The sequence below is a fragment of the Vanellus vanellus genome (genome assembly GCF_965231255.1).
Source record: "Vanellus vanellus genome assembly, contig: HAP1_SCAFFOLD_248, whole genome shotgun sequence".
NCBI lineage: Eukaryota > Metazoa > Chordata > Aves > Charadriiformes > Charadriidae > Vanellus > Vanellus vanellus.
Window position 1 is genome coordinate 156479 of NW_028128563.1, and position 70517 is coordinate 226995.

At 51.4% G+C, this 70517-nt stretch overlaps 4 protein-coding genes across 4 annotated transcripts; 3 read left to right on the top strand and 1 right to left on the bottom strand.

The window, feature by feature from the left end:
• Positions 1-7049: 7049 nt before the first annotated feature.
• On the top strand, positions 7050-7979 carry LOC309684165 (olfactory receptor 14A16-like; the record flags this gene model as incomplete). Its single annotated transcript, XM_082500116.1, has 1 exon — positions 7050-7979. The coding sequence occupies one exon, from the start codon at positions 7050-7052 to the stop codon at positions 7977-7979; it is 930 nt and encodes a 309-aa protein (XP_082356242.1).
• Positions 7980-25946: 17967 nt separating this feature from the next.
• On the bottom strand, positions 25947-26867 carry LOC309684166 (olfactory receptor 14I1-like; the record flags this gene model as incomplete). The annotated part of the gene is made up of 1 exon (XM_082500117.1): positions 25947-26867. The coding sequence occupies one exon, from the start codon at positions 26865-26867 to the stop codon at positions 25947-25949; it is 921 nt and encodes a 306-aa protein (XP_082356243.1).
• A 23000-nt stretch (positions 26868-49867) lies between these two features.
• Positions 49868-50788, top strand: LOC309684168 (olfactory receptor 14J1-like; the record flags this gene model as incomplete). The annotated part of the gene is made up of 1 exon (XM_082500118.1): positions 49868-50788. The coding sequence occupies one exon, from the start codon at positions 49868-49870 to the stop codon at positions 50786-50788; it is 921 nt and encodes a 306-aa protein (XP_082356244.1).
• An 18259-nt stretch (positions 50789-69047) lies between these two features.
• On the top strand, positions 69048-69983 carry LOC309684169 (olfactory receptor 14J1-like; the record flags this gene model as incomplete). The annotated part of the gene is made up of 1 exon (XM_082500119.1): positions 69048-69983. The coding sequence occupies one exon, from the start codon at positions 69048-69050 to the stop codon at positions 69981-69983; it is 936 nt and encodes a 311-aa protein (XP_082356245.1).
• Between the last annotated feature and the right edge of the window lie 534 nt (positions 69984-70517).

Consider the following 70517-nt stretch of genomic DNA (forward strand, 5'->3'; position numbering starts at 1 on the left):
CAGGAAGAGCCCGAATGTCAAGAGCTGCAGCTCCAGTGTGTCTGTGAATGCCGGGAGGAGGACCTGTGTGATGGAGTTGCCACTGAACATTTGTTGGACTCTGAGCATGGAGCACTGTTGTAAAAGAAGAAAACAGTGACAAGACACAGCAGACTTCTTTGAGCCTCCATTGACTCAGCTGAATCCCTTCCCTCCAAACAGGAAAAGGAGATTGCTCACTGGCATTGTCTGCATGTCCTTTTTAATAAGAAATGAAAAAAGATATTCTTGTCCCTCCATCTGTCTCTGATTGAGAAATGAAGTGCTGGACAGAAGTGTCCCTCCCAAGCTGAGGGAGGGAACATCAGGGATGACTTCAGGCTGTTTCCCAGCAGATTGCCCTGGAGCCCCAAGGACACCCCCAGGGAGACCAGAGGGGGTAGAAATGCTGCAGTGCTACAGCCCAAATATGTGCTCTTGCCCTCAGGCAAGGGCATAGCCAGGATGAGCTGGAGCATGTTCTTTTTGACATCCATTGCGTAACTGCCAAGGCATGGTGAGACAAGGCAGACCCCTGGGCGAATGAGATGGGAACTGGCTTTTCAGGAGAGACAGGCTGGAAGGATCTAGAGTGGGGTAACCCCAAAGCGATGAAGTTTCTTTGATGTATGGAGCTCCTTAATGGTTAAGGCTACAAGTTGGGTGAGCCCTTGTGAATGAGGGCCAGAGGAAGGGCCAGTCAAGGTGACATGGTGGTGGGAGATGAGGAACCAACAGTCAAGGTGGGGAAGCTGGCACAGTCTTGTTTAAGGAACCCAATGGAAGTGTCTGGATGTAGGAGCCTGGGCCTCACTGGGGACGTTAACGGCCCTGGCATTTCCTGGAAGGGGAACACAGCAGTGTGGAACAGTCCAGGAAGGTTCTGGAGTGTCTTGGGAGAGCTTCTCAGCACAGCTGCCAGACTTGCCAACAAGGGCAATGCAAGCCTGGATGTGATCCTTGCCAGCGTGGAAGAGATGGTCAGGGACTTGAAGGTCCTTGTAAGCCTTGGCTCTCGTGACACTGAAACAGTTGCAACACAGCTCCCAAGGAGAGTGAGGAAGGAAAGGCAAATGCCAGACATCAGAGGAGGAAACTTCAGCCTGGTCCTGGGAGTTTGAGTGGGGATCTCATGGTTGGCAGCTGTGAAAGGCAGCTGAGCTCAGTACAGCTGGTCTTCAAGGACAGCATCTTCCAAGCACAGAAATGGTCTATACCAAAACTCAGCTGAAACTTCAGAGTCAATTCAAGGGCACCATAACGACCTGGTAGTACTTCAGGGACAGTGGAAAAAGAAGCACAGATAAGACGGTATCACTGCTAAAATGTGGGCATAGATAGACCTGAGATACGTTGTGTGCTCCCTGACTGCATTATCCCCAGCAAGGTCTCCCAGGCCTCTGTGCCTCAAGGCAGGACTCTAGAGGAAAACAGCCAACGGTGGATAGGAATCAAAGCAGGGGCTACTTGAGCAAAGTCAAATGTTACCAGTCAGAAGGGACCAGATGCATAATTCTGTACTTCCAGAGAGGGAGAGAAAGGGCCATCAGCTTGCTGGTGCGTGTCCATGGCCTATGAACCAATAATGACAATTTACAGACCAGCATCAAAGTTGAGAATATGAAGACTTCTTACACACTTCTAACACCAAGTTGTTTCAGCTTTTGCCTAACATCTTCCTTCAGGGGTTGATGCAGTTGCCCACACAGAGGTGGCCACTGCCTCAGAGATACCCATGGGTAGGTGATGCCCCCACATGGCACTGGGAAAGGTGACTCAGGGCAGCTGGGAGACTTTCTGGAGCAGGAGCTGGTGGACAGCTGTGGTAGGCCAAGGCATCTCACTTGAGACGACTCATTTCTCTCCCTTTGAGTAAAGGGAGGTCTTCACAACGAGGGGAATGAGAAACGAGTGCGTCTAGATGCTGCAGAGTCTCCTAAAGGTGCTCACTGTGAGCCAAGATTGAATATGGAGAAACAGAGGCCATTACAGGGAGGGCTTTGGGGTCTTCGGATCTGGGCTTGGCAGACAGATGTGTTTTCTGTTGGTCTAAGGCCATCTGCTGTGAACAGTGGACTTCAGAGGAGGTAATGTAGACTTCATTTAAAGCAGAAGAGTGTTTTTTATTTTTTATTGAACCATCTCCTCCTTTGCTGTGTTTTTTTTTTTTTTTTTTTGTTTTGTGTGACATTTAAGAAACATCCCTCTGTGTCTGCGTGCAGCTTGTTCTCTAGGTAGACCAGGTGGAAACTGGTGCCAATGGACTGCAGTGGAGGAAGCTCAGCTGTGAACAAGGCTGCTGTAGTCCCGGGTGGCTGAAGAGAGAAATGGGGGTTGGGGGGTTGTGGACAAAGACCGCCCATAGAGTGTCTGACATAAAGGGTCTTGACTGCCCTACACATTCAGCCCCCCTTTGGAGATGTTCGCTTTCAGTAGCGTTTGGAGATTGCCGATATCAGTTAATGTGTAAGAAGACAAATGAAGACAAGTGGGAAAAAAGGAAGTCATTCCTTATAGTTTTGTTTTATTATTGAAATATTGTCACTGTTGACATCTCTCACGTTAAGCAGATAAGAACTGAGGAGTGAAGGAAATCATGGTCAGAGCCCTGGCTTGTGAGCTGTGCATGTGAATGAGCCCTCTGGTGCCACGTTCCTGAACTGCAGATCCTGACAGGCTGACCAAGCCTCTGGAGAAGGAAAAGGCAGCAGCAAAGCTGCAAGTTTCTGAGGGTGGTAGCGAGCCCAACTGAGGGCCATCACTGGAGAGACCATGGAGGGAATGACCAGGAAAGGGACCATCCGTTGGGGGCTGGTGAAGCAGGAAGTCAGAGGCACTGGTTACAGGTTGAAAATCCAATGTGTAAGTGGCTGTGAAAGCCCTGGATGTGTTTCATCAAGCTGGATGTTCGAGCCCTGACCCGCTTCCCCTAGCAATGGGGATCCTTGCGCTCAGGAATGGGATTTCTTTCCCTCATGGGACACTCAGGGCTCCTCCTGGGGGCAGTGAGATGTGGGGGTGTGTGATGCCCAGTGCAGGACTATGCGAGGGCTCCTCCTTGGCTCTATGGAGTAAGTGGGTGAGTGAAGTGGCAGGAAAGTGCTGGAGCTGAAGGGACCTGGTGTCCTCTCGGGATCCTGAGGGGAAGAGACAGCAGCCATAGTCGGTTGCACGAGGATTTCTATACTGTTGGGCACTCCCAGCCCCCACAAAGGGGCCATCCCCACCACCGGCTGTCCTACACTGTCCCATGACAGTGACTATTTTTCAGCAGATACTGACCACCACCCCTGCGTCCCAACCTAAGCCTGACCCGATGACATCCCAAGCTCTAATGATGACACTCTGTCCTCACTGAGTATAGCACAGAGAAAACCACCATGTTTTGTGTCTCTGCTGCCCTGAGGGCCTGCGGTGGAGGTGAAGCTGATCTCAGGAAGGAAGAGATGATGTTGAGAGTGTCCTTAGTGTGGACATCATGTGGTTCAGGACCACTGTGAAAATCATTGGCCTGATCCATGATCGTGTCATCAAGGGTTAAACACTGGAGGCGAGAAGAACCAGCAGAGTTAGAGAGCGAAGGAACTCATTAGGAGACCCTGGTGTGATGTGCTTGCTGTTCATACTGGAGAGAGAAAGGACAGTGCTTGTGCCACTGCAGGGGTGGGATTCAGTCACTGGCCCAAAGGCACTCACTCTGTCTGAGATGCCCTGGGTGATGCCTGTCACACAGCCAGGCTGGATGGGAACGGGGCTCCTGTATAGGACCTCTGCTGTCCCTGTCAGGCACATGCAGTTGTGCTGGAGAGCCCTGGCACCTCCTCGAGCACTACAGGACCGAAATCTGTAAACTAAATTGAGGTTCAGCTGCCCTGAATTAGGTCAGGCAATGAAGGGATGCATGTGAGACAACTGCCATCATACTCTGGGGACATGTAGAAAAGAGAGCTGATGGAGAAGAGAAAGACAGAGACTGAGCTCTGCCTGTGCCACATGACTACATTTGGTCAGCTGAACCCCTCTAGGGGCTGTCCTGGGCAGAAGGAAGAGTTACAGGGGCACTTGTCCTCCACGTGGACACCTTGTGTCATTGAAGTTGGCCAAAGGGATTTCCCACCAGCCTCCACCAAGATGCCCCCAGATGCTGCCCTGTCTCTATGAACTGCTCCACTAGAGCTTGCCATTCCCAGCATGCCTCTTGGTCACCCCAGCCACCAAAGATGTCCCCAGGTGTCTGTGTCCGCACATCTTCCTCCTGCCCTCCCTCTCCATTACTTCACAAGGGAGCTGAGACCAGGAGCTCACATGCAGGAGCCGCTTTTGTGCCCTTGTGAAGTGAGGCCAGAGGAATGCCACCTGCTGGGGTTTTGTGGTGGGCATGGGATGGAGCTAAATCCTGTTGTAGCCCCAGGGACTACAAATTCAGGCTGAGAAGCCTCCATTGACTCAGCTGAATCTCTTACCTCCAAACAGGAAAAGGAGATTGCTCCCTGGCATTGTCTGGGTATCCTGTCTAATAAAAAAAGAAAAAAAGGTATTCTTGGACCTCAACTTGTCTTTGATTGAGATTTGAAAATCCTTGACAGAAGTGTCTCTCCCCAGCTGAGGGAGGGAAAATAAGTGATGACTTCATCCTGTTTCCCAGCAGGTTCCCCTGGAGCCCCAGGGACACCTCCAGGGAGCCCAGAGGGGACAGAAAAGCTGCTGCCCTGGGCTGGTCCTCTGGTGCTGAGCTGGGCCGGGCGGCTGGGCCGGAGGGAGCTCCTGGCAAGCGGGCAGCGCTGCAGAGAGACAGCTCTGCCCAGGAGCAAGGCTGGGGGCACTGCCTGCAGGCAGTGAGAGGAGACCTGCGAGGAGGAGAGAGCTTAAAGGCAGTTGGGATTTGGGGGTGCTGAGAGCTCAATGGGGCAGGAATCTTCACCGCCCTCTGCGTGGTAAGTATCTGGGTGCCTGGCAATGCATCTCCAATTCCTGGAGGGATCTCCTCAAGCTGCTCCATCTGACAGCGGTTGGGCTCTCTGTTGGAGGACTCTCTCAGTTTCTGTGCCGTAGAGGAGGAGGATGTGCTCCAGAGCAGGGCTTCCCTGCTCCCTGGTGAGAGGGACAGAGCCTGAGTGCTGCCTTCTGCCGGGGATGGCTGTGGAGGTGTGCGTAGGGGTGTGCAGGCAGGGGTGGGCAGGGCTGTCCTTGCCTGCAGGGTCCCTGCACCCCGGGGGCTGTGTGCTGGGGCAGGGACTCTGCCGCCTGCTAGGGTCAGCTCTGCGCCTGCCCGGGGAGCTCCCACGGCTCTGTGGGGAGAAGCTGTGGGTGGAAGAGTGACCACCAGCAAGGCACATACCTTCTGCTGTGGAGAGGCACCTGTGTGGGTCAGGGCTGCTCCCGGATCCCCATCACCCCCAAGACATTTGCAGAGGGTCACAGTATCACAGTATCACAGTATCACAGTATCACAGTATGCTAGGGATTGGAAGGGACCTCAAAAGATCATCTAGTCCAATCCCCCTGTCGGAGCAGGAACACCTAGATGAGGTTGCACAGGAAGGCGTCCAGGCGAGTTTTGAATGTCTCCAGAGAAGGAGACTCCACAACCTCCCTGGGCAGCCTGTTCCAGTGCTCTGTCACCCTCACTGAGAAGAAGTTTCTTCTCAAATTTAAGTGGAACCTCTTGTGTTCCAGCTTGAATCCATTACCCCTTGTCTTATCATTGGTTGCTACTGAGAAGAGCCTGGCTCCATCCTCATGACATTCCCCCCTTATATATTTATAAACGCTAATAAGATCACCCCTCAGTGTCCTCTTCTCCAAACTAAAGAGACCCAGCTCCCTCAGTCTTTCCTAATAAGGGAGATGCTCCACTCCCTTAATCATCTTAGTTGCCCTACGCTGGACTCAATCCAGCAGCTCTCTGTCCTTCTTGTACTGAGGGGTCCAGAACTGGACACATTATTCCAGATGCGGTCTCACCAGGGCAGAGTAGAGGGGAAGGAGGACCTCTCTCGATCTACTAACCACCCCCCTTCTAATACAGCCCAGGATGCCATTGGCCTTCTTGGCCACAAGGGCACAGTGCTGGCTCATGGTCATCCTGCTGTCCACCAGGACCCCCAGGTCCTTTTCAAGAAGGACATCGAGGCACCTTTCCCCTGAAAGGGAAGAAGTCTGTGCTGTGAAGTTTCTCCTTTTGGCTGGCTGGGTGGGCAGTGGGAGGTGGGAATGGATTTCTCCCCATGGGAGCCTGCCCAGCCAGAGATGCCCCTGGGCAGCGCTGTGCTGCCAGGAGGGGTCTGCAGGGCAGAGCTGAGCACACAGTGGGTGGGATGGGCTCTGGAGCACTGGCAGGAGGAGACCCAAGGGCAGAGAAGCAGCTCCAGGCAGGGGCAGCTCCTGGCAGCCCAGACATGGTCAGGGGGAAAGAGGGAGCTGCTGCCAGAAATGCGCGGGCAGGGGGATCCCGGCACCTCCCGCCATCCCCTGACCTTCAGACAACTGCTCCGCAGCAAGCCTCTGCTCTCCTCTCCCACCCACCCCACAGCCACAGGGTCCAGGGCATGAGATACCTCCTGAGCAGCGCACCTCCAGTCCAGGAGAAGTGTGTGTGTCCTACACAACAAACAGGCGAAAAACAGGTGCTGGGCAGTGACATTGACTGTGAGGGGGAGAGCACAGCTGGGTGAGGAGAAGGCTTCACTGCATGCCCGTCTGCCTCCCTCTCCTCCCTTCATTTTTTCAGAGCACACACACGTCTGCTGTTTCCCCACCCGTCTGTTGTACTCTGGATCTTGGGGGTGTGGGTTGGCTTCTGACTGTGACTCTGGCAGTCCCGCCCCAGAGGGGTCCTCATGGAAAGTACGTGCCAAAGCTGTATTTTAAATGGTCAGGGAGCGTGTCACTGAGTTGGTGGTGTTGGGAATGATCTGGGTCATTCCTCATTCAGCTGAGGGAGAGAGATTTTCATGAGGAATGGCATGGGGTTTTCCTCAGAGAAGTCTCTCAGTTTGTCACTGCCTTTTCCTCTTTGTGCATGGCAGCAAATGTCCAACAGCAGCTCCATCACCCACTTCCTCCTCCTGGCATTCGCAGACACACGGGAGCTGCAGCTCTTGACCTTCTGGCTCTTCCTGGGCATCTACCTGGCTGCCCTCCTGGGAAACGGCCTCATCATCACCGCCATCGCCTGCGACCACCACCTCCACACACCCATGTACTTCTTCCTCCTCAACCTCTCTGTCCTGCACCTGGGCTCCATTTCCACCACTCTCCCCAAAGCCATGGCCAATTCCCTCTGGGATACCAGGGACATTTCATACTCTGCATGTACTGCTCAAGTCTTTCTGTTTATCTTTTTCATTTCAGCAGAGTTTTCTCTTCTCACCGTCATGGCCTATGACCGCTACGCTGCCATCTGCCAACCCCTGCACTACAGGACCCTCCTGGGCAGCAGAACTTGTGTCCGCATGGCAGCAGCTGTCTGGGGCAGTGTTTTTCCCTATGCTGTGCTGCACACGGCCAATACATTTTCACTGCCCCTCTGCCAGGGCAATGCCCTGGACCAGTTCTTCTGTGAAATTCCCCACATCCTCAAGCTCTCCTGCTCAGACTCCTACCTCAGGGAAATTGGGCTTCTTGTGGTTAGTGCCTGTTTAGCCTTTGTGTGTTTTGTTTTTATCGTGCTGTCCTATGTGCAGATCTTCAGGGTGGTGCTGAGGATCCCCTCACAGCAGGGAAGGCATAAAGCCTTTTCCACGTGCCTCCCTCACCTGGCTGTGGTCTCCCTGTTTGTCAGCACTGGTGTATTAGTCCACCTGAAGCCCCCCTCCTTCTCCTCAAAATCTCTGGACCTGTTGGTGTCATTTCTGTACTCGGTGGTGCCTCCAGCAGTGAACCCCGTCATCTACAGCATGAGGAACCAGGAGCTCAAAGATTGCTTTAGGAAACTGATGTCATGGTCACCTTCTAAGTAGCAATAAAATTACTATCTCTCTCCACAGATTACTCACAGGATTTTTTACTCCAGACCTGAGCTCTCTGTCCTCTTCATTATTTATTTTATTCTGTGTTTTTTCTTTTTTTATTAGAATGTTCCTGCAGAAATATTTATATTCCTTCCACTTCTAAAGAGGCATTAACATACTACCTCTCAACTAGTGCCTCAATAATGGTTTCTAACCATTCTAACACTAGGTCAGAACTGAAACTCTCACAGCATCTCTATAACAAAATGGCATCTCCTTTGTGCCATGGTCCTTTCTTCCAAAGATGGTCTTAGGAGTAGGCTTGAGCAATTGCATCCCTAAAAGGACTGTTGCTTTGGGTTCTGCACAGCAGCATGAGCAAAAACCTCTCAGTCACATTGTGACCTTTTAGAGCTTGAGGATTGGATTTAGGACTTAATTGTTAGCATGTAGTGACAGTGGAAGCAATGGCTGGTCACTGAGTGACATAGCCAAGGCTGTCACATACAAGACATGACCGACAACTTTATTCTCAAGGGGGAAATGGAGCTGCCTGGAGATCCCCCATGCTCCCCAGGAGCAGTGAATGCCTGGGGTGGGTACTGAATGGAGCCCCACAAAGTGAGAAATCACCCAAGATGGAGTCACCAAGCTGAGTGGTGCGGTTGTCATGCCTGAGGGACGGGACGCCATCCAGAGGGACCTGGACAAGATGGAGAAGTGGGCCCATTTGAGCCTCATGAAGTTCAACCAGGCCAAGTGCAGGGTCCTGCAGCTGCGTCAGGGCAACCCCCAGTACCAATACAGGTTGGTGGATGAAGGGGTTGAGAGCAGTCCTGCCAAGAAGGACTTGGGGTTACTGGGGAATGAACAGCTGGACATGAGCACGCAATGTGTGCTCACAGCCCAGAAAGCCAACCATGTCCTGGGCTGCATCAAAAGAAGCGTGGCCAGCAGGGCAAGGGAGGGGATTCTGCCCCTCTACTTCTCTCTCTTGAGACCCCACCTGGAGTGCTGCATCCAGCTCTGGAGTCCTCGGCACAGGTGTCGTGGTTTAACCCCAGCCAGCAGCTAGGGCCATGCAGCCGCTGGTGCAGTTCACCTCCTTCCCCCAGAATGGCAGGGAGGAAAGGGAGAAAAAGAGGGGAAAAGGAAAGAGAAAAAAAAAAAAACAACAAAAAACTCCAAACTTATGCATTGAAGTAAAGATAGATTAACAGAATGATAACAGAAAAGGAAAACAACAACAGCACCAACAACACTACTACTACTACTGCTGCTACTAATGACAATACACGTCACTCTCACCACTCAGTGAATCGGTACCTGCCCGAGCAGTGCTCGCACGTACCCACCCCCTGGCTGGACCCATCCAAATACTGAGCATGACCTCTATGGAATGGAATATATCTTTGCCCATTCCATCGTTCTCTCCAGGCCCCTGTTAGCTTGTATGGAAAGCTGAAAATAAAGTCCTTGAAAAATATGAACAACAGCTGGCAACAACTAAAACAATATGCATTATTGACATTCCTTTCCTACCAAATCTGAAACACAGCAGCCACTAGAAAGAAAATGAGAGTTGCGGTCAAGAGCTCTGTGTCCAAGTGGCGAGCAATGACGCGTGGCTTTCCTTAGGGGTTGGTACTGGGACCGGTGCTGTTAAACATCCTTGTTGGTGACATAGGTGTTGGGATGGAGTGCATTGTCAGCAAGTTTGCCAATGACACCAAGCTGTGTGGAGCAGTCAACATTCTGGAGGGGAGGGATGCCATCCAGAGGGACCTGGACAGGCTGGAGAGGTGGGCCTGCGCAAACCTCATGAAGTTCAACAAGGCCAACCGCAAGGTCTTGCGTGTGGGTCAGGGCAATCCCAAGCACAAATCCAGGCTGGGCAAAGAATGGATTGAGAGCAGCCCTGGGGGGAAGGACTTAGGGGTGTTTGTTAAAGAGAAGCCCAACAAGTGCTTACAATGTGCACTGGTAGACCAAAAAGCCACCGCATCCCAGTCTGCATCACCAGCAGCGTGGCAAGTGGGGTGAGGGAGGTGATTCTGCCCCTCTACTCACTCTGGTGAGACCCCCCACAGTGCTTCATCCAGCTCTTGGGTCCCATCATAAGGAGGACATGGATCTGTTGGAGCGGGAAAAGAGGAGGCTACAAAGGTGATCAGAGGGGTGGAGCACCTCTGCTGTGAGGCCAGGCTGAGAGAGGCCAGGGGTTGTTCAGCGTGGAGACCCCAGGGAGACCTTATAGCAGACTGAGTATAAGAAGGGCGCCTAAAGGAAAGCTGGAGAGGGACTTTTTACAAGTGGTAGTTTTGAGCCAGAGCTGGTGGACAGGCAGCGTTGGCCAAAGCATCTCTGTGGAGACAACTGATTTCTCTCCCTCCAGGAGAAAAGGAAGCCTGGACGGCTGCACCCAAGTTGTCCAGCGCTGGAGGAGGATGAGAAATAAGTGGGTCTAGATGTTGCAGAGTTTGCCTGAAGATGCTCCAGTAACACAGACACCTTGGGGTTAGTGCACATTTGGCTATGAAAAATAGCACGTCATTCACTTTGTGTCTTTGCTTCCCTCTGTGAATGGAGGGAGCTCGTGACTTCAGCATGTGACTCGCTGTGAGCACATATGAACAAGCAGACTGTGGGGCAGGGAGTGCTTTGGGGGTTCCTGGGATGCGTGCTTGGCACAAAAATGTGTTTTCCTTTGGTCTAAGGCTCTGCTCTCTGGAGAGTGAAATTCAGAGGAGGTAAGGTGGACTTAATGTACAACAGAGTATTTTATTTTCTGTTGAACCATGCCTTCCTTTGGTCTCGTTTTTTGGCAACAAAGAAAATTCTGTGTCTGGGTGCAGTTCATTCCCCAAGTGAAACAAGTGGAAACTGGTGCCAAAGGGCTGAAAGCTGCAACTCCAGACTGTAGCGGAGAAAACTCGGATTTGAGGAAAGGCGCTCTAAGTCCCAGGTGGCTGATGAGAGAAACACGGGGTTGGAATTGGGGACAAAGCCTGCCCATACAGTGTCTGACATACAGGGTCTTGACTGCCCTACACAGTCACACTCCGTTTGGAAAGGTCCAGTTTCAGTGTCATTTGGAAATTGCTGATATCAATGAAGATAAACACACAAATGAAGCAGACAAATAAAGAAACCAAAAGAAAAAGAAATCCTTTTTTCTTGTTATTTACTCTTGAAACCTTTTCAATTCTGAAATCTCTCTAATTAACCGCAGAAGAATTGTAGAATAAGAAAATTATGCCCAGAGCCTTGGTTTGTTATGGCATTTAGCATGTTAATGAGCCCTATGGTGCCCAGTTCCTGAACTGCAGGTACTGAGAGTGGATTGAAGTTATCTCTAGAGCAGTCAAAGTCAGCCTCCAAGGTTCTGAGGGTGTCAGCAATCCCCACTGAGGGCCATCCCTGTCTGTCCCTGAAGCAGAAAGTCAGAGGCACTGCTTACAGGTTGGAAATGGAATGTTCAGGTGACTGTGAAAGCCCTTGATGTGTCTCATCAAGCAGGATCTCCAAGCGCTGACCCCCACACCCTGGAAATGGGGATCCTTTCCCTCACGGGATGCTCAGGGCTGAGCCTGGGAGCAGTAGGATGAGGGGGTGTGCGATGCCAAGGGCAGGACAGTGGTAGGACACCTCTCAGGCTCTCTGGAGGGTGGGGGAGGAGGCAACAAACCAGTGTGGCTGTAAGGAACTGGAGTGCTCTCAGGGGCCTCGGTGGAAGAGACTGCAGCCATAGTGGAAAGGACAAAAATTTCAGTTCTCTTGGGGGTCCCCAGCCCCAACAAAGAGGCCATCCTTCCACCCCCTCCCTCCCCACAAGCTGTCCTACACTTCCCTATGCCTTTGTCTGTTTCTCTGTAGATTTCAACCACCACCCCTGCTTCCCCGCCTCACTCCCACCCCATGCTGGCCCAAGTTCTACTGATGACTCTCTGACTTTACTATTTCCTCAAAAACAAAAAGCCATGATTTTCTGAGATTTTGCCCAATGGCTGTGAGTTCCCCTTAACCTGTGCAGCTTCTTCTTAATCCCCTCCTTCTTTTCCTCCACCCACAGGCATCAACTCCTTTTAATTTCTGGGCTCAGACATGCTGTGAAGGATTTGCTAAAGCCATTAGCCACCACCTTGTTTCCCCCTGACATCCCCCAAGCCTCTCACCCACACCTACATGGAGACAATCACTGCTGCTCAGGGCCCCTCACTCCTCAGAAGTGGCCTTGAGCTTCCTGGGTCTCCCTGGTGCTTATGATAAATTTCCTGGTTCTCTCCAAGAGCTCGTGATGAGCTGGCTTCTCCCTAACAGGGCCTTTGTGACCTTCTCTTATGAAATGGTGCTCTTTTTACGATCATCTGTGCAGAAAGAGTAGTCACAGAGAAGCACCAAATATATCAAAACAGAGGCCGAGTGAAATGCTGTAAGAACCTGCTGTCATTCTGGCAAGGAGTCTGTCCTGAGAAGGGCATCCAGCCTCTGCCGCTCTCTTGAGAGGCAAATGAGCAGGGTGCACGCCACCTGGGGACACAAAGGGTGACTTCTGAGAGACCACCCTTCATCTGAACTGCCAGGGATGTGTACTTCAGGATGGGATATCATGCCTTATATGGCAAACACTGACTGAAATGGCATTTCCAAGAGTTGTTACTACTACTTGGCGTACAAGTATCTGAAGGGTGGTTGAAGGAGGATGGAGCCAGGCTCTTTTCAATGGTTCCAAGTGACAGGACGAGGGGCAATGGGCACAAGTTAGAACACAGGAAGTTCCGCTCAAATACACGGAAAAACTTCTTTACGGTGAGGGTGACAGAGCACTGGCCCGGGCTGCCCAGGGAGGTTGTGGAGTCCCCTTCTCTGGAGATTTTCAAGACCCGCCTGGATGCGGTCCTGAGTAATGTGCTCTAGGCAATCCTACTTTATCAGGGGAGTTGGACTAGATGGTCTCTAGAGGTCCTTTCCAACTCTGAAAATTCTGTGATTCTGTGATACAGAAGCAGACTACTGCTTTTGTTTGGTTGGTTTTTGTTTGGGGTTTTTTGCCTTTTTTTTTTTTTTTTCAGAGATACCGCCACTCTTTGTGAAATCACAGAATCAAAAACCCCTGAAGGATTACTGATTGAGAGAAGACCCACCAGGTTTGCATCTCAAGAAATGGGACACCAGAGGCCAAGGGATGCACGGTTTGGGCACTCTCATGGGATTTGGGAAACTGAAGCATGGTTGTTTCTCTCTGTCTCCTGATACTCTGCCCTCCTCACTGAGATGTGTCATTAGTGACACAGCGTCTAGTTGGAGGCTTGTAAGAAGTGGTGTTCCCCAGGGGTCAGCACTGGGTCCAGTCCTGTTCAATATATTCACCAATGACCTGGATGAAGGCATAGAGTGTACCATCAGCAAGTTTGCTGATGACACAGAGCTGGGAGGGGTGGCTGATATGCCAGAAGACTGTGCTGCCATACAGCATGACCTGGACAGGGTGGAGAGATGGGCAAAGAGGGATGTTATGAAGTTCAACAAAGGCAAGTGTAGGGTACTGCACCTGGGGAGGAATAATGCCATGCATTAGTACAGTTTGGGGGCTGACCTCCTGGAGAGCAGCTGTGTGCAAAGGGACCTGGTTGTCGTGGTTTACAAGAAGATGACCATGAGCCGGCAATGTGCCATTGTGGTCAAGAAGGCCAATGGCATCCTGGGGTGCATCAAGAAGTGTTGCCAGCAGGTCAAGGGAGGTCATCCTCCCCATCTGCTCTGCCCAGGTGAGGCCGCATCTGGAGTATTGTGTCCAGTTCTGGGCTCCCCGTTTCAAGAAGGACAGGGAACTGCTGGAGAGTGTCCAGCAAAGGGCTACAAAGATGATGAGGGGATTGGAACATCTCTCTTATGAGGAAAGGCTGAGGGACTTGGGGCTTTTCAGTCTGGAGAAAAGAAGACTGAAGGGGGACCCTATCTATGCTTATAAATACTTAAAGGGATGGTGTCAGGGGATGGGAACAGTCTTTTTTTAAGTGGTGCCCAGTGATAGGACTATAGGGAACGGGCACAAACTTGAACGTAGGAAGTTCCATCTTAACATGAGGAGGAACTTCTTTCCTTTGGGGGTGGCAGAGCACTGACAAAGGCTGCCCAGAGAGGTTGTGAAGTCTCCCACTCTGGATACATTCCAAACCCGCCTGGACGCCGTCCTATGCAACTGCTGTAGGTGACCCTGCTCTGGGAGGGGGGTTGGACGAGATGATCTCCAGAAGTCCCTTCCAACCCTGACCACTCTGTGATTCTGTGAAACTGGAGAGTCATGGATTTGAAGGGTGGACTGTTTGGTGGATGTGGAACTGGTTGGATGGTCCCATCCAGAGGGTAGTGGTCAACGGCCTCATGTCCAGATGGAGACTGGTGACAAGTGGTGTCCCTCAGGGGTCCATACTGGGACCAGTACTGTTCAATATCTTCATCAATGACACAGGCAGTGGGATCGAGTGCACCCTCAGCAAGTATGCTGATGACACCACGCTGAGTGGTGTGGTTGATGCTCCCAAGGGACAGGATGTCATCCAGAGGGACCTGGACAGGCTTAAGAAGTGGACCCGTCTGAACAGCATAAGGTTCAACAAGGCCAAGCGAAGGGTCCTGCACCTGGGTCGGGGCAATCCCTGATATCCATACAGCCTGGGGGATGAAAGGATGGAGAGCAGCCCTGCCGAGAAGGACTTGGGTGTACTGGGGCATGAAAAGCTGGACATGAGCTGGCAATGCGCCCTCACAGCCCAGAAAGCCAATGGTATCCTGGGCTGCATCAAAAGAAGTGTCACCAGCAGATCGAGGGAGGGGATTCTGCCCCTCTGCTCTGCTCTGGTGAGCCCTCACCTGGAGTGCTGCTCCAGCTCTGGAACCCTCAGCACAGGAGAGACATGGACCTGTTTGAGTGGGTCCAGAGGAGGCCACAAAGATGCTCTGAAAGAGCAGACTGGGCCAGAGAGACTGGCCCAGGTTGCCCAGAGAGACGATAGATGCCCCATACCTGGAAACATTCCAGGCCAGGTTGGCCGGGGCTTGGAGACAGCTGACCCAGTTGAAGGTGTCCCCGCTCATGGCGGGGGGGTTGGACTAGATGACCTTTAATGATCATATAATGACCATATAATGGAATGGGGCCCAGTCGTTATAGGGAGGGGGCCATGGGATCCTGTTTGTGCTGGCACCTGACCCAGTTTCTGTGTGGAGGGGATTAGGCGGTCGAGTTTGTACTGGGACAGGAACTAGTTTTTACTAAGAGGGGATCAAGTTTGTACTAGGAAAGGGCCCATCTCTACTGGCAGAGGTTGAGGGGATCCACTTCGTACTGGGTCAGGGCCAAGTCTCTACTGGGAGCGGTTGAGGAGATCCACTTTCTAGTGAGACAGGGCCCAGTCTGTCATGGGAGGGGTTAAAGGGATGCAGTTTATCCTGGGACAAGGCTCAGTCTGTACTGAGAGGGGATTGGGGATCCAGTCTGTACCGAGACAGGGCCCAGTCTTCTTAGACTTGGTTAAAAGGGACTCATTTTGGACTTGAAAGGGCCCAGTCTGTGCTGGGAGGTTGCCAGGAGATCCAGTTTGTACTTAGATGTTTCCCAGTCTGCATTCCGAGGGGATCAGGGGATCCCACTGGTACTGGGATAGGGCCCAGTCTATACTGGGACGCCTTAAAATAATCCACTTTGTATTGGGACAGGACGCAGTCTGTACTGGGAGGTGTTAAATAAAGGCCAAGAAGGCAGATATCATGGTGGGAGTCTGTTATAGACCACTGGGACTTCCGGAGGGCAGGCTTTGGCCTGTTTAGGGGTCTGGTTAACAGAGTCCCTTGGGAGGCAGTCCTGAAGGGCAAAGGAGCCCAGGAAGGCTGGACATCCGTCAAGAAGGAACTTTTAAAGGCACGGGAGCAGGCTGTCCCCATGTGCCAAAAGACGAGCCGTCAGGGAAGAAGACCTGGCTGAACAGAGAGCTTTGGCTGGAACTGAGGGGAAAAAAGGAGTTTATGACAGTTGGAAGAAGTGGCAGGCAACTCAGTTGGACTGCAAGGATGTCAGGAGGTTATGCAGGGAGGAAATTAGAAGGATTAAAGTCCAACCAGAAATTAATCTGGCCATGCCATAGATGACAATGAAAAATGTTTCTGTAAATACATCATCAACAAAAGGAGGGTGAAGAAGAATCTCCGTTAATTATTGGATGTGGAGGGAAACACAGTGACCAGGGATGAGGAAAAGGCTGACGTACTTAATGCCCTCTTTGCCTCAGTCTTTAAGAGTAAGACCAGTTGCTCTCTGGGGACCCAGCCCCCTGAGCTGGAAAACAGGGTTGGGGAGCAGAATGAATCCCCCACAATCCAAGGGGAAATGGTGAGGGACCTGCTACATCACTTAGAAATACACAAGTCTATGGAGCCGCATGAGATCCACCCAAGGGTACTGAGGGAGCTGGCGGGAGTGCTCACCAAGCCACTTTCCATCATTGATCAGCATTCCTGGCTAACTGGGGTGGTCCCAGTTGACTGGAAGATAACAAACGTGGCACCCATCTACAAGAAGGACCAGAAAGAGGACCTGGGGAATTACAGGCCTGTCAGTCTGACCTCGGTGCTGGGGAAGGATATGGAGGAGATCATCCTGAATTCCATCATGTGCCACGTACAGGACAACCAGGCGATCAGGCCTAGCCAGCATGGGTTTATGAAAGGCAGGTCCTGCTTGAGAAACCTGACCTCCTTCTATGAAAAGGTGATCCACTCAGTGGATGAGGGAAAAGCTGTGGATGTTGTTTACCTGGGCTTCATTAAAGCCTTTAACACTTTTTCCCACAGCATTCTCCTGGAGAAACTGGCTGCTCATGGCTTGGGCAGGTGTACACTTTGCTGGGTAAAACACTGGCTGGACGGCCGGGTCCAACGAGTGGTGGTGAATGGTGTTCAATCCATTTGGCGGCTGGTCACAAATGATGTTCCCCGGGGCTCAGTACTGGGGCCGGTTCTCTTTAATACCTTTATCAACGATCTAGACAAGGGGGTGGAGTGCCCCCTCAGTAAGTTCCCAGATGACACTAAGCTAGGCGTGCGTGCTGATCTACTTGAGGGTAGAAAGGCTCTATAGAGGGATCTGGACCAGCTGAACTGATGGTCCAAGGCCAATGGTGTGGGGTTCAACAAGGCCAAGGGCCAGTCCTGCTCTTGTGTCACAACAACCCCACGCAGCGCTACATGCTTGGGGCAGAGTGGCTGGAAAGATGCCCAGCAGAAAAGGACCTGGGGGTGTTGGTGGCTGAATATGAGCCGGCAGTGTCCCCAGGCGGCCATGAAGACCCACAGCATCGAGGCTTGTACCAGTATTAGTGTGGCCAGCAGGACTAGGGAAGTGATCGTCCCCCTGTACTCGGCACTGGTGAGACCCCACCTCGAGTACTGTGTTCAGTTTTGGACCCCTCAGTACAAGAAAGACATTGAGGTGTTGGAGCGTGTCCAGAGAAAGGCAGCAAAGCTGGTGAGGGGTCTGGAGGACAAATCTTATGAGGAACTACTGAGGGAACTGGGGTTGTTCAGCCTGGAGAAGAGGAGGCTGAGGGGAGACCTTATCACTCTCTACAGCTCCCTGAAAGGACGTTGTAGCGAGGTGGGGGTTGGTCTCTTCTCCCAAGTAATGAGAGATAGGACGAGAGGAAATGGCCTCGAGTTTCTCCAGTGGAGATTTACACTGCGTATTAGGAACAATTTCTTCAGCTAAAGGGCTTTCCATCACTGGCCCAGGGAAGTAGTTGAGTCACCATCCCTGGAGGTATTTAAGGGACGTGTACATGTGGCACATAATGACATGGTTTAGTGGTGGACTTGGTACTTAGGTTTGCAGCTGGACTCTATGATCTTAAAGGTCTTCTGCAATTCTAAATGATTCTATGATTTTTTGGGGACTCTGGACTTTGTTTTGTCCTTGCCCCTTTTTGGGAGGCCAGGAGGTGTCACAGAATTTTCCTACACTCGGCCTCGCTCCCCCTCACACCCCACCACCCCCAGGAAGAGCCCTGAGCCACCAGTGAGGGGCAGGACATGCCTTCCCAGGGCCTGGGGGTCAGGGTTTGGCCTTTCTGCTGCATCAAACTAGCCAAGGGGTTCCTCAGCATTACAGCCAGCTGCACAGTGCCTCTGCCTACCTGCAACCACAGCCTCCAGTTATCTCCTCTAACGAGTCCCTGGGGAGGCTTTGGCAGTAACGACCCTCAGTGGGGCCAATCAAGGCTTCCAGGTACTTTGCTTCTGACTTGGACTTCTTGAGCACTTTGTTCAGTCTTCTCTCAGTGTCTGAGGCTCATGGACTCAGCACCAAATACACCGTGGGGCTCATTAAAAGACAGAAAGCCCTAACGAGGTGTTTATCTTTCTTGTCATTTTCTTCCAGTCTTCAAGACTTGTACAGCCAATTAGAGAGGTTTCAGAGTGTAGTTAAAGAGGAGATTTCAAAGTGCACCTAATAAAAATGTCTTTTTTATTTTAAAGGATATAATGTGTTACTCATGATTATCGCTTATGATTGTGATAGAAGATTTCTCTGATTGTTATGGATAGAGGGTGTCCCTTCAGGAGGTTTGGACAGGGAGGAAAAGCAGTCCCTGGAGGTCTGACACTGTAGGACAGCATTGCTCCTCACCTCCCCACCCTCCCCATTTCTGACATTGGCCACCTGGGACTGACACCACTGGTCCTTGCATCAGACTTCTCCACTGAGGTCTGCAGCTGGATGTCACAGCCCCATTGCCCCATCTCCCACCCGCGCTCCTCAGAGCCCTGGCTGCACCCAGGCACAGGAGAACTTTTCCTGGTTGTAAGAAAAGAAAAGTAAAGCATAATCGGTTTTCCTACACAATAACACACACTCTGCAATCACATGCTCAGGACAAGCTCCCTCTCATGAGGCTGCCTTTCTACAAGGGAGTTCTTAGGAGAAATAGATTAGGAAGGTAGATAGAAAAGACAGATATAAACACAATTAAAGAGTTGTCTGAGGAGACAAATAGACTGTTGAAAGACAGGCAAGGTTTTAACTCCCTGAAAGTCAAAGCAACAACACAGGTGAGAGGTATCTGAGTGAGGAAAGAGTAAGGGGAGGAGAAAAGTGGCGAAGAATAGAGAGGGCCTTTGCCTAGAGAGTCTGCATCTGCAAAGATGACTTTAGAAATGAACATTGTCTCAGGAGAAGTATAAGCACCTGAAAGATTAGAGAAAGTACACACACTGTGTAACGGGAGAGGAGTGGTAATGAGGTTACAGGGGAAGATCAATATTTCTTTGGAATATCCCTTTTGACAGGTCATGGGATTGGCAGAGGTCTCCGGTGAGAGAGGACAAGCAAGTGTAGCACCCGTCTTTGAAAGAGTGCAAACGTGCAACCCAGGGAGCTACTGGCTGTACAAGCTCACTTTGGTGAGGAGTGTTGGTCCATCAGTCAGAGTTCTCCCTGGTGACACTTCTGGGCACCAACAACAGAAGAACGTGTCCAAGAACCATTAGCATGGATTTCATAGAACAGAATCATAGAATCATAGATTTGTTGAGGTTGGAAGGGACCTTTAAGATCATCAAATCCAACCATTAACCTAACCTGAAAAAAAACACTTCTAAATCATGTTCCCAAGTACCACATCTAGCCTTTTTTTAAACGCCTCCAGGGATGGTGAATCCACCACCTCCCTGGGCAGTCTATTCCAATGCTTGATAACCCTTTCAGTGAAAAAAAAAATTCCTAATATCCAATCTAAATCTCACCTGGCTTAACATGAACCCACTTCCTCTCGTCCTATCACTTGTCACTAGGGAAAAGATGTCAGCCCCTACCTCTCTACAACCTTTTTTCAGGGAGATGTAGAGAGTGATAAGGTCTCCCCTCAGCCTCCTCTTCTCCAGGCTAAACAACTCCAACTCCCTCAGTTGTTCATTGTGAGACTTGTCCTCCAGACTCTTCACCAGCTTTCTTGCCCGTCTCTGGACACGCTCCAACACCTCAACGTCCTTCTTGTAGTGAGGGGCCCAAAAGTGAACACAGTACTCGAGGTGGGGTTTCACCAGTGCTGAGTACAGGGGGACGATCACTGCCCAAATCCTGCTGGCCACACTATTTCTGATACAGGCCAGGATTCTGTGGGCCTTCTTGGCCACCTGGGCACACTGCCAGCTCATATTCAGCCGGCTGTCCACCGACACCCCCAGGTCCTTTTCTGCTGGGCAGCTTTCCAGCCGCTCTGCCCCAAGCCTGTAGCGTCCATGGGGTTGTTGTACCCCAAGTGCAGGACCCGTCACTTGGCCTTGCTGAACCTGAAACCATGTTGAACCTGAAACATTGTTGAACCTGTGCTTATGATAATAAGCACAAAGAAAGAGCTGCCTGAAGACAGAATTCCACAGATTACTCAAAGACAGGCGAGTTTTAACTGCCCGAAGCTCACAGCAGCAATGGGGTTGTGGAGAGGTTTCTGAATGATGAAAGAGGAGGGGAAGGGAAATGTAAAGCAGAATCGCAAGTGCTTCTGTGCACGTTCACTGCTGGAAAGGTGCCTTCAGACATGGTCAGGTTAGTTAGGAGAGGTGGAAATACATGGAAGATGAGGGAGATTAAATGCAGAGCCTGAGAGAGAGAGTCCTGACAATGCAAATGGAGGGGGAGGTCCATAGCTCTCCTCTTGCTATCAATGAACATCCTGAAAACTCCTCATTTGGATCTCATGGGAGAACACCAAATCTTTATTAAAAGCATTCATGTGTGTCAGGTGATGAGGTGGTGCTTATACACTTGTCAAAATGTCTCAGGCTTTCAGGCAGCGCTCTGCTGTCTGACCATCAGTACCCAGTGGTACCTCCAGAGGACCCCGTGTCTCTGAAGCACATGCCTGGGCCTGGCCGCTGTCCCAGAGGAGATGCTGGAGACCAGAGCCTCTGGGAAGCTGCAGCTGGAGCCTGGGCAGAGGGTCCCAGGCACCTACACTGGCACCACCGTTCCGTGTCCCTGTAATTGCATCCCACCCCAATTTTATCATCACTTGCCTTTGCAAACAGAAGCAGCACACAAAACTCCCCCGAGATCAGTATCTTAAAATAAGATAAAACCAAGCAAGAAGGATAACACCACCAACAATGTTTGAATTTTACGGTTCAAGAGAAAGTTTTATTCACTCTGTATCTTTCATTCCATTTCTTGGTTGTTTAATCTTATTAAAATGTACTTATCATTTCCATCATACTGGGACCTACATCATTACGAAAGCTAATTTTTGTGTCTGGCACAGTCCCCAGGACCCCCCCAAAAATAGCTCCCTTCCCTGGACTGTTTATGCCACCTCCAATCTTGGCACAGAGTGAGTCCCAGCCGGTGCTGTGGACCACTCTTGCCTGATGGAGGAAAGCAGGTGGTGTGGTTTAGGCTGGGCTGGACACTAAACAAATGACAGATACTGCCTTTAAGCTCTTTCTCTTCCCAGAAGAGAAGAGAGAAAAACAATGAGAGATATATGGGTTTTAAGGAAAACTAAAACTACTGTAATGAAGTATTAAAATAGAAACAAATGATAATATTATCAATAAAAAATTAAAGATAAACCATATATAACAATCCAGCATCGAGCTCCCAGGGTAACGATCATGTCACTGGGAGACACTGGGAACATCCCAGTCTGGTTTCAGTGATGGACGGGAACGAGATTCCAGATCTGGATTCAGGAACACACCGATCAGGGTCAAAGGCAGACGAACAGATAGACTCCTCCTTGGACACTGTCCACTGAAGAAAGAGGGCTGACCCTTTGATCCCTCCGCTTTTATACTGAGCATGAGGCACTGTCCGTTCCTCCCCGCAGATGCTACCCGGCTACGCTGTTCTGCTTCCCACCCTCCAACGGGGCACATGACAAAGGTCACTGCCCTTGGGTGTTATAGCAATAAGTATAAGCAAGAGGCTCTTTGCGCATCATTCTGTGGCATCAACTACAAACATCAGACTTTGTTGGCTAGAAGCAGACACTGTCTGAAGAATACCCCTTTAATTTCAGAGAGTGCAGGTAGTTAGAAGAGGTTTAGCTGAAAGGTAAAATTCTGAAAAAAATTGGTAATGTTTTACTTCAAAGCAGGACATCAGCCCAGCTGTCAACAACTGGCTATAAGGAGACTGCAGGAGACCATGTTCATGAGGAATCTAAGGAAGAGTGGGCTAGATGAGGAGACAGTGAGTTAGATTGAGAGCTGAATGTGTGACAGAACTCAGAGGGTTGTGGTTAATGGAGCAGTGTCAAGTGGGAGGCCTGTAACCAGTGGTGTCCCCCAGGGGTCAATATTTGGTCCAATTTTGTTCAATATATTCATCAATGACCTGGATGAGAGGATAGAGTGTATCCTCAGCAAGTTCGCTGATGATACCAAACTGGGTGGGGTGGCTGACACTCCAGAGGGCCATGTTGCCATCCAGCATGACCTGGACAGGCTGAAGAGCTGGGCAGAGAAGAACCTAGTGAGGTTCTACAAGAGCAAGTGTGGGGTCCTGCACCTGCAAGAAGAATGCTAGGCACCAGTATAGGTTAGGGGTGGACCTGCTGGGAAGTAGCTCTGAGGAGAAGGATCTGGGGGTCTTAGCAGACAGTAAATTATCCATGAGCCAGCAATGTGCCCTTGTAGCCAGGAAGGCCAATGGCATCCTGGGCTGCATAGGGAAGAGTGTGGCCTGTAGGTCGAGGGAGGTCATTCTCCCCCTCTACCCTCCCATCCTCCCTGAGGATGTGGAGAAGGCCGAGTTATTGAATGCCTTCTTTGCGTTGGTCTTTACTACCCGGCCGAGCCCTCAGGAGTCAAAGGCCTTGGAGAAAGTAACAGAGAAAGAGGAAGACTTCCCCTGGGTTGAGGAGGATCAAGTGAGGGACCAATTAGGTCAATTAGATATTCACAAGTCCATGGGCCCTGATGGGATGCACCCGCGAGTGCTGAGGGAGCTGGCAGAGGTCATTGCTGGGCCACTCTCCACCATCTTTGAAAGGTCCTGGAGAACAGGTGAGGTGCCTGAGGACTGGAGGAAAGCCAATGTCTCTCCGGTCTTCAAAAAGGGCAAGAAGGAGGACCTGGGGAACTACAGGCCAGTCAGCCTCACCTCCATCCCTGGAAAGATGATGGAACAGCTTGTTCTGGGCGTCATCTCAAGGCATGTGGAGGAAGAGAAGGCTATCAGAAGCAGTCAGCATGGATTCACCAAGGGGGAATCATGCCTGACTGATCTGATAGCCTTCTATGATGGTGTGACTGGATGGATAGATGAGGGAAGAGCGGTAGATGTGGTCTACCTTGACTTCAGCAAGGCGTTCGACACGGTCTCCCACAGAGAGACCTGGACAGACTGGAGAGTTGGGCAGAGAGGAATCTTATAAAATTCAATAAGGGCAAGTGTAGGGTGCTGCACCTGGGGAGGAATAACCCCATGCAGCAGTACAGGTTGGGGGCTGACCTGCTGGAGAGCAGCTCTGTAGAAAGAGACCTGGGAGTCCTGGTGGACAAGAGGATGACCACGAGCCAGCAAGGTGCCCTTGTGGCCAAGAAAGCCAATAGCATCCTGGGGTGCATCAAGAAGAGTGTGGCCAGCAGGTCAAGGGAGGTCATCCTCCCCCTCTCCTCTGCCTTGGTGAGGCCGCACCTGGAGTACTGTATCCAGTTCTGGGCTCCCCAGCTCAAGAAGGTAAGGGAACTGCTGGAGAGGGTGCAGCATAGGGCTACCAAGATGATTAGGGGACTGGAACACCTCTCTTATGAAGAAAGACTGAGGGAATTGGGTCTCTTTAGTCTGGAAAAAAGACGGTTGAGGGGGACCTGATCAGTGCTTATAAATACTTAAGAATGGGTGCCAGGAGGATGGAGCCAGGCTCTTTTCGGTGGTGTCCAGTGACAGGAAAAGAGGTAACAAGCACAAACTTGAGTATAGGAAGTTCCACCTAAACATGAGGAGGAACTTCTTTACTTTGAGGGTGGTAGAGCACTGGAACAGGCTGCCCAGGGAGGTGGTGGAGTCTCCATCTCTGGAGACATTCAAAACCCGCCTGGACGTGTTGCTGTGCAACCTGCTCTAAGGTGTCCCTGCTCTGGGATGTGGGTTGGACTAGATGATCTCCAGAGGTCCCTTCAAACCCTATGATTCTATGGTTCTATGATTACCCCTCTACTCTGCCCTGGTGAGGCCACAACTGGAGTGCTGTGTCCAGTTCTGGGCTCCCCAGTTCAAGAGGGACAGGGAACTGCTGAAACAAGTCCAGCGAATGGCAACTAATATGATTAAGGGATTGGAGCATCTCCCTTATGAGGAAAGGCTGAGAGAGCTGGGACTCTTTAGCCTGGAGAAGAGAAGGCTGAGGGGAGACCTTATTATGGCGTACAAGTATGTAAAGGGTGGGTAGAAGGAGGATGGAGCCAGAAACTTTTCAGTGGTTCCCAGTGACAGGATGAGGGGTAATGGGCACAAGTTAGTACATAGGAAGTTCCATTCAAATACAAGAAAAAACTTCTTTAACTGTGAAGAAGGGTGACAGAGCACTGGCCCAGGCTGCCCAGGGAGGCTGTGGAGTCCCCTTCTCTGGAGATTTTGAAGACCCGCCTGGATGCAGTCCTGAGTAATGTGCTCTAGGCAATCCTGCTTTAGCAGGGGAGTTGGACTAGATGATCTCTACAGGTCCCTTCCAACTCTGAACATTCTGTGGTTCTGTGAGTCTGTGATAAGGACAGGGGAGGGTGAGGTGGCACACAGGGGAATTTGCAAGGAACCAGAAAAGGCAGGTGAAGGAGATCTCATTGGAATGGTGGGGGTTGTTAAAAAGGTGGTAGTTGTCTGCTAGGTGTGTGACGATTGTCCTGGGGGATATTCGCTGGCGTGTCCAGCACAGACAGCCCCAGTGAAGACCCTCTTCTGCCAGTCCTTCATGTCTTTCCCAGGAGTCCTGGCTGTGGGAGCACACTGCTTCTTGCCTCCGCCCTGAAAACGCATATAGTTATGCTGTACACTGGTGTTTTATTTTGAACGGCACAACATTCTTGGGAATATTCTTGAGGACAAATTTGGAAGAAGACCTAAGCCTTCAGGCCCTGCCCTGAGGAGACCCCTGGTACGCTCTGGTGTTGTTAGGGAGGCCAGCTCTGTCAGAGCAGTGCTCAGTGCCTGTCCCTCCTGTGCTCACAGGGCTGCCACACAGCAGGACTAGGAGCTGCCTGAGCACTCAGCCTTACAGCAAGGCAAGGGCTCCGGAGGAGAGCGTGGAAGTGGCAAGAGAGCAGCTCTGGCAAGACCAAGGGCAGTGCTGCTGTGCTGGGACTCTTTCCCCTCCAGCTCTGCACACAGGCACTCCCCTGCAGCTCCACAGAATGTCTCAAAGGAACGGTCTTGGGCAAGCAAGTCACAGAATCATAGAATGGAATTGTTTGGGTTGGAAAGGACCATTAAGATCATCAAGCCTAACCATCAACCTAACCCTGCCAAAACCACCACTAAACCATGTCCCTCAGCACCACGTCTACCCACCTTTTAAATTCCTCCAAGGATGGTGATTCCATCACTTCCCTGGGCATCCTGTTCTGATGCTTGATAACGCTTTCAGTTAAGAATTTTTTCTTATTATCCAGACTAAACGTCCCCTGGTTAAATGTGAGGCTGTTTTCTCTAGTCCTGGAAGTTTCTTTATGTAGTTGAAATAGACAGAAAGCATGCGTCCTCATTTACACAGTCTGTGGGTCCCACAGATTTGGATAGATGTGTGAGTAGAAACAGCTCACACAATGACATTTCATTTGAAACAACATTACACAAAGTAAAACAAGAAAACCAAGAACAATCAAAAAACCAAAAACCAAGACAAAAAATACAGCAGATGGCCTTGGTCTATAATGAGATACATTAGGAGTGTTTTGCAGAAGAAGAGACTTTCTTACTTCAGAAAATCATCTGGTCATCAATTTCCATATTGCATCCTTGAGTTCCTGGTTCCTCATGCTGTAGATGAGGGGGTTCACTGATGGAGGCACCACAGAGTACAGCACAGCCACCACCAGATCAAGAGATAGGGAGGAGATGGAGAGGGGCTTCAGGTAGGCAAAAATGGCAGTACTGATGAACAGGGAGACCACAGCCAGGTGAGGGAGGCACGTGGAAAAGGCTTTGTGCCGTCCCTGCTCCGAGGGGATCCTCAGCACTGCCCTGAAGATCTGCACGTAGGACAGCATAATGAAAACAAAGCAAACAAAAGCAATCAAGGCACTGAACACAAGAAGCCAAACTTCCCTGAGGTAGTCTGAGTGTGAGCAGGAGAGCTTGAGGATGTGGGGGATTTCACAGAAGAACTGGTCCAGGGCATTGCCTTGGCAGAGGGGCAGTGAAAATGTATTGGCCGTGTGCAGCACAGCATTGAGAAACCCACTGCCCCAGACAGCTGCTGCCATGCTGACACAAGCTCTGCTGCCCAGGAGGGTCCCGTAGTGCAGGGGATGGCAGATGGCAACGTAGCGGTCATAGGACATGACAGTGAGAAGAGAAAACTCTGCTGTAGCAAAGAAAAAGAAAAAGAAGATCTGTGCAGCACACCCCTGGTAGGAGATGGCCCTGGTGTTCCAGAGGGAATTGGCCATGGCTTTGGGGAGAGTGGTGGAGATGGAGCCCATGTCAAGAAGAGAGAGGTTTAGGAGGAAGAAGTACATGGGTGTGTGGAGGTGGTGGTCGCAGGCGATGGTGGTGATGATGAGGCCGTTTCCCAGGAGGGCAGCCAGGTAGATGCCCAGGAAGAGCCAGAAGGTCAACTGCTGCAGCTCCCATGTGTCTGCGAATGCCAGGAGGAGGAAGTGGGTGATGGAGCTGCTGTTGGACATCTGTTCACTCTGGGCATGGGCCACTGTTGAAAGAGGAGGACACATTGACAATATACGGCAGACTTCTCTGAACCAATCCTGTGATATTTCACAAAAAAATCCCTCCACATTGATTTCTCTTTCTTTGTCATGCTTTCATTCAGCTCCTTTTAGTGCGATCAGGTTTGTGCTGCTGAGGGCACTTCCTTTGAAGGGGCAGAAATACTCCTCTTTCCCAGTTCTTTTAGTCTGAACACTGGTGAGCCCGAAGGGAAAAAAAGGCTCTCTGTGCCCTAGTGCAGATTCAGGAGAGCTGCTCTGTCCACCAGTGACCTGCTGGTCACCATGCAGGTACTCCTGCTTACACCTATCTCCATGGGACAAACGACCCCCTAAAAATGTACTTGAAGAAAAAAAAAAAAAAATGAAAGGGCTTTTGTGAGTGTGGGAGAGTCCAGTTTCAAAGCCCATTTCTCCACACTGCTTTCTCTCTCCCTGTGCAGCTGAGCAGAGAGGGATGCAGAGGGTGGAGGGGCTCTCTGCTGCCTGGGGCTGTCCCTGCCAGGAGCTGTTGCTCTGTCCCCAGGTCTACCCTGCCAGTGCTGCCAGAGCCCATCCCACGCGCTGTGTGCTCAGCTCTGCCCTGCAGCCCCCTCCCAGCAGCAGGGCACTGCCCAGGGCCACCTCACTCTGTGCGGGTCCGAAGGAGTGGAGCAGATCCAGCCTGATGCTGCAAGCAGAGGGGATGCTGGTGCTGTCTGTAGGTGGAGGAGTGGGTGAAGGCACTTGATGAGGTTTGTGGCAGAGCTGCTGATCTCTCAGTGTCATAGTGACAGCTCCTTTCCCTTAGGAGACAGCTGAGAGCACAGAGCCTGGAAAGGTCTCTGTCTTTAAGGTAGCCCCTGCCTTGACTTTCCTCTGTACAGCAGAAGGACCCTGCCCTGCCAGAGGTTGCTCCATAAACCCACATCTTTTCCCCACAGCACCGTGGGAGCTCCCCAGGCAGGCGGAGAGCTGACCCTGGCAGGCGGCAGAGTCCCTGCCCCGGCACACAGCCCCCGGGGTGCAGGGACCCTGCTGGCAAGGACAGCCCTGCCCACCCCTGCCTGCACACCTATCTTCAAACCCGAGAGCCATACCTGGGAGAAGGCAGCTGACCTTCATTGTCCCTCTGAAAGTGCAGTAGGGCATCCCTGCTCTGAAGCATGTCATCCTGCTCCACACCAGAAAAGCCACGAGAGACGTACTGACAGCTCCGATCAGCCATGGCATGTGCCAGGTGTAGGAGACACTGCCAGGAACTCATCTGCATTGCCCCACAGCCACAGACTTACCATGGGAAAGGCTGTGAAGGGTTCTCCCCCGGTGAGCTCTCTCCTGTCCTCCCACCTGAGGACTCATTTACCTCTCTCTCCCTTCTCTCTTCTGCCCTCGCTGCCTGCAGGCAGTGCCCTCAGCCCTGCTGCGCTGTGCAGAGGAGCTGCTCCTGGGCAGAGCTGTCTCTCTGCAGCGCTGCCCGCTTGCCAGGAGCTCCATCTGTCCCAGCAGCCCAGCCCAGATCAGCAGCAGAGCAGCAGCTCACGTTGGCACTGTCTCTGTCCCCTCTGGGCTTCCTCAGAGATGTCCCTGGGGCTCCAGGGGAACCTGCTGGGAAACAAGCTGAAGTCATCACTGATGTTTTCTCCCTCTGCTGGGCAGGGAAACTTCTATCCAGCGGTTTCAATTCTCAGTCAGAGAAAGACTGAGGTCCATGATTACCTTTTTTTTTGGTTGTTTTAGTATTAGAGAGAACACCAAGACAATGCCAGGGAGCAATCTCCTTTTCCTGTTAGGAGGGAAGGCATTTAGTTGAGTCAATGGAGCCTTCTCAGCCTGGGTTTCTAGTCCCTGGGGCTACAACAGGAGTTAGCTCCATCCCATGCCCACCACAAACCCCCAGCAGGTGGCATTCCTCTGGCCTCACTTCACAAGGGCACAAAAGCGGCTCCTGCATGTGAGCTCCTGGTCTCAGCTCCCTTGTGAAGTAATGGAGAGGGAGGGCAGGAGGAAGATGTGCGGACACAGACACCTGGGGACATCTTTGGTGCCAAAGGTGACCAAGAGGCATGCTGGGAACTGAAAGCTCTAGTGGAGCAATTCAGAGAGACAGGGCAGCATCTTGGGGCATCTTGGTGGAGGCTGGTGGGAAAACCCTTTGGCCAACTTCAATGACACAAGGTGTCCACGTGGAGGACAAGTGCCCCTGTAACTCTTCCTTCTGCCCAGGGCAGCCCATAGAGGGATTCAGCTGACCAAATGGAGTCACGTGGCACAGGCAGAGCTCAGTCTCTCTCTTCTCCATCAGCTCTCTTTTCCACATGTCCCCGGAGTATGATGGCAGTTGTCTCACGTGCATCCCTTCATTGCCTGACCTAATTCAGGGCAGCTGAACCTCAATTTAGTTTACAGATTCTGTCCTGCAGTGCTCAGGGAGGTGCAAGGGCTGTTCAGAACAATTTCATGCGCCGGACAGGGACAGCAGAGGTCCTGTACAGGAGCCCTGTCCCCCCCAGCCTGGCTGTGTGACAGGCATCACCCAGGGCATCTCAGACAGAGTGGGTGCCTTTGGGCCACTGACTGAATCCCACCCCTGCAGTGGCACAAGCTCTGTCCCTTCTCTCTCCAGAGACACTGGGCAGCGCCTGAACAGCAAGCACATCACACCAGGGCCTCCTCTTGTGTTCCTTCACTCTCAAACTATGCTGGTTCTTCTCTCCTGAATTTTTTAGCCATCCCCTTGATGATACAATCATGGATCAGGCCAATGATTTTCACAGTGAGCCTGAATCACAGCATGTCCACACCAAGGACATTTTCAACATCATCTTGTTCATCTTGAGACCAGCTTCATCCCCACCACAGAGCTTGCTCCCTTTGTGTGCACCTCATTTCTTCTTCACACTGCCATCTGCCATCCACTTCAGCATGTCTCTGCTCTGAAGCAAAGCCTTTGCACAGCTGAGGTCTTGGGGCCTTGGAAGCAGATTTCCCTCTTGCAAGTCTGCTCTCAGCCCAAGTGTGCCACAGCTGAAGTGCTGCAGCCCAGCCATGCCCCAGGGCCTTCAGCCTGGGCACAGAGAGAAGGGGCTGGAGCTGTGTGTGCCATCTCTTCATTGCACTTGGAGGGAAGAAGAGCTGAGTGGTGTTGGGACATCTGCCATGACTGTGGTGCTGTGATGGGTGGGTAAGGATGATCCGGAGGGCAGAAATTTTGAGAGAGGCTTGCCCTCAGGGTGAAGGACCTGCTTAGATTTGTGGAGCTCCTCTAGGTGATAAATAAACTGGGTGAACCCCTGTGTGTAAGGGTCAGAAAAGAGACCCGTAAGGGTTACATTGTGGTGGGAGACAATGAACATATTTACATCACCTTGGTAACTTTAATTGCCCTGGCATTCACTGGAAGGGGACCACAACTGCATGCAAACTGTCCTGGAGGCTTCTCAAGAATATTGGTCAAGACACAGCTTAGGATCCCAGTCTCTATAGCACAGCTGCCAGATTGGCCAACAATGGTAATACTCATCTGCATCTGTTAATTTCAAAGAAGGTAGAGCTGGACATGGACGTTACAAGAATGTCAGCTTTGGCTATCGTGTCCATGAAATAGTGGGGTCTATCCTCCCAAAAGGAAGGAGAATAGAAGAGTATAGATGCTAGACCTCAGAGAAGTAGCCTTTGGCCTAGTCTTGTGACTTTTAGTCAGAGAGCTGATGTGAGCAGCACAGAAGGGCAGCAGAGCTCAGTATACCTCATCTGCAAGGACAGCATCTGTCAAGTAGGAGAGTGTAGTCATACCAATAGTCAGAAAAAACAAGCCCAGCTGTCAGGAGAGGAGCTTGGGGAAACAGGAAATTCATGGGGAATCTCCATAGAGAAAATGAAGCATGAGAGATGTGGATGCACGTGTTAAAACAAAGGAAGAATTTAGAAATACGGTTGGTTTTAGAAAAGCCACAGGTCCTATAGAGCTGACAGTTGCACGGAAGTTCAAGGGCACAAGGATGAGCTGTCACTAGTCCAGGAACTTTTGAAGAAGAACTGAACATAATGGGTGGCCATTGCTGAGTTTGGTAAGAGCATGTGTAGATAGATCTGAGATTTTCTGTGTTTTCTTCTCTCCTCCTTCTTCACCAGCAAGGTCTCCCAGTTCCATGTGCCTAAGAGGCAAAACCCCACGCAAAAGCCAGCAGAGGATGGAGATCAAGTCTGCGGGTACTTAGCTAAGGCCAAGCCTTAGTAGTCCATTGGAGCAGATGGGATGAATCTAAAGATGTTGGGAGAGCAGCCCAATGTCACAAGAGGGCTGCTGTGATACATTTTGGAAGGTCGTCATGACTGAAGAATCCACATGCATTGTAGGGAAGTCACAGGCATTGGCAAAGCCTCAGAAAACCACAGTGCTGGCAGGAAGGAAGCAGGCACAGGCGTAGGAGTGTGTAGCTGTGGTGGGGATGGCCAAGGGCCTTGGTGGGGCTTTGACACCCCAACAGAACTGAGACCCTTGTCTGCTTAGCTATGGCTTCTGTCTCTTTCACTCTGTGCCATGAGAGGACACCAGATTCTGACATCTCCGGTGCATTTTTTCTCCTCGCCTGCCCTCCGCAGAGCCTGGGACATGCACTACTGCTGATCTGCACCTGGTGTTACACAGTCCCACATTGCATTGGGGCAAAGTGCCCAGAGTATTTGAAGAGGCAAAGGATACGCCTCCACAGGGGATGGGGCTGTGGGCTTGACCACTCTGCTTGGTGAAGCACATCAAGGGCTTTCACAGGGGTCTTCACCTTTAAATATCCTCCTGTACCAAGTGCCTTCAACTTCCTGCTTTACCAGTCCCCAGAGACAGGTGCTTTGTCTGCTCCTTCCCTCTTTAGTGTGGACGTCAGCAGGGCCTGCTAACACCCTCAGAAACCTGCAGGTTTGCTTCTTTTACTTCCCCAGAAGCTTGGTCAGTTTTCAGGAGCTGCAGTTCATGAACTCGGCACCAGAGGGCTCATTCCCACAAAAAACACCCGAAGGAACCAAGTCTGGGCATAGTTTTCCTTTAGTCTTCAGTTCTGACATGGCTTATTAGAGAGATTACAGACGTGCAGTCACAGTGAAAAGATGTCAAAGCAGAGAGACAAAGGGAATAAAATGTTTGATTTTAACTAGCCAGTTTTGCATTAATACCAATGCATTTGGCTTAGAGGAATGTCTTCAAGTAGACTCTGCACCATCTAGACCGACATGGATGGACTGGCACAGGCCCTGCAACATCCCTTGCAGGAGGAACCCCCCTCTCCTAGGCTGATGCATGCATCCAAGATGCAAACCTCTGCAGCGCCCACTTGTCACAGGCCTCCAGGCAGAGGGTGACGCATTCCCCATGACCCTCCAAGCCTGCATCAGCTCTTTTTGCTTTTGCTCCCCAGCCCTGAAACTCTCCAGCCCATGGGAGCTTTGGCTTTGGCACCCTCCCTCCATGCAGGGCCAAGGGTTCTCAATTCCTCCTTGGCAGCTGCCCCTGCTTCTACCTCCTGCCGGCTGCCTTTGGGCCCTGGCGCTCACTCACTTTACACCAGCAGCCTCCTCAGAGGGGTGTTTCTCTTCATGGCTATTCAGATAGACCATTCCTGTCCTTGGAGGAGGCTGTCCTGCACGGCCTATCAGATTTCCTGAGCTCCTTCACCCTACAGAGCTGCTTCCCAGGGCACCACTTGTATCAGTCTCCCAAGCACGTTAAAGTGTTCTCCTCTGGAGCCCGCCCATCTGTGCTCCGCTGCTGGCCTTCCTCACTCCTCTTTGGCACCTGGGACCCCACTATTTCCTGGTCATGACAGCCAGGGCTGACACTGATGATCACATCCTGACCAGCTCTTCCTTGTTGGCCAGGACCAGGGCCAGGTGAGCATCACCCTTCCTGGCCCACCTGGCAGCTCTGTTAAGAAGTCATCCCAAGATCCTCCAGACTGTTGGCACCCTGTTGCTTTGCCTGGCCAGTGAATTCCAGGACACTTACGGTTCCTCATGGGAACCTGCTCATGAACCTGGAGACTTCTCCAGGTTGTTGTGAGAAGAGGTTTTCTGCCTCCTCTCCCTGATCAAGGAGTGGATAGCTGCCAAGACAGTGTCACCTGGACTGACTTTTCCTCCCATCCTCTCTCACACCAGCTTCCTCAACATGTTTCCCATCTCGTCGAGGCGCTCCATAGAACTGAGCTGCTCCTTCACACAGGGGGCATCCCCCCATCCTCATCCTCCCTGCCCCTCCCTCCAGCAGAGCCTGTACCCTTTCATTGCAGCACCCCAGCTCAGAAAACTGCCCCACCTGATCTCATTTCACCCCAAAACATCACCATGCTGTGACAAGACATGGGGCTCCTCCTGGCAGTGCACATTTGGGCTGCAGCCCCTCAGCTGTGGCACCAAGTTTCAGTGCAGGGAAACCTGAGCGCTGGTGCTGATCCGAAAACGCATTGTGCACCGAGCAGTTGGTGCTGCGCTGCACTCGGCTGCACGTACGGCATGGCCTTCACACCTGCGCTGTGCTGCACAGGGCTTGTGGCCGCAGGACAACCTCAGCAGTGTATTGGCACACAAGAGCCTGCAGGCAGGTCCCACTCTGTACTGGAAAATACGCCTCCTGCATGGCCTGGCCTGTCTGCAATGCTGCAGCAAGAAGTTCTCATGAAAACATCGTTGCTGTTTAACTGCAGAGATGAGGAATAGTGTTGTTTCCTTGTAGGAAACTCCTACGGTAGCTTGACTGACCAAAGCAGGAGAATGTCTTCTATGGAGAGGGTCTGCATGGTTTGCTGCATTCAGGGCAAAGCCCATTCTCTGCGACACCTCCTGGGGTTCATACCTTCTAAAGGAAACAAGATTGCCTCTGTGATATTGCCCTCACTGACAGCAGCTTGAAAGATCCCTTAAGGAATCTGAGTTCCTTTTTTACTGGGATCATCACAGACCAGAACCTCCTGGAGAAAACCACTGTCTCAGCACCCTTGGATGCAAACCTTCTGGTCCCACGGACTGGTAAGGGTGGAGTTGGCTCAAGAACACCTGGCTTAGTCCCCATCCTCTGCAGATTGTTCTAGGTGAACCTGCTTTGCAAGGGGGGTTGGACTAGATCCCCAAAGGTCCCTTCCAAACCCCTACCATTCTGTGCTTCTCCTCAAGAGTCCTGCCTCAAAGCCCAGAGGCTTTGGAGACCTCGCTGGTGGTAACCGAGGCAAAGAGGACATTAAGTACCTCAGATCTAACTGCACCCACTCTTAATGAATTCAGCAGTGGTCCTACTTTAGATTTTTTTCTTCTGTAACTGTTCCTAAAGAACCAAAAGCTCATCTTGCTGCCATGGAATTCCTTTTTCACAGAACCACAGAATCATGGAATGTTCAGAGTTGGAAGGGACCTGTAGAGATCATCTAGTCCAACTCCCCTGCTAAAGCAGGATTGCCTAGAGCACATTACTCAGGACTGCATCCAGGCGGGTCTTGAAAATCTCCAGAGAAGGGGACTCCACAACCTCCCTGGGCAGCCTGGGCCAGTGCTCTGTCACCCTTCTTCAGAGTTAAAGAAGTTTTTTCTTGTATTTGAATGGAACTTCCTATGCTCCAACTTGTGCCCATTACCCCTCGTCCTGTCACTTGGAACCATTGAAAAGTGTCTGGCTCCATCCTCCTTCAACCCACCCTTTAGATACTTGTACGCCATAATAAGGTCTCCCCTCAGCCTTCTCTTCTCCAGGCTAAAGAGTCCCAGCTCTCTCAGCCTTTCCTCATAAGGGAGATGCTCCATGCCCTTAATCATCTTAGTTGCCCTTTGCTGGACCTGCTCCAGCAGTTCCCTGTCCCTCTTGAACTGGGGAGCCCAGAACTGGACACAATATTCCAGTTGTGGCCTCACCAGGGCAGAGTAGAGGGGGAGAATGCCCTCCCTCGACCTACTGGCCACACTCTTCCCTATGCAGCCCAGGATGCCATTGGCATTTTTGGCTACAAGGGCACTTTGCTGGGCCATGGATAATTTACCATCTATCAGCACCCCCAGATCCTTCTTCTCAGAACTACTTTCCAGCAGGTCCACCCCTAACCTATACTGGTGCCTAGCATTCTTCCTCCCCAGGTGCAGGACCTTGCCCTTGCTCTCGTAGAACCTCATTAGGTTCTTCTCTGCCCAGCTCTCCAACCTGTCCAGGTCGCGCTGGATGGCAGCACAGCCCTCTGGGGTGTCAGCCACCCCACCCAGTTTGGTATCATCAGCAAACTTGCGGAGGATACACTCTGTCCCCTCATCCAGGTCATTAATGAATATATTAAACAAAATTGGACCGAGTATTGACCCCTGGGGGACACCACTGGTTACAGGCCTCCAACTAGACTCTGGGCCGCTGATCACAACCCTCTGAGTTCTGTCCCGCAGCCAACTCTCAATCCACCTCACTGTCACCTCATCTAGCCCATACTTCCTCAGCTTCCTAATGAGGATGTCATGGGAGACAGTGTCAAAAGCCTTGCTGAAGTCAAGGTAGATGACATCCACGACTCTCCCCTCATCCAGCCAACCAGTTATAACATCATAGAAAGCTATCAGATTGGTCAAGCATGATTTACCCTTGGTAAATCCATGTTGACCACTTCTAATAACTCAACGTGTTTGGAGATGACGTCCAGAATGAGTCACTCTATTACCTTCCCAGGGACAGAGGTGAGACTAACTGGTCTGTAGTTCCCTGGGTCCTCCTTCTTGCCTTTTTTGAAGATCGGACTAATCTTAAAATGATGTTTTACCTGTTGGGTTTTTGAATTGTTCCTCTGAAAATACGGCAATTCTTGTTCTAGAAATGGCCGTTCTTTCTTTTTTATGGCAGGGTGTGGGACAAGGTCAGCTTAAAATGCCTGCATGGTGTAGGTAGGTATTTACAGCTTGTAGAGAAGGAGTTGGGAATATCAGAATCCAAGAATCATAGAGTGGTTTGGGTTGGAAGGGAACTAAAAAATCACCTAGTCGTCCCCTCTCTCCCCCTCCCATGCCATATGGACAGAGACATCTTTCACTAGTTCAGGTTGCTCAAAACTTCTGTCCTCGGACACTTCCAGGAATGTTGCATCCACAGCTTCTCCGGGAAACCTCTTCCAGTGTCTTGCCACCCTCATTGCAAACTCTTTCTTCCTTATAGCCAAAGTAAATCTACCCTCTTTCAGTTGAAAGCCATTGCCCCTTCTCCTGCTCCTACAGGCCTTGGTAAAAAGTCACAGTCCGTCTTTCTTGGTCTATGACCACTATACTATCATCTGCAAACCCTGTGGAGAGTGCCCAGAGACCGCCCAAGACGGGGTTTGGAGGCCTCAAGCGCATGACCATAGAGGCTGAGGGCCGTGGGCTGACTGGTGTGGAGACTGAGGACAGGATAGGAGTAGCCTGAGAGTGCTTGCAGGGTGGTTTCAGAGCTGGTGGAGCTTTTCTTCCTGGTGCAAAACAGCATGAGAAAGAAATAATGTCACAAAGTCAGCTGGGGAGTTCCAGTCTGGACATGAGGAAGAAGAAATTTCCCTCCTAGGGCAGTGCCGTGGTGCAACACATCACCCAGAAGGAGTCTGGATGAGCCCAAGGCTTTGTGTTTCAAGGAAGAGCAAGGTGGGGCAGCCAGGGGGATGGCTACAGCCTGCAGGGAAAGAGGCACCAGTGAGGTGACACTGTAGGACAGCCTGTGGTGGAGATGACAGGGGGATGTGGCAAAGCTGGAAGAAGCCCCCTGACACAGCCAACCTCTTCACGTCTCTGGTCATGGCTGTTGGCTCTGCCACTCATCCCCGTGGGACCCATTAACACCACAAGAAACTTTGGAGTTTGCATCTGACTTGGAGTCCCTGAGAGGTTTCTTCAGGTTCCTCTCATGTCTGAGGTTGATGGACTCAGCACCAAACCCACCAGAGGGGTCATTAAAGTGCGGTGGGCTGGTGCTGTGCTGCTGAGCTGGGCCGGGCTCCCGGGACAGAGGGAGCTGCCAACAAGTGGTCTGAGCTGCAGAGAGACAGCTCTGCGCAAGAGCAGCTCCTCTGCACAGCGCAGCAGGGCTGAGGGCAGTGCCAGGGGACCTCAGGGAGATGAGCAAGGCAGAGAGAGAGCTTCACGGTGGTCAGGACTGGGAGGAGGAGTGAGAGCTCACTGGAGGAGAAATCTTGGCAGTGCTGCACAGGGTGAGTCTGTGGGTGCAGGGCAATGCTGGTGGAGCTGCTGGAGGCATCTCCTAACGCTGGAATAACCCACAGCTTGTGGGATATGTAAGGGGGGATGGAGAGCTCTTGTTGGGAAATGTGAATGTGTGTGAAGGTGGGTGTGCAAGCAGGGGTGGGCAGGGCCGTCCTTGCCAGCAGGTCCCTGCACCCCGGGGGCTGTGTGCCGGGGCAGGGACTCTGCCGCCTGCCAGGGTCAGCTCTGCGCCTGCCCGAGGAGCTCCCACGGAGCTTCTGTGGGAGAAGCTGTGGGTGGAAGGAGCACAACCTCTGGCAGGGCAGGGTCCTGCTGTGGAGAGGGTGCTGTGTGGGTCAGGGCTGTTCACAGATCCATATCACTGCAGGGCATTCCCAGGGGAATTTTCAAGCAGCAAAGCAAGGCGGGGGCTGCCTGAAAGGGAAGGGACCTGTTCTTCCTGTCTTATACCTGGGGTTCCCTGCATGGACAATGGGACATAGAAATTCATCTCACAGTGCAAGAGGAGGCAGTGAAATTCTGAATCTGTTTCTCTTAGAGATGAATAAACCATGGAGTGTCAGGAATCACCACTCCGTGGCTCACAGGCAGCATCAGTGTGGCTTTTGCAGCCCTTCCGGTGTCTCTGCTGTCCCCACGGGAGCCTGCCCAGCCAGAGCTGGCCCTGGGCAATGCCCTGCTGCTGGGAGGGGGCTGCAGGGCAGAGCTGAGCACACAGCGGGTGGGATGGGCTCTGGCAGCACTGGCAGGGGGAGACCTGGGGACAGAGCAACAGCTCCTGGCAGGGACAGCCCCAGGCAGCAGAGACAGGGGCAAGGGCCGGGGGGAAACTGCCAACACGCCCGGGGGGAGGCTGCCTTCAGCCAGCTCTCCTGGGCTCCTCCATGGAGGTGTCTGCTGGGTGCTGTCTGCTGGGACGTGAGAGCACTCTCTCTTCAGAGCATCTCCTCTGCGGCACCCCGACTGCCTGCTCTGCCGGTCCTGCGGGGCTTGCGAGCTGCCCCCAGTGAGGCACAGCTCTGCCGTCGGGTCCTGGGGAGTGCTGAGCCTTTCCTCGGGGGTGGGCACTCTCCTCTCAGAGTGCTTTGCTTCTCTCGGGGAGTAGTTGTGTCCTGCTCTCTCCATCACAGCTCCATCTCTGGGCTGGGACAGAGAAGAGTGCGCAGATGTGCCCTTTCAACAAGTGCTCCCCTGATCCTGTACGTGTTCAGTTTCTTGGGTTTTTTAAAGAGTAATTTGTGTGTGAAGTCACGTTCAAGGCAGCACAAGTGAAAGTGCAGGGCAGATACAGGAAAACAACTGATGGACACAGCAGCTCTCCTGAGTTTGCTCTAAGCCACAGAGAGATCGGCCCTTTTGTCTGCTCCATCTCAAGAATCATAATGCGATTAGTTATCAAAATGAAGGTTTCTACATTCCTGAGATGTTATCACGGAAAATAAAACATCAGACAAAATTATTAAAAGGACATGCTAAGCCTCTGCTCTGCAGCCAACACTCTGAATAGTCCTGAGAGCAGATACTGAACTTTTCCATGAGAGGTGGATTACATCTGACACCCCTTCTGACCGTGGGCGCCGTCACAAAACGGCTCCCCTGTACCCACTGCAGCAGAGCAGGGCTGACTCCTCAGCAGCACACGGGCAGAGGACCTGCTCCTCACATCACACTCAGCCAGCATCAACCAGAGAAAGGAAATGCATTTCAACTGGGGTGATTTCTATGACAAATGGAGTGGCTTTGTTCACAGAAGTCTGTCCTTATTTTTCCTGTCTTTTCCTTCCTTCAACAGAGCCCCCATACTAGAAACAGCTGATGCCCAATGGCAGCTCCATCACCCACTTCCTCCTCCTGGCATTCGCAGACACACGGGAGCTGCAGCTCTTGACCTTCTGGCTCTTCCTGGGCATCTACCTGGCTGCCCTCCTGGGAAACGGCCTCATCATCACTGCCATCGCCTGCGACCACCGCCTCCACACCCCCATGTACTTCTTCCTCCACAACCTCTCTGTTCTTGACCTTGGATCCATCTCCATCACTGTGCCCAAAGCCATGGCCAATTCCTTGTGGGACACCAGGGCCATCTCCTATGCAGGATGTGCTGCACAGGTCTTTATGCTTCTCTTCTTGCTTGGAGCAGAGTTTTCTCTCCTCATTGTCATGGCCTATGACCGCTACATTGCCATCTGCCAACCCCTGCAATACGGGACCCTCCTGGGCAGCAGAGCTTGTGTCCGCATGGCAGCAGCTGTCTGGGGCAGTGGGTTTCTCTATGCTGTGCTGCACACGGCCAATACATTTTCACTGCCCCTCTGCCAGGGCAATGCCCTGGACCAGTTCTTCTGTGAAATCCCCCACATCCTCAAGCTCTCCTGCTCAGATGCCCACCTCACAGAAGTTGGCCTTCTAGTGCTTACTGCCTTTTTAGTCTTTGGGTGTTTTGTTTTCATTGTGCTGTCCTATGTGCAGATCTTGAGGGCCGTGCTGAGGATCCCCTCGGAGCAGGGACGGCACAAAGCCTTTTCCACGTGCCTCCCTCACCTGGACGTGGTCTCCGTATTTGTCAGCACTGGCATATTTGCCTACCTGAAGCCCCCTTCCGTGTCCTCCCCGGTTCTAGATCTGGTGGTGGCAGTCATGTACTCAGTCGTTCCTCCATCAGTGAACCCCCTCATCTACAGCATGAGGAACCAGGAGATCAAGGATGCCCTGAAGAAACTGATTCTACCAGTATACTTCAGCAACAATGAGTTGCCCACCTCTCTTCACCAGTGACTTTATATGTATCTCAGGCATTTTTTTTCTTGTGGTCATTGTGTCAGTAATAAACCTGTCTGTCCACAAATAGTTGCTTTTGTCCCACTTCTTCAGAGGATGAACCCAGTCTGTCTTACCCAGAGACCTGCAATTGAGTCTATCACCACACTGATAGTGGCTTCCTTTGTGGCATCTTTGTAATAAAAGGGGTTTTCACCAGTACTGTGTGTGAAGCTTTGGCTTTTTTTCCCCAAAGTGGAGCACACAATACACTCAGGGAGCTGCAGGCTAAAAGGCCTTGGTGATGTGCTTGGGTGCTGAATGGACTTGGGGGATGAGAGTATGGGGTGTTGTATAACGGAATGAGGACAGGACTGAGCCTTGACCTGTGAGTGCCCAGTGCCACTGGAGATCCTGAACGGTCAAGAGGCACCTGCTGGGGGCTGTCTCACATGTGGAAGGGCTACTAACAGACTCCTGTCCTTCAGGGAAGTATCAGGAGCCACCAGGAGAGCACATGAAGTCTCCAGAGACACCATGTGCCTTCTCTTCGGTGCACAGTGGGTGGAGTTTCACAATAAGGTAAAAGCAAAGGAAGGACAGGCCAGTAAGGTCTAATGAGGGCTCTGCAATGTCAGGATAAGCAGCGGGGACACAGCAGGCATGAGGGAGACTGGGGAGTAATTCATGTCCCCTTCAAAAGAAGCCATGGACTGGACCCTGTGACAACCCTGAACACTCCCAGAGAGAGTTGGAATGTCCTGTGATATTCCACAGCCCCATGGGAAGTGTCCGCTCCCCAGCCTGACCAGCCCAGCCAGTGTGGGGTCACCCTGTGGCCCAAGGGCTCTACAACCGCCTTGCTCTGCAAAGCGGCACCACCAGCTTGAGGCCTTGCAGGGAGCCCCAGGAGGGAACCAGGAATGTCTGCCCAGGTAGCACGGACCTGGTCAGCTGGGGAAAAAACTCTGTGGGGAGGAACCCTCTCTGGATGTCCCTGGAGAAGAACGGGGCACCACACGTGTGTCAGAAATAAGATGTGAGAAAGAGAATGAGCTCGGGGCAGCTTCTGTGTGACTAGGGCACTGGGGGAGGCTGCCCAATCAGGAAGGCTGATATGGAAAGAGCACTGAGGGCTGTCAGGGGACTGTGCCAGGGGTACATCTCTCCACCCCTGAATGAACTTACCCTCTGCAGTTCCTGTGCAGCAGGGCCATGGGACCACATTTGGGGCAGCAGGGCTGGGCCAGTGGTGGGACAGTGCACTGGCAGTGGCCTTGACACAGCCGTTAGGAAGTGACAGCAAGGACAGGCTACAGAAAAGACTTTGATATTTATTGCCTGTGTCACACGGGTGTGTTTTCAGAAAAGGCAAAGCTCACCTGGAGTTGATGGTTGCATGAGCAGTCAAGAGTCCCTCCCCTCTGCCCCGAATTTTACTCTGCCCCTGTTTTTTCTCTGTTGGGATAGGCGGCTCCGTGATGTGCTGCTTTCCCTCAAAATGGCTCCTCCCAGCTGCTGGCCAGTCAGGGTCCTGTAAAAGAAGTGACCTCACAATCAACACCTCAATTTGGGTCACCTTTACCTGCTTCTCACCCTCTTTTCCTCTGAGTCACCATCTCTGACCAGCTCCACATCCCACATCCAGCCGCCTCCTCTTTACCAGCATCTGTCTCTGCCCTGCCTCCAGAGCTGTGGTGGGACAGGTTGAGCGGTGGGAGGGCAGCCGTGGATGGGTATGGTTCCTCAGGAAGGCAGGCAGGGTGATGAGGTGGTGGAGGTGTGCTCTGTGCTAAGGGGAGCGTAGAGTGCGGAGAGCCTTGCCTCGGAGGAAGCCTTGTAGTCACCAGTCCTGGGTTACATGGGTAGCGTAAGCACCGCAAAATCTGCTGCAAGGTCAGCGGGGCTGGAAAGAATCAGACCAGGAGATTTGCAGAGGATGCTGGAGACAGGTTCTGGCAGAGAAAGCTGATGAGCTGGCTGCGTTTGGACTCTTACTCACAGACAAGGTGGAACTGGATGGGCATCATACAGTCGTACAACATCCTGAGTTGGAAGGGACCCATGAGGATCATCGAGTCCACCTCCTGACTCCACACAGGGCAACCTACAAGTTAAGGCCTGTATCTAAGAGCATTGTAACATCGCTTGTTGAACAGTGGCACGCTTGGGGTCATGGTCACTTCCCTGGGGAACTTGTTCCAGTGCTTGACCACTCTCTTAGGGAAGAACATTTTTCCAATAGCCAGTCTGAACTTTCCTTGACACAGCTTCAAGCCACTCCCTTGTATCCTATCAACAGACGCGAGAGAAGAGGTCAGCACCTCCCTCTGCATTCCCCATCATGAGGAAACTGAAGACAGCAATGAGGTCACCCCTCAGGCTCCTCTTCTCTAAGCTGAACAAACAAGTCATGCCCTCTAGGGCTTTCATCATTTTCTTGTCATAGAATTGGAGAAGCATGGAATAGTTTGTGTTGGAAGGAACCATGAAAGGTCGTCTAGCCCAAACCCCCTGCAGCGAGCAGGGACATCTTCAACTGGATCAGGTTGCTCACAGCCCCTTCCAACCTGACCTCGAATGTTTCCAGGGACAGAGCATCTACCACCACTCTGGGCAACCCGTGCCAGTGTTTCACCAAACTCAGCATAAAATATTTCTTCCTTATATCTAGTCTAAATTTACCCTCTTTTACTTTAAAACCATTATTACAACAGGCTGAACCAAAGTGTTTGTCCTCATCTTTCTCATAAGCCCCTTTAGGTACTGAAAGGCCACAACAACGTCTCCCTGGAGACTTCTCTTCTGCAGGCTGAACAACCCCAACTCTCCCAGCCTGTCCTCATTAGCAGAGGGGCTCCAGTCTTCTGATCATCTTCGTGGCCTCCTCTGAGCCTGTTCCAACAAGTCAATGTCCTTCTTATGTTGGGGGCTCCAGAACTGGAGGCAGCACTGCAGGGGGGTCTAACCAGAGCAGAGCAGAGGGGCAGAATCCCCTCCCTCACCCTGCTGGCCATGCTTCTTTTGATGCAGCCCAGGATACGGTTTGCCTTGTGGGCTGCAAGTACACATGCCTGGCTGTTCATCCACCAGTACCCCCAAAACCTTCTTGGCAGATTTACTCTCAATTCCCTCATCCCCCAACCTGCACTGATACTGCACTTGGCCTTGTTGAACTTCATGAGGTTCACATGGGCCCATTTCTACAGCTTGTTCAGGTCCCTCTGGATGGCATCCTGTCCCTCAGGCATGTCAACCGCACCACTCAGCTTGGTGTTGTCTGCTAACTTGCTGAGGGTGCACTCACTCCCACTGTCTATGTTGGTGAAGATGAAGATACTTTACTGGTCTCAATACAGTACCCCTGAGGGACACCACTTGTCACAAATCTCTGTCTGGACATTGAGCTGTTGACCACTACCCTCTGGATGCCATTATCCAAACAATTTCTCAGACACTGAACAGTCCATCCATCAAATCCTTCTCTCTCCAATTTAGAGAGAAGGGTGTTGTGGAGGACTGTGTCAAAGACCCCACAGAATCCCACAGAGAAGACATCTGTAGCTCTCCCTTGTCCACTGATTTAGTCACTCCAGCATAGAAGGTCACGAAGTTGGTCAGGCAGGACTTGTCTTTGGTGAAGCCATGCTGGCTGCCTTGCATCCCCTCCCTGTCCTCCATGGGCCTTAGCATAGCTTCTAGGATGATCTGTTCCATGACCTTTCCAGGCACATTGGTGAGGCTGACAGGTTGGGAGTTCCCAGGGTCCTTTTCTCCACCCTTTTTAAAAATGGGTGCCCTGTTTTCCTTTCCACAGAGACTTCACCTGACTGCCATGAATTTTCAAATATCATGGAGAGTGGATTGCCGACTACATCAGCCCATTCCCTCAAGGCTCTGAGATACATCTCATCAGGTCCCATAGACATCTGTATGTTCATCACGTTGTCATCTCCAAACACGTTGAGGAACAGGAAGTTATTGGAAGTGGTCAACATGGATTTACCAAGGGTAAATCATGCTTGACCAATCTGATAGCTTTTCTATAACTGGTTGGCTGGATGAGGGGAGAGTCGTAGATGTCATCTACCTTGACTTCAGCAAGGCTTTTGACACTGTCTCCCATAACATCATCATTAGGAAGCTGAGGAAGTATGGGCTAGATGAGGTGAAAGCAAGGTGGATTGAGAGTTGGCTGCAGGACAGAACTCAGAGGGTTGTGATCAGCAGCACAGAGTCTAGCTGGAGGCCTGTAACCAGTGGTGTCCAACAGGGGTCAATACTCGGTGCAATTTTGTTTAATATATTTATCAATGACCTGGATGAGGGGACAAAGTGTATCCTCAGCAAGTTTGCTGATGATACCAAACTGGGTGGGGTGGCTGACACCCCAGAGGGCTGTGCTGCCATCCAGCGCGACCTGGACAGGTTGGAGAGCTGGGCAGAGAAGAACCTAATGAGGTTCTACGAGAGCAAGGGCAAGGTCCTGCACCTGGGGAGGAAGAATGCTAGGCACCAGTATAGGTTAGGGGTGGACCTGCTGGAAAGTAGTTCTGAGGAGAAGGATCTGGGGGTCCTGATAGATGGTAAATTATCCATGGCCCAGCAATATGCCCTTGTAGCCAAAAATGCCAATGGCATCCTGGGCTGCATAGGGAAGAGTGTGGCCAGTAGGTCGAGGGAGGTCATTCTCCCCCTCTACTCTGCCCTGGTGGGGCCACAACTGGAATATTGTCCCCCGTTCTGGGCTCCCCAGTTCAAGAGGGACAGGGAACTGCTGGAGAGAGTCCAGCATAAAGCAACTAAGATAACTGAGAGGTTGGAGCATCTCCCTTATGAGGAAAGGCTGAGAGAGCTGGGACTCTTTAGCCTGGAGAAGAGAAGGCTGAGGGGAGACCTTATTATGGCGTACAATTATCTAAAGGGTGGGTTGAAGGAGGATGGAGCCAGGCTCTTTTCAGTGGTTCCCAGTGGCAGGACGAGGGGCAATGGGCACAAGTTAATACACAGGAAGTTCCGTTCAAATACACGGAAAAACTTCTTTACAGTGAGGGTGACAGAGCACTGGCCCAGGCTGCCCAGGGAGGTTGTGGAGTCCCCTACTCTGGAGGTTTTGAAGACCCGCCTGGATGCAGTCCTGAGTAATGTGCTCCAGGCAATCCTGCTTTAGCAGGGGAGTTGGACTAGATGATCTCTAGAGGTCGCTTCCAACTCTGAAACTCTGTGATTCCGTGACCCCTGTGAAAGCCCTTGATGTGCTTCACCAAGCAGAGTGGTCAAGCCCACAGCCCCATCCCCTGCGGAGGGGTATCCTTTGCCTCTCCAAATACTCTGAGCACTTCCTGGGGGCAATGCAATGTGGGACTGTGTAACACCAGGTGCAGATCAGCAGTAGTGCACGTCCCAGGCTCTGTGGAGGGCAGGCGAGGAGAAAAAATGCACCGGAGCTGTCAGAATCTGGTGTCCTCTCATGGCGCACAGTGGAAGAGACAGAAGCCATAGCTAAGCAGAGAAGGGTCTCAGTTCTGTTGGGGTGTCAAAGCCCCACCAAGGCCCTTGGCCATCCCCACCACAGCTACACACTCCTACGCCTGTGCCTGCTTCCTTCCTTCCAGCACTGTGGTTTTCTGAGGCTTTGCCAATGCCTGTGACTTCCCTACAATGCATGTGGATTCTTCAGTCATGACGACCTTCCAAAATGTATCACAGCAGCCCTCTTGTGACATTGGGCTGCTCTCCCAACATCTTTAGATTCATCCCATCTGCTCCAATGGACTACTAAGGGTTGACCTTAGCTAAGTACCCCCAGACTTGGTCTCCATCCACTGCTGGCTTTTGCGTGGGGTTTTGCCTCTTAGGCACATGGAACTGAGAGGCCTTGCTGGTGAAGAAGGAGGAGAGAAGAGAACACAGAAAATCTCAGATCTATCTACACATGCTCTTACCGAATTCAACAATGGCCACCCATTATGTTCAGTTCTTCTTCAAAAGTTCCTGGAGTAGTGACAGCTCATCCTTGTGCCCTTGAACTTCCGTGCAAGTGTCAGCTCTATAGGACCTGTGGCTTTTCTAAACCAACTGTATTTCTGAATTCTTCCTTTGTTTTTACATGTGTATCCACATCTCTCATGCTTCATTTTCTCTATGGAGCTTCCCCATGAATTTCCTGTTTCCCCAAGCTCCTCTCCTGACAGCTGGGCTTGTTTTTTCTGACTATTGGTATGACTACACTCTCCTACTTGACAGATGCTGTCCTTGCAGATGAGGTATACTGAGCTCTGCTGTCCTTCTGTGCCACTCACATGGGCTCGCCGACTAAAAGTCACAAGACTAGGGCAAAGGCTGCTCCTCCAAGGTCTAGCACCTACACTCTTGTATTCTCCTTCCCTTTGGGAGGGCAGACCCCGCTATTTCATGGACACGATAGCCAAAGCTGACATTCTTGTAACGTCCGTGTCCAGCTCTTACCTTCTTTGAAATTAACAGGTGCAGATGAGTATTACCATTGTTGGCCAATCGGGCAGCTGTGCTATAGAGACTGGGATCCTTAGCTGTGTCTTGACCAATATTCTCGAGAAGCCTCCAGGACAGTTTGCATGCAGTTGTGGTCCCCTTCCAGTGAATGCCAGGGCAATTAAAGTGCCCAAGGTGATGTAAATAGGTTTGTTGTCTCCCACCACAATGTAACCCTTACCGGTCTCTTTTCTGACCCTTACACACAGGGGTTCACCGAGTTTATTTATCACCTAGAGGAGCTCCACAAATCTAAGCAGGTCCTTCACCCTGAGGGCAAGCCTCTCTCAAAATTTCTGCCCTCCGGATCATCCTGTACCCACCCATCACAGCACCACAGTCATGGCAGATGTCCCAACACCGCTCAGCTCTTCTTCCCTCCAAGTGCAATGAAGAGATGGCACACACAGCTCCAGCCCCTCCTCTCTGTGTCCAGGCTGAAGGCCCTGGGGCATGGCTGGGCTGCAGCACTTCAGCTGTGGCACACTTGGGCTGAGAGCAGACTCGCAAGAGGGAAACCTGCTTCCAAGGCCCCAAGACCTCAGCTGTGCAAAGGCTTTGCTTCAGAGCAGAGACATGCTGAAGTGGGTGACAGATGGCAGTGTGAAGAAGAAATGAGGTGCACACAAAGGGAGCAAGCTCTGTGGTGGAGAGGAAGATACTCTCAAGATGAACAAGATGACGTTGAAAATGTCCTTGGTGTGGACATGCAGTGATTCAGGCTCACTGTGAAAATCATTGGCCTGATCCATGATTGTATCGTCAAGGGGATAGCTAAAAAATTCAAGAGAGAAGATCCAGCATAGTTTCAGAGTGAAAGAACACAAGAGGAGACCCTGGTGTGATGTGCTTGCTGTTCAGGCGCTGCCCAGTGTCTCTGGACAGAGAAGGGACAGAGCTTGTGCCACTGCAGGGGTGGGATTCGGTCACTGGCCCAAAGGCACCCACTCTGTCTGAGATGCCCTGGGTGATGCCTGTCACACAGCCAGTCTGGGTGGGGACGGGGCTCCTGTACAGGACCTCTGCTGTCCCTGTCAGGCACATGCAGTTGTGCTGGAGAGCCCTGGCACCTCCGCAAGCCTTACAGGACGGAATCTGTAAACTAAATTGAGGTTCAGCTGCCCTGAATTAGGTCAGGCAATGAAGGGATGCACGTGAGACAACTGCCATCGTACTCCAGGGACATGCGGAAAAGACAGCTGATGGAGAAGAGAAAGAGAGAGACTGAGCTCTGCCTGTGCCACGTGACTCCATTTGGTCAGCTGAACCCCTCTAGGGGCTGCCCTGGGCAGAAGGAAGAGTTACAGGGGCACTTGTCCTCCACGTGGACATCTTGTGTCATTGAAGTTGGCCAAAGGGATTTCCCACGAGCCTCCACCAAGATGCCCCAAGATGCTGCCCTGTCTCTATGAACTGCTCCACTACAGCTTGCCATTCCCAGCATGCCTCTTGGTCACCTCTGCCACCAAAGATATCCCCAGGTGTCTGTGTCCAAACATCTTCCTCCTGCCCTCCCTCTCCATTACTTCACAAGGGAGCTGAGACCAGGAGCTCACATGCAGGAGCTGCTTTTGTGCCCTTGTGAAGTGAGGCCAGAGGAATGCCACCTGCTGGGGGTTTGTGGTGGGCATGGGATGGAGCTAACGCCTCTTGTAGCCCCTGGGACTACAAACCCAGGATGAGAAGCCTCCATTGACTCAACTAAAGGCCTTCCCTCCTAACAGGAAAAGTAGATTTCTCCCTGGCATTGTCTGGGTGTTCTCTCTAATACTAAAACAACAACAAAAAAGGTATTCTTGGACCTCAGTCTTTCTCTGACTGTGAATTGAAACCGCTGGATAGAAGTTTCTCTCCCCTGATGGATAAAACATCAGTGATGACTTCATCCTGTTTCCCAGCAGGTTCTCCTGGAGCCCCAGGGACATCTCTGAGGGAGCCCAAAGGGGACAGAGCCAATGCCACCGTGGGCTGGTCCTCTGCTGCTGAGCTGGGCTGGGCTGCTGGGACAGATGGAGCTCCTGGCAAGCGGGCAGCGCTGCAGAGAGACAGCTCTGCCCAGGAGCAGCTCCTCTGCACAGCGCAGCAGGGCTGAGGGCGCTGCCTGCAGGCAGCGAGGGCAGAGCAGGGGAGGGCGAGAGAGGTAAAGGGTGGGAGGACAGGAGAGAGCTCACCGGGGGAGAACCCTTCACAGCCTTTCCCATGGTAAGTCTCTGGCTGTGGGGCAATGCAGATGAGTTCCTGGCAGTGTCTCCTACACCTGGCACATGCCATGGCTGATCGGAGCTGTCAGGACAGCTCTCCTGGCTTTTCTGGTGTGGAGCAGGAGGACGTGCTTCAGAGCAGGGATGCTCTACTGCATTTTCAGAGGGACAATGAAGGTCAGCTGCCTTCTCCCAGGGATGGCTCTGCGGTTTTGGAGATAGGTGTGCAGGCAGGGGTGGGCAGGGCTGTCCTTGCCAGCAGGGTCCCTGCACCCCGGGGGCTGTGTGCTGGGGCAGGGACTCTGCCGCCTGCCAGGGTCAGCTCTGCGCCTGCCCGGGGAGCTCCCACAGCGCTGTGGGGAAAAGATGTGGGGTTATGGAGCAACCTCTGGCGGGGCAGGGTCCTTCTGCTGTACAGAGGAAAGTCAAGGCAGGGGCTACCTTAAAGACAGAGACCTTTCCAGGCTCTGTGCTCTCAGCTGTCTCCTAAGGGAAAGGAGCTGTCACTGTGACACTGAGGGATCAGCACATCTGCCACAACCTCATCAAGTGCCTTCACCCACTCCTCCACCTACAGACAGCACCAGCATCCCCTCTGCTTGCAGCATCAGGCTGGATCTGCTCCACTCCTTTGGACCCGCACAGAGGGAGGTGGCCCTGGGCAGTGCCCTGCTGCTGGGAGGGGGCTGCAGGGCAGAGCTGAGCACACAGCGGGTGGGATGGGCTCTGGCAGCACTGGCAGGGGGAGACCTGGGGACAGAGCAACAGCTCCTGGCAGGGACAGCCCCAGGCAGCAGAGAGCCCCTCCACCCTCTGCATCCCTCTCTGCTCAGCTGCACAGGGAGAGAGAAAGCAGTGTGGAGAAATGGGCTTTGAAACTGGACTCTCCCACACTCACAAAAGCCCTTTCATTTTTTTTTTTCTTCAAGTACATTTTTAGGGGGTCGTTTGTCCCATGGAGATAGGTGTAAGCAGGAGTACCTGCGTGGTGACCAGCAGGACACTGGTGGGCAGAGCAGCTCTCCTGAATCTGCACTAAGGCACAGAGAGCCTTTTTGTCCCTCTGGGCTCACCAGTGTTCAGGCTAAAAGCACTGGGAAAGAGGAGTATTTCTGCCCCTTCAAAGGAAGTGCCCTCAGCAGCACAAACCTGATCGCACTAAAAGGAGCTGAATGAAAGTATGACAAAGAAAGAGAAATCAATGTGGAGGGATTTTTTTGTGAAATATCATAGGATTGTCTCAGAGAAGTCTGCCGTATATTGTCAATGTGTTCTCCTCTTTCAACAGTGGCCCATGCTCACACTGAATAAATGTTCAACAGCAGCTCCATCACCCACTTTCTCCTCCTGGCATTCGCAGATACACGGGAGCTGCAGCTCTTGACCTTCTGGCTCTTCCTGGGCATCTACCTGGCTGCCCTCCTGGGAAACGGCCTCATCATCACCGCCATCGCCTGCGACCACCGCCTCCACACCCCCATGTACTTCTTCCTCCTAAACCTCTCTCTTCTTGACCTGGGCTCCGTCTCCACCACTCTCCCCAAAGCCATGGCCAATTCCCTCTGGGACAGCAGGGCCATCTCCTATGCAGCATGTGCTGCACAGGTCTTCTTTTTCTTATTCTTTGCTACAGCAGAGTTTTCTCTTCTCACTGTCATGGCCTATGACCGCTACATTGCCATCTGCCACCCCCTGCACTACGGGACCCTCCTGGGCAGCAGAGCTTGTGTCCACATGGCAGCAGCTGTCTGGGGCAGTGGGTTTCTCTATTCTCTCCTGCACACGGCCAATACACTTTCACTGCCCCTCTGCCAGGGCAATGCCCTGGACCAGTTCTTCTGTGAAATTCCACAGATCCTCAAGCTCTCCTGCTCACATTCAGACTACCTCAGGGAAGTTGGGTTTCTTGTGTTTGGTAGTTGTTTAGCATTTGCGTGCTTTATTTTCATTGTGCTGTCCTATGTGCAGATCTTGAGGGCTGTGCTGAGGATCCCCTCGGAGCAGGGACGGCACAAAGCCTTTTCCATGTGCCTCCCTCACCTGGCCGTGGTCTCCCTGTTTGTCAGCACTGCCTTATTTGCCTACCTGAAGCCCCCTTCTATCTCCTATCCAATTCTCAATCTTATGGTTGCAGTGCTGTATTCAGTGATTCCTCCATCAGTGAACCCCCTCATTTACAGCATGAGGAACCAGGACCTGAAGGATGCCCTCTGGAAATTGATAACCAGATGATTTTCAGAAGCACTTAACTTTCTTCTTCTGTGAAGAAGAACTCATTCTAGGTCATGCTGATCTTTTGTGGTTTTTTTTTGTTTGTTTTGTTTTGTTTTGTTTTTAAAGTTTATGTGTTGTCTTTGGGTTTTTTTGCCTTTTTGTACTTTTTATAATATTGTCCAGAATATTTTTTTTTCTTTTTATATTTCTAACTAAGCACCTTTCAGACTTAGTGAGATTCACAGACTGTGTAAATGAGCATTCATGCTCTCATAGAATCATAGGATTGGAAGGGACCTCTGGAGATCATCTAGTCCAACCCCCCTGCCAGAGCGGGGAAACCATGGAGCGCTCCATGTTCAAAGAAATAAAAATCTTCCAGCAACTTGTTTGCCCAAGATCATTTCTTTTGAGGCCTTCTCTGGAGCAGCAGAGCAGTGCCTGTGTGCAGAGCTGGAGGGGAGAGTCCCAGCACAGAAGCACTGCCAGGGAGCACCAGCCTTGGTCTTGCCAGAGCTGCTCTCTTGCCACTTCCACGCTCTCCTCCGGAGCCCTTGCCTTGCTGTAAGGCTGAGTGCTCGGGCAGCTCCTAGTCCTGCTGTGTGGCAGCCCTGTGAGCACAGGAGGGACAGGCACTGAGCGCTGCTCTGACAGAGCTGGCCTCCCTAACAGCACCTCCAGCGTACCAGGGGGTCTCCTCAGGGCAGGGCCTGAAGGCTTAGGTCTTCTTCCAAAGTTATTCTCAAGAATATTCCCAAGAATGTGCATCTGAAAAGAAAACACCAATGTTCAGCATAACTATGTGGGTTTTCAGGGCGGAGGCAAGCAGCAGTGTGCTCCCACAGCCAGGACTCCTGGGAAAGACATGAAGGACTGGCAGAAGAGGGTCTTCACTGGGGCTGTCTGTGCTGGACATGCCAGCGAATATCCCCCAGGACAATCGCCACACACCTAGTGGAAAACTACCACATTTCTAACAGCCCCCACCATTCTAAAGTGATCTCCTTCACCTGCCTTTTCTCGTTCCTTGCAAATTCCCATGTGCTACCTCACCCTCCCCTGTCCTTATCACAGAATCACAGAATCACCCAGCTTTCAGAGTTGGAAGGGACCTCTAGAGATCATCTAGTCCAACTCCCCTGCTAAAGCAGGATTGCCTAGAGCACATTACTAAGTATTGCATCCAGGCGGGTCTTGAAAACCTCCGGAGAAGGGGACTCCACAGCCTCCCTGGGCAGCCTGGGCCAGTGCTCTGTCACCCTTCTTCACAGTTAAAGAAGTTTTTTCTTGTATTTGAATGGAACTTCCAACTTGTGCCCATTACCCCTCATCCTGTCACTGGGAACCATTGAAAAGTGTCTGGCTCCATCCTCCTTCAACCCACCATATATAGACACTTATACACCATAATAAGGTCTCCCCTCAGCCTTCTCTTCTCCAGGCTAGTCCCAGCTCTCTCAGCCTTTCCTCATAAGGGAGATGCTCCAATCCCTTAATCATCTTTGTTGCCCTTCGCTGGACTCGCTCCAGCAGTTCCCTGTCCCTCTTGAACTGGGGAACCCAGAACTGCACACAGTATTCCAGTTGTGGCCTCACCAGGGCAGAGTAGAGGGGCAGAATGACCTCACTCAACCTACGGGCCACACTCTTCCCTATGCAGCCCAAGATGCCATTGGCCTTCCTTGCTACAAGGGAACATGGCTGGCTCATGGATAATTTGCTATCAGGACCCGCAGATCCTTCTCCTCAGAACTGCTTCCCAGGAGGTCCGCCCCTAACCTATACTGGTGCTTTGCATTCTTCCTCCCCAGGTGCAGGACCCCACACTTGCTCTTGTAGAACCTCACTAGGTTCTTCTCTGCCCAGCTCTTCAGCCTGTCCAGGTCATGCTGGATGGCAACGTGGCCCTCTGGAGTGTCAGCCACCCCACCCAGTTTGGTATCATCAGCAAACTTGCTGAGGATACACTCTATCCTCTCATCCAGGTCATTGATGAATATATTGAACAAAATTGGAGCAAGTATTGACCCCTGGGGGACACCACTGGTTACAGGCCTCCCACTTGACACTGCTCCATTAACCACAACCCTCTGAGTTCTGTCACACACTCAGCTCTCAATCTACCTCACTGTCTCCTCATCTAGCCCACTCTTCCTTAGATTCCTCATGAACATGGTCTCCTGCAGTCTCCTTATAGCCAGTTGTTGACAGCTGGGCTGATGTCCTGCTTTGAAGTAAAACATTACCAATTTTTTTCAGAATTTTACCTTTCAGCTAAGCCTTTTCTAACTACCTGCACTCTCTGAAATTAAAGGGGTATTCTTCAGACAGTGTCTGCTTCTAGCCAACAAAGTCTGATGTTTGTAGTTGATGCCACAGAATGATGCGCAGAGAGGCTCTTGCTTATACTTATTGCTATAACACCCAAGGGCAGTGACCTTTGTCATGTGCCCCGTTGGAGGGTGGGAAGCAGAACAGCGTAGCCGGGTCGCACCTGCGGGGAGGAGTGGACAGTGCCTCATGCTCAGTATAAAAGCGGAGGGATCAAAGGGTCAGCCCTCTTTCTTCAGTGGACAGTGTCTGAGGAGGACTCTATGTGTTCGTTTGCCTTTGACCCTGATCGGTGTGTTCCTGAATCCCGATCAGGAATCCCGTTCCCGTCCATCACTGAAACCAGGCTGGGATGTTCCCAGTGTCTCCCAGTGACATGATCGTTACCCTGGGAGCTCGATGCTGGATTTTTATATAAGCTTTATATTTCATTTTTTATTGATATTATTATCATTTGTTTCTATTTTAATACTTCATTACAGTAGTTTCAGTTTTCCTTAAAACCCATAAATCTCTCCTTCTATTTCTCTCTTCTCTTCTGGGAAGAGAAAGAGTTTAAAGGCAGTATCTGTCATTTGTTTAGTGTCCAGCCCAGCCTAAACCACACCACCTGCTTTCCTCCATCAGGCAAGAGTGGTCCAAAGCACCGAGTGGGACTCGCTCTGTGCCAAGACTTGGAGGTGGCATAAACAGTCCAGGGAAGGGAAGTATTTTGGGGCTGTCCTGGGGACTGTGCCAGACACAAAAATTAGCTTTCGTAATGCTGTAGGTCCCAGTATGATAAAAATGATAAGAACATTTCAATAAGATAAGGCAACAAAGAAACAGAATGAAAGATGTAGAGTGAAGGAAATGGCCACCTGAATCTATAAGCATCAAAAATTGTAGGTGGTGTTCTCCTTACTTGGTTCTGTCCTGTTTTCAGATACTGATCTCTGGGGAGTTTTGTGTGCTGCCTCTGTTTGCAAAGGCAAGTGATGATAAAATTGGGGTGGGATGCAATTACAGGGACACGGAACGGTGTTGCCACTGTAGGTGCCTGGGACCCTCTGCCCAGGCTCCAGATGCAGCTTCCCAGAGGCTCTGGTCTCCAGCAGCTCCTCTGGGAGAGCGGCCAGGCCCAGGCATGTGCTTCAGAGACACGGGGTCCTCTGGAGGTACCACTGAGTACTGATGGTCAGACAGCAGAGCGCTGCCTGAAAGCCTGAGACATTTTGACAAGTGTATAAGCACCACCTCATCATCTGACACACATGAATACTTTTAATAAAAATTTGATGTTCTTCCATGAGATCAAAATGAGGAGTTTTCAGGACGTTGGTTGATAGCAAGAGGAGAGCTATGGACCTTCCCCTCTATTTGCACTGTCAGGACTCTCTCTCTCAGGCTCTGCATTTAATCTCCCTCATCTTCCATGTATTTCCACCTCTTCTAACAAACCTGACCATGTCTGAAGGCACCTTTCCAGCAATGCACATGCACAGAAGCACTTGCGATTACGCTTTACATTTCCCTTCCCCTCCTCTTTCATCATTCAGAAACCTCTCCACAATCCCGTTGGTGCTGTGAGCTTCGGGCAGTTAAAACTCACCTGTCTTTGAGTACTCTGTGGAATTCTGTCTTCAGGCAGCTCTTTCTTTGTGCTTATTATCATAAGCACAGGTTCAACAATGTTTCAGGTTCAACATGGTTTCAGGTTCAACAAGGCCAAGTGCCGGGTCCTGCCCTTGGGGCACAACAACCCCATGGACGCTACAGGCTTGGGGCAGTGGGGCTGGAAAGCTGCCCGGGGGAGAAGGACCTGGGGGTGTCGGTGGACAGCCGGCTGAATATGACCCAGCAGTATGCCCAGGTGGCCAAGAAGGCCCACAGCATCCTGGCCTGTATCAGAAATAGTGTGGCCAGCAGGATTTGGGCAGTGATCATCCCCCTGTACTCAGCACTGGTGAAACCCCACCTCGAGTACTGTGTTCAGTTTTTGGGCCCTCAGTACAAGAAGGACATTGAGGTGTTGGAGTGTGTCCAGAGAAGGGCAACAAAGCTGGTGAGGGGTCTGGAGGACAAGTCTTACGAGGAACGACTGAGGGAATTGGAATTGTTCAGCGTGGAGAAGGGGAGGCTGAGGGGAGACCTTATCACTCTCTACATCTCTCTGAAAGGAGGTTGTAGAGAGGTGGGGGCTGACCTCTTTTCCCTAGTGACAAGTGATAGGATGAGAGGAAATGGGTTCAAGATATGCCAGGTGAGATTTAGATTTGATATTAGGAATTTTTTTTCACTGAAAGAGTTATCATGCATTGGAATAGGCTGCCCAGGGAGGTGGTGGATTCGCCATCCCTGGAGGTGTTTAAAAAAAGGCTAGATGTGGAACTTGGGGACGTGGTTTAGAAGTGGTTTTGTCAGGGTAGGTTAATGGTTGGATTTGATGATCTTAAAGGCCCCTTACAACCTCAACAATTCTATGATTCTATGATTCCGTTCTGTGAAATCCATGCTAATGGTTTTTGGACATGTTCTTCTGTTGTTGGTGCCCAGAAGTGTCACCAGGGAGGACTCTGACTGATGGACCAACACTCCTCACCAAAGTGAGCTTGTACAGCTAGTAGCTCCCTGGGTCGCACATTTGGACTCTTTCAAAGACGGGTGCTACACTTGCTTGTCCTCTCTCATCGGAAACCTCTGCCAATCCCATGACCTGTCAAAAGGGTTATTCCAAAGAAATATTGATCTTCCCCTGTAACCTCATTACCACTCCTCTCCCGTTACACATGGTGTGTACTTTCTCTAATCTTTCAGGTGCTTATACTTCTCCTGAGACAATGTTCATTTCTAAAGTCATCTTTGCAGATGCAGACTCTCTGGGCAAAGGCCCTCTCCATTCTTCGCCACTTTTCTCCTCCCCTTACTCTTTCTTCACTCAGGTACCTCTCACCTGTGTTGCTGCTTTGACTTTCAGGGAGTTAAAACCCTGCCTGTCTTTCAACAGTCTAATTGTCTCCTCGGCCAACTCTTTAATTGTGTCTATATCTGTCTTTTCTATCTACCTTCCTAATCTATTTCTCCTAAGAACTCCCTTGTAGAAAGGCAGCCTCATGAGAGGGAGCTTGTCCTGAGCATGTGATTGCGGAGTGTGTGTTATTGTGTAGGAAAACCGATTCTGCTTTACTTTTCTTTTCTTACAACCAGGAAAAGTTCTCCTGTGCCTGGGTGCAGCCAGGGCTCTGAGGAGCGCGGGTGGGAGATGGGGCAATGGGTCTGTGACATCCAGCTGCAGACCTCAGTGGAGAAGTCTGATGCAAGGACCAGGGGTGTCAGTCCCAGGTGGCCAATGTCAGAAATGGGGAGGGTGGGGAGGTGAGGAGCAAAGCTGTCCTACAGTGTCAGACCTCCAGGGACTGCTTTTCCTCCCTGTCCAGACCTCCTGAACGGACACCCTCTATCCAGAACAATCAGAGAATGCTTCTATCACAATCATAAGCGATAATCATGAGTAACACATTATATCCTTTAAAATAAAAAAGACATTTTTATTAGGTGCACTTTGAAATCTCCTCCTTAACTACACTCTGAAACTTCTCTAATTGGCTGTACAAGTCTTGAAGACAAGAAAGATAAACACCTCGTTAGGGCTTTCTGTCTTCTAATGAACCCCACGGTGTATTTGGTGCTGAGTCCATGAGCCTCAGACACTGAGAGAAGACTGAACAAAGTGCTCAAGAAGTCCAAGTCAGGAGCAAAGTACCTGGAAGCCTTGATTGGCCCCACTGAGGGTCGTTACTGCCAAAGCCTCCCCAGGGACTCGTTAGAGGAGATAACTGGAGGCTGTGGTTGCAGGTAGGCAGAGGCACTGTGCAGGTGGCTGTAATGCTGAGGAACCCCTTGGCTTGTTTGATGCAGCAGAAAGGCCAAACCCTGACCCCCAGGCCCTGGGAAGGCAGGTCCTGCCCCTCACTGCTGGCTCAGGGCTCTTCTCAGAATCACAGAATAGTCAGGGTTGGAAGGGACCTCTGGAGATCATCTAGTCCAACACCCCTGCCAGAGCAGGGTCACCTACAACAGGTTGCACAGGACAGCGTCCAGGCGGGTTTTGAACATCTCCAGAGTGGGAGACTCCACAACCTCTCTGGGCAGCCTGTTCCAGCCCTCCACTACTCTCAAAGTGAAGTAGTTCCTCCTCATGTTAAGATGGAACTTCCTATGTTCAAGCTTGTGCCCATTACCTCTCGTCCTATCAATGGGCACCACTGAAAAAAGACTCCTCCCATCTCTCTGGCATCCTCCCTTTAAGTATTTGAAAGCATTAATAAGATCCCCCCTCAGTCTTCTTTTCTCTAGACTAAAGAGACCCAAGTCCCTCAGCCTTTCCTCATATGAAAGATGTTCTAATCCCCTCATCGTCTTCGTAGCCCTTTGCTGGACCCTCTCCAGCAGATCCCTGTCTTTCTTGAACTGGGGAGCCCAGAAATGGATGCAGTACTCCAGATGCAGCCTCACCAGGGCAGAGTAGAGGGGGAGGATGACCTCCCTTGACCTGCTGGCCACACTCTTCTTGATGCACCCCAGGATGCCATTGGCCACAAGGGCACATTGGTGGCTCATGGTCATCTTGTTTTCCACCAGGACTCCCAGGTCCCTTTCCACATAGCTGCTCTCCAGCAGGTCAGCCCCCAAACTGTACTGATGTGTGGGGTTATTCCTCCCCAGATGCAGTACCCTACAATTACCCTTGTTGAATTTCATTAGGTTCCTCTCTGCCCAACTCTCAGCCTGTCCAGGTCACGCTGTAAAGCAGCACAGCCTTCTGGCGTGTCAGCCACTCCTCCCAGTTTAGTGTCATCAGCAAACTTGCTGATGGTACACTCTATCCCTTCATCCAGATCATCGATGAATATATTGAACAGGACTGGACCCAGTACTGACCCTTGAGGGACACCACTTGTTACTGACCTCCAACCAGACTCTGCACCACTAACCACAACCCTCTGAGCTCTATCTGTCAGCCAGTTCTCAATCCACCCCACTGTCAATTCATCTAGCCCGCACTTCCTAAGCTTGCATGTGAGGATGATGTGGGAGACAGTGTCGAAAGCCTTGCTGAAGTCAAGGTAGACAACATCCACTGCCCACCCCTCATCCACCCATCTAGTCACTTCATCATAGAATGCTATCAGATTAGTCAGACACGACTTCCCTTTAGTGAATCCATGTTGACTACTTCTGATAACCTTCTTTTCATCCAGGTGCTTTGAGATGATACCCAGCACAAGCTGTTCCATCATCTTTCCAGGGATGGAGGTAAGGCATACCGGCCTGTAGTTTCCCGGGTCATCCTTCTTGCCCTTTTTGAAGACTGGAGTGATATTAGCTATCCTCCAGTCCTCAGGCACCTCACCTGTCCTTCAGGACCTTTCAAAGATGATGGGGAGCGGCCCAGCAATGACTTCCCCCAGCTCCCTCAGCACTCGAGGGTGCATCCCATCAGGCCCCATGGATTTGTGGATATCCAGTTTATCTAACTGATCTCTAACTTGCTCCTCGTCAACCAAAGGAAAGTCTTGCTCCCTCCAGACTTTCTCTGTTACCTGCAAAGTCTGGGTTTCCCGAGGACTGGCCCGAACAGTGAAGACAGAAGTGAAGAATGCATTTAGCAACTCTGCCTTCTCTGCATCATCTGTCACCACGGCACCTGTCTCATTCAACAGCGGGCCCACGTTTTCCATAGTTTTCCTTTTGTCTCCTATATACTTAAAGAAACCATTCCTGTTGGCCTTGACATCCCTCGCCAGGTTCAATTCCAAGGCTGCCTTGGCTTTCCTTGTTTCCTCCCTGCACACCCTGACAGCATTCTTGTATTCCTCCCAAGCAGTCAGCCCCTTCTTCCACCTATTGTAAACTCCCTTCTTCCACCTGAGCTTTTTCAGAAGGTCCCTGCTCAGCCATGCAGGTCTTCTTCTTCCCTTGCCTGATTTCTCTCTCTTTGGGATGCACTGATCCTGAGCTTGGAGGAAGTGACGCTTAAATAGCAGCCAGCTCTCTTGAGCCCCCTTACCCTCTAGAGCCCTCTCCCATGGGATTTCTCCAAGCAACTCCTTGAAATGATCAAAGTTAGCCCTCCTGAAGTTTAAGGTTTCAACTCTACTTGTCATTTTGTGTATACTACACTTAATCCTGAATTCTATCTTCTCATGATCGCTGCAGCCCAGTCTGCCCTCAACCTTTACATCCTCCACCAGTCCCTCTTTGTTTGTCAGTACCAGATCCAGTAGAGCACCTTTCCTTGTAGGCTCCTCCACCACCTGAGTCAAAAAGTTGTCATCAATGCACTGGAGGAACCTCCTGGACTGTACATGCCTAGCTGTGTGGCCTTCCCAGCAGATATCAGCGTAGTTGAGGTCCCCCATGAGAATCAAGGCCTGTGATTGTGAGGTGATTTTCACCTGTCTGTAGAAGGCCTCATCAACTACCTCATCCTGATCAGGTGGCCTGTAACAGACACCCACAACAGTGTCTCTCATATTACCCTGCCCCTTGATCCTTACCCACAAGCTCTCAACTTGCTCTTCATCTGTTCCCAGGGAGAGCTCAATGTGTTCCAGTTGCTCTCTCACATAAAGAGCAACTCCACCGCCTCGCCTCACCGGCCTATCTTTCCTAAAGAGAACATAGCCCTCCATGACAGTGTTCCAGTCATGTGAGTCATCCCACCACATTTCAGTAATTGCAATGAGATCATGGCCCTGTGACCGCATGCAAATCTCTAACTCCTCTTGTTTATTCCCCATGCTGCGTGCATTGGCGTATAGGCCTTTTCAGAAAAGCCAATGAGTGCATAGTATTTGCCCTTGAGGGGTGGTGGACCTTCCAGTCCTCAAAAATACTAGCACTCTGCCCCACAAGTGCTGAGCTCCTACCCCCAGGCGCCTCTCTAGCGAGCCCAGTTACGTGCCCATCCCCATTCCAACCTAGTTTAAAGCTCTCTCAGTGAACCCTGATGACTCTACTCCAAGAACCCTTTTCCCCCTGAGAGACAGGCTTTTCCCATCTGCTGCCTGGTGTTCTGTAAATCAGGCCGTGACCAAAGAACCCAAAACCCTGCTGGTAGCACCAAGTTCGGAGCCAGACATTGCCCTGCTAGCTCTGCCTGTAAACCCCCTCATCATTCCCTGCAACAGAAGGGATAGAAGAAAACAAGACTTGGGCTCCCGATCCCTTAACCAGTTGTCCCAAGGCCCTGAAATCTTTCTTCATTGCCCTTGGTGTTCTTCTTGCTGCATCATCACTGCCTACCTGAAAAACTAAAAGGGGATAATAATCCAATTGCCGCAACAGGGTTGGAAGCCTCCTCTTAACACCACTAGTCCGGGCCCCAGGGAGGCAGCAAACCTCCCTATATAGCGGGTCTGGTCTACATATTGGGCCTTCCGTCCCCCTCAGAATTGAGTTCCCTATTACAATGACCCGCCTTTTGTTTTTTACTGAAGTGGTTTTGATTTGGGGGGTGGTCGGACTAGGCCTCAGTGACACCTCCAACCTGGGAGGGTTATCATCCTCACCGGTGTTCAGTTCCCCTTGCAGAACACTGTATCTGTTGTGCAGTGGGACCTTGGAAGGTGTGGTAGTTGTTGGGCAGATGCGCCTGCGGCGCCTGTTGCGTTGGGCAGGAACATCTCGCCATTGGCCCCTGTCCTCCACGCTACCCTGTCCAGCCCATCAGGGAGAGGAGTGGGAGTCCTCCGCAGCAGGGGCTCTGTCTGCCAGCTGGGTTTCTGCCATGGGAGACAGGGTATGACTCCAGGCATCTATCTCCCTCTCGCATTCCCTCATAACCCTCAACCTGCTTTCTTCGTCCCTGAGCTCCATCACTAAGCGTAGCAGCTCCTCTGCCTGGGCAGCCACAGGCATGCTCACCGCTGCCATCCGGCACTGCTGTGAGAGCGGGGCACACCCTGCAGCCCGACGCCCGGGTGGCAGCGTGTTCCCATGAGAGCTCTGTCTGGGAAGCAGCATCAGAGCTGGTGCGTGCAGAGATCAGAGCGGTCATGGTCTTCTGCCGGGTAGATACCGTGGCTACCTGACCGAGTTGGTAGATTTACAGCGCCCTTCCGTGCGACCTGCCGTGCCCTGTTGGCCCGGTCAGTTCACCCACCCAGGGGGTCCGCCCTTCCACAGTGCTCCCAGGGGACACCCTGAGTGATGCCCACTCGCTGCTCGCTTGCTCGGTGCGCAGTGACCCAGGTCCTGTGCTCCTTTACAGCTCCTTTAGAATTGCTGCAGGTGGTGCTGGCTCCGCCCCTGCTGCATCAGCAGCCCTCCCACAAGCTGCCGGTCCCGGCATGAGCTAGTCACTTTTCCCGGCTTTAAAAAGCCCCAAGAGAGCCCCTTGCTGGCCCTTTTCGCCTCGATCCCCTTCCCCATTGCGGACTTACCTGCACTGGAGCTGGTCTCCTTGGCCGTGGGTGGTCCTGTCTGGACAGACCCAAGAGCTACTGCACGAGCTATCTCCTGTTTGATCTGCTCAAAGGCTTGTTGTTACTCAAGGCCCCACTCAAAATAGTTCTCTTTCAGGTTACTCGACAGAGAGAGCTCACAAGCTGACTAGAACCTGGAATGTGCGTTCTCCAGAATCCCACAAGACCTAAGAAAGCTTGTGTTTCCTTCTTGTTATCTGGTGGAGATACAGCTGTTATCTTGTTGACTGCTTCCATAGGGACATGATGGCATTCATCTTGCAATTTTATTCCTAAGAACTGAACCTTCTGTGCATGTCCCTTGACCTTGTTTCTTTTATGGTGAAACCAGCTTTCAGAAGAATCTGAATTACTCTTTTTCCCTTCTCAAACACTTCTGCTTTGCTGCCCCACATAATGTCATCGATGTATTGAGTGCTTCCACCCTGGGATAGTCGATTCCAGGTGCATTGGACACCCCACCATGCGAAAGCAAACTGTGGCCTGCACTCTGCTGCCAAAGGAATTGGGAAAAAATGCATTGGCAATATTAGTTGTAGCACACCACTTTGCTGCCTTTGGCCCCAGTTCATATTGGAGCTCTAGCATGTCTGGTACAGCAGCACTCAGTGCTTCATTCAGGCTACAACAGTCTACCACTAACCTTCCCCCCCCACCAGACTTTTGCACTGGCCATATGGGACTATTAAAGGATGATTGAGTCTTGCTGATCACTCCTTGGCTCTCCAGTTGATGAATCGGCTCACAGATGGGAGCCAGGGAGTCTCTGTGCAATATTGCTGCCGGTCCTGGTAGCACTTGGCACCTGCTGTTCTTCAACTCTCAGCAATCCCACAGTGAAGGGATCTTCCGACAGACCAGGCAGGGCCTGTTTGATCTTCTCTGTGTTCATGGTGGCTACACCAAAAGCCCGACGGTACCGACGGGTCCTTGAAGTACCCTCTCCTGAGGTAGTCTATACCAAGGGTACATGTTAAAGGAGTCTCCGAGAGGGCTTTCCTGCTGAATCATGAGGTTCAGGCTGGACCCCCTTGCTTTCTAATCTCCTTTTCAGAGCGGAGTCTAGGTGAGGCTGAGTGTCAAGACTGCAGACTCTGCGGCTTTGTTAGCAAGATAAGGAGGTAAAGAGCTAAAGTTCACTAAAAGGACATTGCGATGAAGAGGAGTGGAGGAAGTAAACGACCACCAGATGTCTCTGAAGACCACCGAGAGACTATAGTGCACATGCGCGAGTGGGTAGTAACCTATGGTAATGAGTTCCTGGAAAAGTAATGTGTATGTATATATGGCATGTATATAAGCGGTATAACGAACCCTTTACAGCACGCACGTTAGGAGGAGTGATCCCCTCTGCGTCCAGCGCTGCAATAAAGAATACCTGCTTAATAGTCACTCTGACTATTGAGTCCTGATTTCAGCTTTTCATGGCAACACGACTTATTGGTTTCCTTCTTTACCTCTGGGGGGGCTGCTAGCAGTCCTTGCCTCAGGAGGAGATACAGCTTCTGCTGATGGCCACTCCCTTCTGGTCTCCCAGTTTGTACCAGTTTCAGGGCCATCCACTGTATGAGTCTGGCTTTTCTGGGTGAAAGTTAACGGCACACAGCCTACAAGTTGAGCTACTAACGCTAAGTGAAGTTACTTATGCTAAGTTTAGCAAGCCTCAATTCAAGCTAACTTAAGCAACTACACAATTAATTCTAATATTGCCCAATCAACTTATTCAATTTTCTCACAGGGGCAGAGTGATAATCAGAGAAGGCTTTGATGCAGCGCAAGCATTGTTCCGCAATACCTACAATGTTAGTCTGCTATCAGCATTGTTTCGGTCACAAATTTAAAACGCAGCACCACAGGAGCTGCTGTGAAGAGAATTGACAGCCCGCCATAGTACAAGAGAGGGCCTCAATACGACATTGTCTTCCTCTCTCTGCATTCTTTCACAAAGCCCTCCAGTCCCATGGGCTGTTCAGGGCTGAGCAACCCCTGACTTGATCCCCATCCATTGCTGCTTGGTCTCCTCCAGAGCCCTGCCTCAAGGCACAAAGGCCTGGGAGACCTCGCTGCTAAAGACAGAGGCAAAGAGGACACAGAGTACCTCAGACATATCTACACCTTCTCTTACTTAATTTGGCAGCGGCCACACATAATTCTTGCATATTCTTCATCTGTAAATTCCATAGTAGCAGCTCCCTTGTTGCCACTGAATTCCCTTGCGTCCTGGTTTGAGGTAAAACAAAACCAATTTTCTGTTCAGTAATTTTACTTTGCAGCTAAGCCTCTTCTAACTAGCTGAACTCTCTGAAATTAACGGTGTATTTATTCAGACAGTAGTCAGCTTCCAGAGTAATGAGACCTGATGTTTATAATAAGGCTGCCCAGGGAGGTTGTGGAGTCTCCTTCTCTGGAGACATTCAAAACTCGCCTGGACGCCTTCCTGTGCAACCTCGTCTAGGTGTTCCTGCTCCGACAGGGGGATTGGACTAGATGATCTTTTGAGGTCCCTTCCAATCCCTAGCATACTGTGATACTGTGATACTGTGATAATTCATACTGAGGAATGGTATGCAGGGAGGCTCTTCCTTGTACTTATTGCTATAACACCCAAGGGCAGCTAAATTTGTTGGAGGGTCAGAAGTGGAAAACCATAGAGGGGTCCCACCTGCGGGGAGGAGTGGACAGGACAGGTGACCCAAAACTGACCAAGAGGGTATTCCATCCCATCTGCCTCATGCTCAGTATAAAAGCTGAGGGATCAGAGGGTCAGTCTCTTTCTTCAATGGGCGAAGTCTGAGGACTCCTCTGTTGTCTGACTTTGATCCTGATCTGTGCATTCCTGACTCCAGTTCCTGAGTTCAGCTCCCATCCCTGACTAAGTCCAGCCTGGGACTTTCCCGGTGCCTGCTGGTGATGTGATTGTCATCCTGGGAGCTTGATACTGGTTTTGTATACATTACATTTTTTTCTCTATTATAATTTTTTTATTTTATATTTTTATTAATATTTCATTAAAGTAGTTCAGTTTACCTTTAAACTCATAAGTCTCTTTCTCTCTCATCCTTCTCTCCCTGAAGAGAGATGCTCTCCCTTTTCTGAAGGGGAGAGAATCAAAAGAGAGCATCTGTCATTCGTTTTAGTGGCCAGCCCAGCCCAAACCACGACACCTTGCAAGTATCTGCTCCAGGGAAGGTTTGGCTTGTCTACAACTATCCTTGTTTCTAAATTCCTCCTTTGAAGTGAGCCCCTCCATCCACCCCCTCAATGCTTTCATGTTTCTACGGACCTTACAAGGGAGTTCCTGTCTTAGCCAAGCTGGCCTCCTGAGATGTCTGCTGGTTTTCCAGAGGATCAGTATAGACACTCCTCTTTCTTAGCAGATGAGGTCCTTGAAGAGCAGCTGTTCTGAGTTCTGCTCCCTTTGAGTAATATTTCCTGCTAAATGTCCCCAGAATAGACCAAAGTCTGTCCCTCTGAGGTCTGACATCTCTTCTCTGATACTCTTCTTCCTCACTTCCCTGGGTAGCTGGAACTGCACTATCTCATGGACACTACAGCCAAGCCTGACAAGTGGTATCATATACCTGGGCAGCTCTCCCTTGCTTGCGAGTACCAGATGCAGGTGAGCACCACTTTGGTTGGCCTGCCTAGTAGCTGTGCTAAAAAGCTGACCCTAAGATCCTCCAGAAACTGAAAGGAGACTTTTTACCCTGCTGTGAATGTTGCTAAGAGCTAAGATCCAAAGACTTCCTTGGATTGCTTAACTAAGACCTCTTCCACTTTCCCACCCTGACTGCAGATTCTTTATCTCCCATCATGATGTCACCCTAACTGGCCTCTCCTCTGACCCTCATCCACAAGGCCTCACCCAATCTGTTTTCTGTGCAATAGAGAATCTCCATACATCCCATCAGCTCCTTCACACTGAGAGCATCCCCCTCCTGATCCTCCATGTCTATCTCTCTCAAAGAGCCTGTATCCATCAGTTACGGCCCCCCAACCAGTCATGTGAGAGGTCACACCACACCTCAGCAGTTATTCTGTCAATGGCATGGCTCTATGATGGCATGCTGGGCTCCAGCTCCTCCTGTCCGGGCTCCAGCCTGAGGACATTGGTGCACATGCAATGTGCTTCCTATTCATGGACTGCCTGCATCTACTGAATAGAGATGGGACTGTCCCTTGACTGCCTGCAGTGGTTGGACTCATTGGCTTGCAGACATGAACTGAATCTCTCTGAGATGCTCTGTGGTGTCTGTTTCCTCCCACACTGAGTAAGGAAAGTTTTACTGTCATAGAATCATAGAATCATAGAATTGTCTAGGTTGGAAGAGACCCTTGGGATCATCGAGTCCAACCATCTACCCTACTCTACAAAGTTCTCCCCTACACCGTATCCCCCAACACCACATCTAAACGTCTCTTAAACACATCCAGGGATGGTGACTCAACCACCTCCCTGGGCAGTCTATTCCAATGCCCTACCACTGTTTCTGTGAAAAATCCTTTCCTAATGTTCACTCTAAATCTACCCTGTTGGACCTTGAGGCCATTCCCTCTTGTTCTGTCATTAATTACCTGTGAGAAGAGACCAGCACCAACCTCTCTACAGTGTCCTTTCAAATAGTTGTAGAGAGTGATGTAATAGTTGTAGAGAGTGATGTAATAGTTGTAGAGAGTGATGAATAGTTGTAGAGAATGATGTCGGTCCTGTACTGTCCCTGCAAGCGCACACGCGCTTGTACTGGAGAGCCTAGACATCTCACATGTCACAGCTGCCTGTGTTTGGCCCTGAAATTGCACGGTCCTAATGAAAATATGCTGTGCATGGGAAGGAGCTGAGAATCCTTCCAGCCCTAGAACTACAAACCCAGGATGAGCTGCCTCCATTGACAGCTGAAATCCTTCCCTGAGCATGGGTAAAGGAGACTCCTCCTTGTAATTGTGCAGGTGCTCTGTCTGACGGTGGGACAAGGAAAGATGGTTCTTTAGCCTGACTCTGTCTCTGAGAATAGAAAGGTCAGTGCTGAAAAGAACTGTCTCTGCAGAGGTGGGGGGGACATCAGTTTTTACTCCAGTCTCTTTCCAAGGAGGTTCCTGAGGAGCCCCAGGGACACCTCAAAGGTGTGGGTGGGGGCAGAGAAAGTGATGCAAGCGTGGGGTGGGTGGGAGCAGAGAAAGTGATGCCTTGGGCTGGTCCTCTGCTGCTCCCTCGATGGAGGGAGCTCCTGGCAAGCGGGCAGCGCTGCAGAGAGACAGCTCTGCCCAGGAGCAGCTCCTCTGCACGGCGCAGCAGGGCTGAGGGCAGTGCCTGCAGGCAGCGAGGGCAGAGCAGGGAGGCAGAGAGAGGTTAAAGGCAGAAAGGAGTAGAGGGGCAGTTGAGAGTTCACTTGGGAAAAATCTTCACAGCCTTTGATGCGGTAAGTCTCCGTCTGCAGGGCAATGCAGCTGCAGTTCCTGGAGGGATCTCGAAAAGCTGACATAGCCCACAGCCGATGGGTTCTGTCAGGAGAACTCTCAAAGTTTCCCTTGTGTAGAGGAGGAAGATGTGTTGTGGAGCAGGGATTCTCTATTGCACTGTCAGGAGGATAGGGCATGATGGCTGCCTTCTCCCAGGGACGTCTGCAGGTGAAGGTGGGTGTGCAGGCAGGGGTGGGCAGGGCTGTCCTTGCCAGCAGGGTCCCTGCACCCCGGGGGCTGTGTGCCGGGGCAGGGACTCTGCCGCCTACCAGGGTCAGCTCTCCGCCTGCCCGGGGAGCTCCCACAGGGCTTCTGTGGGGAGAAGCTGTGGGTGGAAAAAGTGTCCCCTGGTAGGGCAGGGTCCTTCTGCTGTTGAGAGGGTGCTGCATGTGGATCAAGGGTGCTGACAGCCCCAGGTCACCCCCAGGACATATCCAGGGTCTTTAGAAGAAGCACAGAAAGGCTGGAAAGGGCTACCTGGAAAGAAAGGTGCTTTCCATTTTCTGATGTCGCTGTGGGGGAAACGGTAATGGGGACCTGTCTGGTTTTGACAAGAGGAGGAGACTCCTACAACATTAGTCATTGATCAATAGTTCTTCAAGGAACCCGATTAAGTCACTTCACCCACCTCAGCCTACAGAAAGCCCTGTCACTTCTGTGCTTTCCTCAGAGGCCGTATCTGGTCTGCTCCTGAGGACTTTCCAACACTGAGATGCCCCTGGTCCATTCCCTGCTGCAGAAGGTGTCTGCAGGGCAGAGCTGAGCACACAGCAGGTGTGACGGGGTCTGTGAGCACTGACAGGGAGGAGACATGGGGACAGAGAAACAGCTCCCGTCAGCAACAGCTCCAGGCGGCAGAGACATGGGCAGGAGGTGAAAGGCACAGGCTGACAGTAACATCTGGGAGGCAGAATTGAACACCTCCCTGTCAGCCATTGGGAGGATAAAGCCATGCTATATCTCTAAAAAGCCCTTTGGTCTCCTCTTCCACCAAGTAGAGCCTCTGCCCTCAGAGCTACGGGGTTCAGGCAGCAGCTACCTTCTCTGCAGCCATAGCTCACAGAGGAGACTCTCCTGAGTGACCCTCTGTCCCTTCTTGTCCTTGCCACCCTTGGCAGAAGCACTGGGGCATTTCTCCTTGTTTCTGCACCCATCCCTGTGCTGTTGCTCTTGTATTCAGGCTCCACAGGGATGGGGGTTTCAGGTCCTGCCATGTCAAGGTGTCCATGGGAGCAAGGTGCCTAAGTACCCTTCCACCCTGTGGGTCTCTGAGCAAAGCCGTCTGTGGGGTGGGGATAAAGCTGACTTTCCTTTCAAGGCACCCAAACTTCAGGGCGTCCAGAAGTGCTCTGCTCATCACTGGGGAGAGGAGTGTGAAGGTTATCTGCACTTTGAAACTGGATTCCTCTGTTCTGAGCAGTATCTGATTTCCTTTCAGAGGGACATCCAAGTGTGATAACAGTGCCACTATGAGACGTGTGAGCCCACCCAGGGCAGCTGAGAGCAAGACTGAGGGACAGACCAGCTGTCCTCACTCTGTACCAAGGGTCTGTCCTTTTGCATCCTAGGACTCTCGAGACAGCACTTGTTGTGTGGAAGTGTAAAGGACGTCTGCATTCAAAAAAACACTCCTCAGATGTGAGAAGGACAACAGGAGAAAAATAAACAAAAAATCACAGCTCTGCTCTGCAGTAGGGCAAGTTTGGAGGGTCAATGCTGAAGTCCCTTTGATCTCGGGAATGGATTTAACCTGAGATCACACCTGGTTCCTATTTGCCTCTTGAGGCGCAGCTGGCCTGACTCCTCCAGAGCCCACAGCAGAATTGTCTGGTCTCAGCTGCACCCTCAGCCAGGACAAACAAGAGCTCAAAAAAGGGAGCTGCACGAATATCTTCCTGGAAGAGCAGGTGCCATGTGGGCGTTGCTGTGAGAAATTGAATTGGATTTGCTAAGAGAAGTGTATCCTCACTTGTTCACTGCATTTTCCTCCTCGGACAGGCTTCCATGGTCAGATGAAGCAAATGTCCAACAGCAGCTCCCTCACCCACTTCCTCCTCCTGGCATTCGCAGACACACAGGAGCTGCAGCTCTTGACCTTCTGGCTCTTCCTGGGCATCTACCTGGCTGCCCTCCTGGCAAACAGCCTCATCATCACCGCCATCGCCTGCGACCACCGCCTCCACACCCCCATGTACTTCTTCCTCCTCAACCTCTCTCTTCTTGACCTGGGCTCCATCTCCACCACTGTGCCCAAAGCCATGGCCAATTCCCTCTGGAACACCAGGGCCATTTCCTACTGGGCATGTGCTGCACAGGTCATTTTCTTTCTCCTTTTCCTGTCAGTAGAGTCTTCCCTTCTCACTGTCATGGCCTATGACCGCTACGTTGCCATTTGTCATCCCTTGCACTATGAGACCCTCCTGGGCAGCAGAGCTTGCATCCATATGGCAGCAGCTGTCTGGGGCAGTGGGATTCTCCATGCTCTCCTGCACACAGCCAATACATTTTCACTACCCCTCTGCCAAGGCAATGCTGTAGACCAGTTCTTCTGTGAAATCCCGCAGATCCTCAGGATCTCCTGCTCCAGTGCCTACCTCAGGGAAGCCGGGATTCTTGTGGTTAGTGCTTGTTTAGTCTTTGGGTGTTTTGTTTTCATTGTGCTGTCCTATGTGCAGATCTTGAGGGCTGTGCTGAGGATCCCCTCAGAGCAGGGATGGCACAAAGCCTTTTCGACGTGCGTCCCTCACCTGGCCGTGGTCTCCCTCTTTGTCAGCACTGCCATGGTGGCCTACCTGAAACCCCCGTCCACCCCCTCCCCAACTCTAAATCTCGTGGTGTCAGTGCTGTACTCAGTGGTGCCTCCAGCAGTGAACCCCCTCATCTACAGCATGAGGAACCAGGAGCTCAAGGATGCACTGAAGAAATTGATTCTACCATTAATATTTCAGCAGCCATGAGGTGCCCATCTGTCTTCAAAAGCGACCTCACAATTATCTCAGGGAACATTTTTCTGTTGGGCATTGTATGAGTTACAAACATGTCTGTACACAAATATTTGCTTTCATCTCAGAGGATGAATCCAGTCTGTCTGACCCAGAGACCTTCTGCAAATGAGTCTATTGCCATGTTAGAGTTGGCCTCTTTTGTGGCAACTCAGTAATAAAAGGTGATTTCCTCAGTGGCATGTGTGAAGCTTGGGCTTTTCTTCCCAAACCGGTGTGCAGAATACCTATGAGGGCATGATGAGGGCATGGAGTGTTGTGTAAGGGAATGAGGGCTGGACTGAGCCTTGACCTGTGAGTGCCCAGCGCCATTGGAGATCCTGAATGGTCAAAAGGCATCTGCTGGGGACTATTTCACATGTGGAAGGGCTGCTGACAGACTCATGTCCTTCAAGGAGGTATCAGGAGCCACCAGGAGAGCACAAGATGACTCCAGGGACACCATGTGCCTTATGTTGGGTTCACACTGGATGGAGTTTCACAATAATG